Source organism: Pelophylax lessonae (assembly GCF_965119305.1).
Source record: "Pelophylax lessonae genome assembly, chromosome: 11".
In the NCBI taxonomy this organism is placed as follows: domain Eukaryota; kingdom Metazoa; phylum Chordata; class Amphibia; order Anura; family Ranidae; genus Pelophylax; species Pelophylax lessonae.
In genome coordinates this window covers 169893008-169965096 of record NC_138778.1, presented here as the reverse complement: position 1 = coordinate 169965096, position 72089 = coordinate 169893008, and the positions used below count along the sequence as shown (strand labels likewise).

Here is a 72089-nt window from a genome sequence, read left to right as displayed (position 1 = left end):
ACATTTCTAACAATAGCTAATCTGCTTAAAGCTTAGGTTTTTTTTTTCTTAGTATTTGTTTGTTTTTGTTTTTTTTTAATCAGCAAAAGGTATGGTACTTACATTGAATTAAAAGTGTCCCTTGTGCTGGTAGCTGCACTCTTCATTCAGATCTTCAGTATTTTGGATCCCCTTATTACCCCCGCAGCGGTTGATATCAGCTGCTAGACCCTTGACAGGTACAGGTCATTGACTACTATATGCCCCCCCCCCCCCCTTACCTCCCCCCTCCTCCATTCATTGAAGCTGTACGATAGCATCCAGCAATGAAAAGCACTCTATGAATGAAGGACAGGTGGATGAATGAAAGGCCCACCTCCTGCATTCATAGAGTGCTTTCAATGCGGGAAGTGATAGTACAGAGGGGGCAGAAAGGGTGGACATAGTCAACATTCTTGATGACCACCAGATACAATGGCTTGTATTAATTCCTGCAGCACTGGAAGATCACAGTTATGGAGGTGGGGAGATGGAGGGGGGGGGGAGCGGGAATTGGTGGTGGACTGAAGATTTTAAAAAAAAAGAGCAGCCTCCAGCACAAGGGACAATGCTCATTTAAAGTTAGTACCATCCCTTGTGCTGGTTTAACAAAAAAACAAACATAAGCTTTAACCACCTTCTGCCCACGATATAGCTAAAAGCAGGCTTCCAGTGTTGGGAGGGCATCCATAGACATTCTTCTATGAACGCGCTGCTCGTTTGCCCCCTGCCACGCGCGGGTGGCACGTTATGTGATCATTGAGCCCTTCAGACTCAGTAGATCACAGATCAGGGTAAAGGGCCAATCACAGCAGCCTCTTACCACGGAAGTAAGTTACTAACAGAAGTAAACACAAGCCGGTTATCGGCTTTTTTTCTCCTCACGCTGATAGCAGTCCCAACAATGCACACCAGTGCTGCTAATCAGTGCCCATCAGTGCGACCTATCAGTGCTCATCAGTACTGCTAATCAGTTCCCACTAGTGCTGCCAATTAGTGCCCGCCAGTCCTGTCAATCAGTGCCCATTAGTGCTGCCAATCAGTGCTCATCAGTGCATCATCATCAGTGTCACCTATCAGTGCCGCCTACCAGTGCCACTTATCAGTGGCCTACCAGTGCCTATCAGTGCCGCCTATCAATGCCCATTTGTACCACTTATAAGTGACCATCAGTGCTATCTATCAGTGCTGCCTATCAGTGTCACCTCTCAGTGCCACCTATCAGCGCCCATCAGTGCCAACTATCAGTGCCCATCAGTGTTAACTATCAGTGCGGCCTATCAGAGCTCATCATTGGCACTTATCAGTTCCCATCAGTGCCACCTATCAGTGCAGCCTCATCAGTGTCTCCTCATCAGTGTCCACCAGTGCTGCCTCATCAATGCCCATCAGTGTCACCTATCAGTGCCACCTCATCATTGCCTGTCAGTGCCCGTTTGTGCAGCCTCATCAGCACACATCAGTAAAGGAGAAAAAAACTGTTTGCAAAATTTTATAACAAACTATGAAAACATTTTTTTTTCAAAATTTTCTGTCTTTTTTTGTTTCTTTAGCAAAAAAAACAAAAAAACCCAGTGGTGATTTAATACTACCAAAAGAAAGCTCTATTTGTGTGAAAAAAATGTTAAACATTTTGTTTGGGTTTAGTGTTGCATGACCGCGCAATTGTCATTCAAAGAGCGACAGCACAGTAAGGTTAAAAATGGCCTGGGCAGGAAAGGGGTATAAGTGGCATACCAGTACCAAGCCATACCTCTAAAAAATCCTTTCCTGAGGGGGCATGGCTACCACACAACCAAATGGTCATGTAGACCAGGAGCTTTCAAATTTGAAAGAAATCCGCATCAGAAGTGAGCCTGACCATCCAAGCACCTACCAAAACCTCCCTGAGGGTCGCCTATACCCACCAGTCATGTCCCGCAAATGAAAGGAGTCCCACCATTCAAAGAAACTCCCACATTTCTTCCCGCCGGTGGAGCGGCAGAAGATCAAAGATGGCGCCGGATGCTGTTTGCCGCCTAAATCCAGCGGCTCCCTGCAGCATTCTCAGAGCCCGAGCACCGCATCAGGCTCACAGAAAGAATCACCCAACGCCTCAACACCCCTTTCCTGCAGCCCAGCTAAGTCAAAACCCAGTCTGGATGATGACTCATCGGCTACAGAGCCAGTTAGGGGACTTTTCATACTAGATGATACATGTGAGCTCACAGAGTCTATTTACTCCTTCGCCACCACCACCAACCATCTTATTTTCACCCCAGTTGTAATGTGCTGTGTTTCTGCCTACGGATTCCATATCGTACTTAGCAATCACAAAGGACAGATCCTGCACATGCTGATATACAGCAAGTACAAAGAGGAGTACTTCACCAGCCCATGGCGCTGTCCATGCTTTCACCTCCTTTGTTTGTATGTTTTTTATGTTTTTCAGCTGAAATGTCCCGGTTGCTGCTGCTCCTCTCTCACTCCACGGGGGGGGGGAGGGGCGGATCAAAACAATTCAAATCTGTAAAGAAAAGCGCACGCAACCTCGGGCAATAACGCTTTAATAAAGGACAATAACACAGTACATTGGAATTGCACTCACACTTTTCCTTTAAGGCAATCGCTTTACAGCATTCCAACAGGAGCTACTCGCTCCTCCCGTCCCTCCAGATGGTGACTCTGCGGTCTCCTAATCCGCGGCTGCCACCGCTGTATCCCCGCTCTCCTTCACTTCCTGTGTTGCCCGGTCACCGGATGCCGGTTCTAGTGCGCCTGCGCACTATACTGACGTAATCTACGGCACCTCAGGAGAGCCTCAGCCAAAGCCGGAGCCACAAGTTGTACGGAGCTGCGAGGTGGGGGATTCAAGACACGGGTGCACTGCCTCTGCTGTTACTACGGACAACGCGTTTCGGAGGCGGAGGTGGTGGGACCTGAGGAAGGAGGCTCCGCCTCCGAAGCGCGTTGTCCGTAGTAACAGCAGAGGCAGTGCACCCGTGTCTTGAATCCCCCACCTCGCAGTTCCGTACAACTTGTGGCTCCGGCTTTGGCTGAGGCTCTCCTGAGGCGCCGTAGATTACGTCAGTATAGTGCGCAGGCGCACTAGAACCGGCATCCGGTGACCGGGCAACACAGGAAGTGAAGGAGATCGGTGATACAGCGGCGGCAGCCCTGGATGAGGAGACCGCAGAGTCACCATCTGGAGGGATGGGAGGAGCGAGTAGCTCCTGTTGGAATGCTGTAAAGCGATTGCCTTAAAGAAAAAGTGTGAGTGCAATTCCAATGTACTGTGTTATTGTCCTTTATTAAAGCTTTATTGCCCGAGGTTGCGTGCGCTTTTCTTTACAGATTTGAATTGTTCATATCGTACTTAGGACTGTCATTAACAGCAGACCCCCTAAAGTTAGCTGATGCTAACATTACACCTTTATTAAACAAAATCTCCCAGGAGACTTCCCAGAGAAGAACAATCCTGGTCAGGGGGTTTGGCCACCTTTAAAATGCTTTGTTTACCTCAAATATTGTATATATGTCATACCCTACCCATACCTCTAAAAGATAATCACTTAAATTCCCTGCAAAATATACCTAAACAATACTTAGGGAACTCTAGACGACCCAGATGTTTCTGTGCTCTCCTCAACAAACACAGACTGGCAGACGGCATGAGTGGAATAGATCTTAAAGATTATTACCTTACTTCTTCTAAGCACTGGTTTTCCCCATCACCTGACATTCTCTGGTCCCAAATAGAAACATCTCTCAGCCCTAGAGTGGAACTTCCTTCTCGCTTAAGAGCAGACATATGGAAACCACACCCCCTACAACGACTTCCACCCACGTTTCAAGCATCTTTACTAGCCTGGAAGGCATTGGGGAACATTCACCAACCTTCAGTTACCCAAACCATTATTCCCTTACCTATTACAATCTTAGAAGATCTCATCCCAAACATATCTCTTGTTCGTTGGCAACAGAAAGGTATCCACTTGATTACAGACCTTTTTACTAACAAGCAAATCAAATCATTTGGGAAACTCTCTACAGAATTTGATCTCTCTTCCCAAGAGTACTATGTATACCTCCAAACCCTCCACCTTTTGAGATCTCTAAAATCATATGAAATCTCCCTCTCTACTGTGGCCTGGAGGTTCCTCAATGCTCTCCCACTGCTCTCTAAGGGTATTTCCATCTTTTATAAGAACTTCAAGACAAACTCACCTTCAATAAATCTACACCATACTGAAAATGGGAAACAGATCTAGGTGCATCATATACTCCTACTCAATGGCAAGCCGCACTAAAATCCATATACAAAGCCTCACACTGTGTAAACCATTGGGAGCTGTCCCAAAAAACTGCATTGAGGTGGTATCTCACTCCCCTGCAAATTCCTCCCAGCCTCCTCATCCCTCTGCTGGAAAGTAACACTGGTTAAGCCAGGACAGGTCACTCATGCAGGCATCCATAAATGTTGGTAAATGTATGATGGTTTTATAGCCTAACTATCTAAAAAGCTATATATAATATTATATTAATTATGTTTCAGTCTGTCTGGGCGTTGGGAAATTCCAAAATGAATTCACCAGGACTAACATTAAATATCTGGGAGAAGGTGAAGGACCAAAAAAAGGAGATCAACTAAAATTCTTCAGGATCCTCCTCTCAACCCCCTCCAATCTGTATCACAGAGGGAAATTTGCCTTTCGACTGAGTCATCTAGCTGTGTGTATCCTTGGATATCTTAAGCTATTCAAGTCTATTTTTCGGCACATACAATTGAGAATGCTGTTGAACTTGCTTTGAATTCAGCACCTAGTGGGTGCAAGTGGTAAATGTGTGAAGACCATGTGTAATATTTTATATTTACCTTATTATAAACAATTTACCTTATATTACCAAGCAGTAGAAGAACCTTTAATTGACCCTGTCACCAACAATAAAATGCCAAATAAACCTTCAGTGAGAAATCATCCTCTGGAGTCTGCTGGGGAACCAACACTTCTGGGAGTATTTATCTCCTGTTGCCCCCACAGCACTTTGTGGATTATTCCACATACCTCCATTTCGATTTAGGATATAAATGTGTGATATGGAGGCTGGTAGAAGAAACCCCTGGGGGCCGTTAGGGACACAAGAGATTAACACTCCTTGGAGTTTTGATTTCCCAGCAGAATTTAACCCCTTCAGCTCCAGAAGGTTTTACCACCTTAATGACCAGGCCATTTTTTGCGATTCGGCACTGCGTTACTTTAAGTATCGATTGCACGGTCTTGCAACGCTCTACCCAAATACAATTGATGTCCTTTTTTTCCCCACAAATAGAGCTTTCTTTTGGTGATATTTGATTTTGCCATATAAACAAAAAAAGAGCGACAATTTTGAAAAAAACATAATTTTTATACTTTCTGCTATAAAACATTCCCAACAAAAAAATGTTATTTATTTTTTCATTTTTAAATGAAGTTACTCTTTAAGAATAAGATTTGCAAAGTGAAAAGCAGATTATCAGCAGAAAGGGGGAATAAAGACGAGAGATAATCATCATCCAAGTACCGTAACACTAAAGAACAAAAGTATTTTTTTAAGGCAACAGAATCTCCAATACAAGCAAGACCACAAGAGCTTGCAGTGTTGTTTATCTCTCTGAGCCGGTTATTTGGATTGATCCTTGGGATCCTCCATTCTCAGATGTAGGCTTTTATGGGGAAATGCATCAGCAGGAGACAGGAGTTGAGACGTTACTGTGATTCGGACCTGCTGGGGCAATCTAAGGTCTTATTATCAGTCTACTGCCTGACTGCTTTTATTTGAATGTCTCAAAGTCAGGAACTAGATTTGATTTGGGAGAAGTTACTTTCTAACAGTGAGAATAGAACAGAGGGCCGATTAGATGTTAACATTTGAGACCAGATAAATTATGGAATGTGAGATATGACCTTTGCTTGATTGATGATCGGGACGAGGTGGCTGGTGTGGTTTTTGCTGGATGCTGCAGGTCTCTGTGCATTTAAAGACTCGGTCAGGAGAGGAACTCTGCATTGGGATGTGCCCATAAGATGTCCACATTATATATGATGCTGTTTATCCTTATCAATCTGGTAAGCGCATAATATACCTTCAGCATGCCTCACTAAAGGCTGAAAGAGTGATCTATGGTGGCGGACTCTTTTCCTCTTCATTGCACTTTTGAATCTTCTATATTTTGGACTATCCTATTTGAACTTTTAGGCACAGGCTGTGCCATATGTCTGGACATTTTTATGAACTATTTTTATGAATCATTGTTCATCTGTTATCTGTCAATGTGATACAGTTATTATCAGTTATAGCGCAGCTTTCTGTTTGCTACAAGCAAGACCTACTAAACAGAAAAATGGGCATACCCTGATGAGGCAAGAGGGGGAAAGAAACCCAACTGAGGGACAGAAATGAGAATTTAGAACAGCAATTCAAAAGGACATGCTGAGAAATAGGTGGAGGCTAGAATGTTACAAATATTTAAGTGATCCTCCTTTTAACTTTACTCCCAATACAAGGAAATATTGATGAACGGCCTCTCCTTTTCAGCTTACTACCATACATTTTCCTATTTAATGGATAAAAACTTGAATCTTTTGCAAGGAAATTGGCACTAAAAGAAATATACTCAATTATCTTATAAATGATAAAATCACTTTAGAAGAGTTGGCTAGTTGAGGATGATTGGAGTATCCAAATAATGAGTATAAAACAAAAATGGAAGTTAACAGTCCATTTAGCCATTAAGAGCCTAGCAAAGAACTATATATGACCCTTTCATGATCTACAAAAATAATAATTTATTTGTTAGGATGGTGGAAAAAACAATTTCAGATGTTGATCAAATAAAGATAAAAAGAAGATCTACCAATTATATGTGTAGACAAAAAACAGGTTTTGAGGGAGTTACAGGAAAAGACTGACTTAATTATTAAATATGTAAACAAGGGGAATAATCACTTGCCGACTGCCTAATGGGAAAATACGTCATTTTTTTGTACGTTAAATACCGGGGGATGTGGCTGCAGCTAGATGCCATAACCCCGACATTTTCTTTTCCCTCAGGCGCTGGACTACATGATAAAAGTAATCCCAGCAGTGGATTCGCTGCAGGATCGCTTTTGGAAGTGGTGGAGGGGTGTACCCCCTCCCGCCACTTCCCAGTGGTTCCCAGGCTTATGTTACCGATCATTGAGCCCGGTGCCGACAGTGGTTTGCCATAGAGATAAGCAATGGCAAGATGCCCGCTGCTCATCTCTATGCCCTTGGAGGACCAGAGTGATGTTATTGTGTCACTTCAAGGTCTTGTAAACATGTTTTTTTTTCTTAAGGAAAAATTTTTTTTGGATCTTTTGCTTTTAAGGGTAGAGGAGAGATTTGGGGTCTATTAGACCACAGATCTCTCCATAAATAGGACCTGACATGCTGTATTGTTATTGCCAGGGCTGTTTATATTCTTTGTGATAGCAAAAAAAGTCATGTAGCAGGTTTTCCAGGCCTGTAGTCTGATGTGGGTCTGCCATTGTTTCCAGTTACTTCTCCAGCCCATGTGAGCTGTGACCCTGGGTGTGAGAACTGAGACATGGATGACTCCAGCATCTTGGTTTTGTGGTTTTTATTGTAGAAAAGGGGATGGGAGAAGGGAATGAGTGGGATACTCCTTTAGGCTTAACTAATTACACTTGGGAAAAATGCCCGTTGGCGCTTCCTTGACGCCAGCCGATGCCAGCCAACGCTCACCAACTCTGAGAACACACTGTAGCTTGATAGAAGTGCTGGATCCTTGACAATAAGTCCTGAAGACCCAAGACTGTGAATTGTAGAATTACTGACACTGCTGTATTGCAAAGTCACTGAATACTCCCCTCCTGCCTTGCACTGCTTGAGGTAGTACGTTGTAGGGTTCTGTAAAGCTGCAACTGTTAACTGACACACTCTATACAATTTAGGGCCCAACCGCAGGTGCCCCCTTTAACCTTGAATTCTTCGGGGTTCACTGACTACATACCCCCCTCTGTATCTTCAGGGTCCTCAACCTAGGTACCCCCTTTCAGCTAGCTGGCACTGGATCCCAGAACCTCTTGCGGAGTGGTCCCCTCTGACTCTGGCAGGCCCCCAGGGGCATTCCGCAGTACTCACGACCTGTGTAGGCTTTCCTGGGACTGGACCCCTCTCAAGCTCTGCAGGCTCTCGGCACACCGGATCCCCTCAGCTCAGCTCAGCACTCTCTGGATTCTCAGGCGACACCCTGTGACATCCACTTCCTCAGACAGGAGGAAAGACAGCCGTACTCTCCATCCTGGGACTCTGCTCCCGCCAAAGACACCCTGTCACGCACTTCCCCCAAACTTATACCCACTCCCAGAATCCTTTGCAGCGTAATCTGCCTTCTGGGGTAGTTTCAAGCTTGGATGTAATAAAAGCAGAAACGTACCAGCGCTATGGAGTAATTAATACAAATATATATAGATATACAGGTGTAAGCTGCCACAAACCTACCCCTGTGAAACAGGGGTACAGATGTTAGAAGGAAAGGAAAAGTCTGTATAAGGCGCTACCTGTTTGAGCAGATTTTAAAAATGTTTCCCCCATAAAACATAAGCAATAGTGATAAATAAACAATCTGTCAGTGATAAATAAAGTGCTTGTGCTAGAAAAGAGCTAGTGAGGGGGGTGGGTTGACAAGCCCCCCCCCCCCCCAAAAAAACAAAGTGCACAGTGCTAAACAGAATGGTAACTGCTCATTAAATAAATAAACAAATAAATAAACAAAAGTGCACACTGTGTCATAAATGTTATTAACTGGTCGCAGTGATAAGTGCCAGTGAAAACCGTTTTGATGAACGGATATGGTGATAATAGTATAGTGCTGGTATATACTATAACCAAAAACCACCTTATATGGTATAAAATCTCAGCGTCTGTGACAAGTGATTAAAAATGAATAGTGGTGAGTAAGGTGCCCACACCAGTGATGCCCACTAGGTATTGCACTCACCCTATTAATTCCCTCTTCTGGGCCAAATAAATGGATGTGTTGTAATCCACCACTGAATGGGAGATGATTGGTCCGGGGTTCCTTAGGACTGTTATGAGCCAGGCCGAGAGATGCTTCCCCTCCGATGACACATATCTATGATGCTCAAACAGACAATAAAAGACCCCAATGGCATAGTATACAATTATTAAAGACTTTTCCTTTCCTTCTAACAAGCTTGGATGTGTCCCCTGATTGGGTTTCCCACACTGCCGTATGAGAAGCCTCCCACAGGAGCCAGTGGGGATACTTCTCCCCTCAGCAGGCACATCTGGAAGCCCTGACACCCTAACTAAATAAATAACATCCCTGCTGTTAGGCAGACAAGGCCCACTATACATTTACCTAGCACCTACCTGTAGCTTGCTACACCCACCCCACACCAAATGAGTCAGGTCCCTCTGACTCCGAGGCAGCCGCCTCCTATCAAAAACTCTGCCAAAAAAAACAGGAGTATCCCACAAACCTCAATATAAAGTAATCTAGTATATAGCTAGAAAATAGTTTTGTAAATCCAAACCCTTTAAAAGAAAAAATCAAACTCACAAATGCATTCCAACCAGAGTCAGAGTGTGCAAGACAGCTTGCCATCAGAGGATGTGCCTGACACGGGAGCTGAGGGGGCAAAGCCTACATGCGTCTGAAGATGTGTATCAATTACGTGGATCATGTGGGTCCTCATATGGGGGTACGGATAACTCAGTGGCTCATCCAAAATAGTATACTAAAAAAGTAATAAAATAATATACAGTAATAATAAAGTAATGGTCAATATGTAACTGTAGGTATTATTCTAGTAGCGGTGAGATACAGTGGAATCCCCATATCAGAGAACCAGACACCTAGGAGGCTTACCCGTAAAGTGCATGAAACAGTAAAAGACTCTGGTTGGAATGCATTTGTGAGTTTGGTTTTTTCCTTTAAAGGGTTGGATTTGCAAAACTATTTTCTAGCTATATACTAGATTACTTTACATACATATGTATATATCACATTCTTTTTAGATACATGAATCGCACCTGCTCCTGATGAAGTGTTTTCTCACGAAACGCATTGAGATTTTTAGGAAGTCATTCCTTTTACCATCTTTTATTCATCATGTACTTGTTTATACTGTTGTTCCATACCTGTATGCATTAGGTATATTCATGTTTGTACCCAATATGAATACATGTATACTATCATTCATTCATCAGTGCTTATGTTTTTACTGCTCCATCTATGTGCTATTCATACCCTTTTATTTTATCCTCCATGTACATTATTACCATCTATTTTTGATGAACAAATAATGTGATTTACATTGATCTGACCTCCCCTTTTTATTCTTTTTTTGGATGTGTCTATATTCATGTTAGTCCCTAAGGGCTACACACCTCATGTAAGGTCCCAAACTGTTTGCTATATCAAAGAACAAATTCCCATTTATGCTACATAAAAATCCTACTATTAAAACATTATAATAATTGCCTGATGTTTATCATCATAAAGATGACCCACCAAGCAGATCAATAGTATCTGGAAACTAGAAGGTAATAGAAAAGGCAAGCACTAATATTGCATATGGCCTATTTCTGGCCTCACTCCTCATCACAGGAGGCTGCAGTAAGACCATTGCGACATTTAACCACTTGCCGACCGCCGCAAGTACATATACTGTACTGCAGCCCCGGTACATCACAAGCCTGTCACCAGCTTGTGAGCCAATAGCGGGCGAGCACGCGCCCGTTGAGGCGCGCGCCCGCCTCGGCTCGTTCCCTAAGACGTCAGTGCGTGTGACCGGCGGACCCGATGTCCGCCTGTCACTCGCGATCGTTCGTCGGGAAGGGAGAAAGGCAGGCGGCTAATGTAAACAAGCCGCCTGTCATTCTCCCCTGTGTAAAAATGGAGATCAGACGGTTCTACTATGTAGGACCGTTGATCTCTGTTTTTACACTAGTAGCCATGTCCCATCACAGTTAGAAACACGCCCCTAGGACACACTTAACCCCTCCCTCTCCAATACAGTTAACCCCTTCCCTGCCAGTGTCATTTTTACAGTAACAGTGCATATGTATAGCACTGATTACTGCAGTTATGTCACTGGTAACCCCAAAAGTGTCAAAAATGTCAGTCAAGGGTCCGATCTGTCCGCCGCAATGTCGAAGTCCCGCAAAAAAAAATCGCAGATCGCCGCCATTACTCGTCATAAACACCAAAAATGACAAAAATCTTTCCCTTTGTTAGTAAACGTGATAACTTTTGCTCAAACCAATCAAAATACGCTTTTTGCAATTTTTTTTACCAAACATATGTAGCATAAAACAAATTGGCCGAAAATGTTAAAAAAATTTGATTTTTAAATTTTTTTGGGGGGAATTTCATATAAAAATTGTGAAAAATATTGTTATTTTTACAAATTTTATGCTCTTTTTTTGTTTAAAGGGCATGATCAAAAAATCGCACAGGTGATCAAATACCACCAAAAGAAAGTTCTGTTTGTGGGAAAAAAAGGACGTCAAATTCGTTTAGGTACAGTATCGCACGACCGCGCAATTGTCCGTTAAAGTCACGCAGTAAAAAATCGCAAAAAAAACCCTGGTCAGGAAGGGGGTAAAATCTTCCGGGGCTAAAGTGGTTAAAACAAATATAACACTGCATATATGCCCCCTTTCAATGTAGTGACCAGCGTACATGCCCCTTTCAATGTTGTGACCAGCATACATGCCCCTTTCAATGCAGTGACCAGCGTACATGCCCCTTTCAAAGCAGTGACCAGCGTACATGCCCCCTTCAATGTAGTGACCAGCATACATGCCCCTTTCAATGCAGTGACCAGCATACATGCCCCCTTTCAATGCAGTGACCAGCATACATGCCCCCTTTCAATGTAGCGACCAGCGTACATGCCCCTTTCAATGTAGTGACCAGCATACATGCCCCTTTCAATGCAGTGACCAGCATATATGCCCCCTTTCAATGTAGTGACCAGTGTACATACCCCTTTCAATGTAGTGACCAGCATACATGCCCCTTTTAATGCAGTGACCAGCGTACATGCCCCTTTCAATGCAGTGACCAGCATACATGCCCCCTTTCAATGTAGTGACCAGCGTACATGCCCCTTTCAATGTAGTGACCAGCATACATGCCCCTTTCAATGGTAATGACCAGCGTACATGCCCCCTTTCAATTTAGTGACCAGCGTACATGCCCCTTTCAATGTAGTGACCAGCGTACATGCCCCTTTTAATGCAGTGACCAGCGTACATGCCCCTTTCAATGTAGTGACCAGCATACATGCCCCTTTCAATGTAGTGACCAGCGTACATGCCCCTTTCAATGTAGTGACCAGCATACATGCCCCTTTCAATGTAGCGACCAGCATACATGCCCCTTTCAATGTAGCGACCAGCGTACATGCCCCTTTCAATGTAGTTACCAGCGTACATGCCCCTTTCAATGTAGTTACCAGCGTGCATGCCCCTTTCAATGTAGTGACCAGCATACATGCCCCTTTCAATGCAGTGACCAGGGTACATGCCACTTTTAATGAAGTGACCAGCGTACATGCCCCTTTCAATGTAGTGACCAGCATACATGCCCTTTCAATGGTAGTGACCAGCGTACATGCCCCTTTCAATGTAGTGACCAGCGTACATGCCCCTTTCAATGTAGTGACCAGCATACATGCCCCTTTCAATGTAGTGACCAGCATACATGCCCCCTTTCAATGCAGTGACCAGCGTACATGCCCCTTTCAATGTAGTGACCAGCGTACATGCCCCTTTCAATGTAGTGACCAGCATACATGCCCCTTTCAATGTAGTGACCAGTGTACATGCCCCTTTCAATGTAGTGACCAGCGTACATGCCCCACTTAATGTAGTGACCAGCATACATGCCCCTTTCAATGCAGTGACCAGCGTACATGCCCCTTTTAATGCAGTGACCAGTGTACATGCCCCTTTCAATGTAGTGACCAGCATACATTCCCCTTTCAATGTAGTGACCAGCGTACATGCCCCTTTCAATGTAGTGACCAGCGTACATGCCCCTTTCAATGTAGTGACCAGCATACATGCCCTTTCAATGGTAGTGACCAGCGTACATGCCCCTTTCAATGTAGTGACCAGCGTACATGCCCCTTTCAATGTAGTGACCAGCATACATGCCCCTTTCAATGTAGTGACCAGCATACATGCCCCCTTTCAATGCAGTGACCAGCGTACATGCCCCTTTCAATGTAGTGACCAGCGTACATGCCCCTTTCAATGTAGTGACCAGCATACATGCCCCTTTCAATGTAGTGACCAGTGTACATGCCCCTTTCAATGTAGTGACCAGCGTACATGCCCCACTTAATGTAGTGACCAGCATACATGCCCCTTTCAATGCAGTGACCAGCGTACATGCCCCTTTTAATGCAGTGACCAGTGTACATGCCCCTTTCAATGTAGTGACCAGCATACATTCCCCTTTCAATGTAGTGACCAGCGTACATGCCCCTTTCAATGTAGTGACCAGCGTACATGCCCCTTTTAATGCAGTGACCAGCGTACATGCCCCTTTCAATGTAGTGACCAGCATACATGCCCCTTTCAATGTAGTGACCAGCGTACATGCCCCTTTCAATGTAGTGACCAGCATACATGCCCCTTTCAATGTAGCGACCAGCATACATGCCCCTTTCAATGTAGCGACCAGCGTACATGCCCCTTTCAATGTAGTTACCAGCGTACATGCCCCTTTCAATGTAGTTACCAGCGTGCATGCCCCTTTCAATGTAGTGACCAGCATACATGCCCCTTTCAATGCAGTGACCAGGGTACATGCCACTTTTAATGAAGTGACCAGCGTACATGCCCCTTTCAATGTAGTGACCAGCATACATGCCCTTTCAATGGTAGTGACCAGCGTACATGCCCCTTTCAATGTAGTGACCAGCGTACATGCCCCTTTCAATGTAGTGACCAGCATACATGCCCCTTTCAATGTAGTGACCAGCATACATGCCCCCTTTCAATGCAGTGACCAGCGTACATGCCCCTTTCAATGTAGTGACCAGCGTACATGCCCCTTTCAATGTAGTGACCAGCATACATGCCCCTTTCAATGTAGTGACCAGCGTACATGCCCCACTTAATGTAGTGACCAGCATACATGCCCCTTTCAATGCAGTGACCAGCGTACATGCCCCTTTTAATGCAGTGACCAGTGTACATGCCCCTTTCAATGTAGTGACCAGCATACATTCCCCTTTCAATGTAGTGACCAGCATACATGCCCCTTTCAATGGTAGTGACCAGCGTACATGCCCCTTTCAATGTAGTGACCAGCATACATGCCCCTTTCAATGGTAGTGACCAGCATACATGCCCCTTTCAATGGTAGTGACCAGCATACATGCCCCTTTCAATGTAGTGACCAGCGTACATGCCCCTTTCAATGTAGTGACCAGCGTACATGCCCCTTTCAAAGCAGTGACCAGCGTACATGCCCCCTTTCAATGCAGAGACCAGCATGCGTACGTGCCCCCTTTTAATTTTCCGATCCATCACAAGATATTTGCGATGTGCAGCCATTCTTGGCATCAGATCAGGAAGAGGAGGTAGCAACAGCTGCCACTCAGCAGTCTGACGACAGTACCCAGATCAGCCCAAGGAGGTTGGTCTCCGCTGTTGCTGCCTACTCCGAGATCTCTAATGTTAGTGGTGGGGAAGGTGACGTCGACAAGAGAGGAAGAGGAGGGGATCAGAGGGAGAGATGGACCAGCAGAAAGGGAGGAGAAGCAGGCTGAACTTACATTGCACAGGAGGGACAAACCAGACTGCTAATGTATCAGTAGCGAGCCATCAACCATGTACGGTCACATCTGGCACTCCCAGGACGCCAGCACATGGCTCCGCAGTGTGGGCTCTTTTTAACATGTTCACTGCTGACAATAGTGTTGCCATCTGCAGCCTTTGCAGTCAACGCATAAGTCGCGGTAAGCCTAACACTCGCCTAGGGACGACCGCCTTAAGAAGGCACCTGGACTCCCATCACTGAGCCCAGTGGGAGCAACGCCGTCAGAACCCACAAAGCCACACTCCAGGCTCTCACCGCCCAGCCTCTTCTCCATCTCCTCTCTCCTCACAATTGTCCTCCACTTCACCTTCCATCATGCTGTCCTCACGTTTTTCAGGAAAAAGGCAGCCTTCCGTGGCCCAAATGTTCGAGCGTAAAAAAATGATGATGCCGGATAACCCTCTTGCCCAACGGTTTATCGCTGGCTTGTTGGAACTGATAGCCCCAACTACTGCCATATAAACTGGTGGACTCGGAGGCCTTCTGAAAATTTGAGGCCATTTGAACACCATAATGGAAGGTCCCAGGAAGGAAATATTTCTCGCAGAAGGGCATCCCAGAGCTATATGTTCAGCGGCAAGTGATGTATCTCTGGCACACAGTGTTGGTGCCAAGATACATCTGACCACAGACACATGGTCTAGCAAACACGAGCAGGGAAGGTATATAACTTTTACTGCCCACTGGGTGAACCTTCTGAGGCCATCAAGCATGTAACCCGTGGCACCCGTGTAGATTTGGTTTTATCGCCACGGATTGCATGCAGACCTGCCTCTTCTCCTCCTCCTCCTCCTCCATCCTCCCTCTCCTGACAATGGTGCCAATCTGCTGAGCGCACTGAAACAGGGCAAAATTACACACGTGCCATGCATGGCACACGTACTGAACTTGGTCGTGCAGCGATTCGTTGTCAAATACCCTGGGGTCCAGGACATCTTGCGGCAGGCCAGGAAAATCTCGGGCCATTTCAGAAGATCTTACACAGCCATGGCTCGCCTTGCTGACATTCAGCAGCGACACAACCTGCCCGTCAGACGTCTTATTTGTGACTGCCCGACGCGATGGAACTCAACCTTGTATATGCTTGATAGGCTGCTCCAGCAGAAACGTGCAGTTAACGAATACCTGTACGAACTCTGTGGCAGAACAGGTTCTGGGAGCTTGGTTTTTTTCACCGCGCCAGTGACTGCTTATGCGCGACGCATGCAGACTTCTGCACCCATTTGATGAGATCACCAAACTGGTCAGTCGCAGCCAGGGCGCCATCAGTGACATCGTACCTAACGCCTTCTTTCTGCAGCGTGGATTGCGTTGTGTCATTGATCAAGCCATCGAGGAGCAGGAGCAGGAAGATGAGGAAGTCGCAATGCTGGATGAATTCCCAGGGGGGGCAACTCAATCTGAGACAAGTCAACAACAGGAGTCTGAAGAGGAGTCAGAGGAGGATAGTGCTGGGGCGGATGAGGAGGAGCAAGAAGAGCATGCTTTAAAACTTTCTGGGTTCCCTGGTGTTATCCGTGGCTGGGGGGAGGAGAACTAGGATGAAATTATCCTGGATGATGAGCAGGAGCAAGACCACTACTCCGCTTCCAGTTTGGTGCAAATGGGGGCCTTCATGCTCCTGTGTTTTAAGAGGGACCCTCGTATAAAAAGCATAAAGGGCAAGGACCAGTACTGGGTGGCAACGTACTTAGACCCCCGGGACAAAAAAAAAATGGCGGAAATGTTACCACCATCATAGAGGGCTGTCAGAATGCAGCACTTCCAGGCCTTGCTTCGAGAAATGCTGCATTCTGCTTTTGCGTGCGCTGGCAGAGGAATTTCCACTCACAGAGAAACAGTTGCGGGTACCAATCCAACAGCACCTGCAAGAAGAGGGTGGTTTGAAGATGTGTTGGTCACTTCTAAAATCAGATAATTCTTTCAGCCGACCCATCGACAGCTATCCTCTGGATCCAGCATCAGGGAATGCCTAGACCGACAGGTGTCCGACTACATTGGGTTAACGGCCGATGTGGAAGCTCTGAGGAGTGATGAACCACTGGACTACTGGGTGGGCAGGCATGACCTCTGGCCAGAGCTTGCACAATTTGCAATGGAACTGTTAGCTTGCCCCTTGTCCAGTGTCCTGTCCAGAAGGACGTTCAGCGCAGCAGGGGGATCGTGACCGATAAGCGCATTGCCTAGCTCACGACAGTGTTGACTACCTCACATTTCTAAAAATTAATGAGGCATGGATCTCAGAGGAATTGAACACATGTGACCAGTAGACCATGTCTGATTCAAATTCCTCATGACAGGCCACAAATATCTGCCACCACCCATAACAATTCATGGTCCCTGTCTTAGGTAAATACAGCGGCATAAAAGGCCTTTTATGTCTGTTGAATGCCTAATTTTTGGAGCCTGTAATGGCCGACACTTACTTATTTATCCTATAAATGCCTAATGTACCTCCAGCCACATAATACAAAGTTCTTTGCTGTCAGGTGAACACCTGTGAGCTATTTTTTGGGGGCTATAATGGCCGACACTTACTTCTGTATCCTGTGAATGCCTAATGTACCACCAGCCACAGAATACAAAGTTCTTTGCTGTCAGGTAAAGGCCTGTTGGCTAATTTTTGGGGCCTGTAATGGCCGACACTTACTTCTGTATCCTTTGAATGCCTAATGTACCTCCAGCCACAGAATACAAAGTTCTTTGCTGTCAGGTGGACACCTGTGAACTAATTTTGGGGCCTGTAATGGCCAACACTTACTTCTGTATCCTGTGAATGCCTAATGTACCACCAGCCATAGAATACAAAGTTCTTTGCTGTCAGGTAAACGCCTGTAGGCTAATTTTTGGGGCCTGTAAGGGCCGACACTTACTTCTGTATCCTGTGAATGCCTAATGTACCACCAGCCACAGAATACAAAGTTCTTTGCTGTCAGGTTAATGCCTGTCGGCTAATTTTTGGGGCCTGTAATGGTCGACCCTTCTTTATCATGTGAATGCCTAATTTTTCAGACTGGAATTAAAAATCTGTAAACGTTCTGCTAAAATGTGGAACGGATGCGGACCCATTTTACAGACGTGTGAATGGACCCTATATGTATTTGACATGTATTTACCGGCTGCTTTCAGTTCTGGCTGATTTAGGCCAAGCTATTACACTAAAACCGAGCAATATTACAAAAAACAAAATGCACGTTATAACTGTATAAACGATTTTTATAACTTAAAAAAAAAAATGGCAACTTTTCCAATAGCAGGATCATCTCTTGCACCCCCTTCATAGCCTGGCGTTGCCTCTCCTCCATGGTCTTCATGCACTCCTGAATTGAAGAATTTTCACAGATAAAAAAAGAATGCTTGTCGATCGCATATTCGCTTAATACTTCTGGTATGTCAGTGTCCATGTTGTGGGACTATGTGTGCACAGCTAGTAAGTATTTTGTGGCTGCAAATATGACCTGGAGGTTTTTCATGTTCGCCTGCCATTAAAATGAATGGGACCCGCCGCAAACCTGCGGTTCATGAACATTTTAGCGAGTTTGCGCGTTCGCGAACCGTCCCATCAGATGTTCGTCCATCACAAGTTCTAAGTGGCTGTTAGTGGCTGTTTTGGGTGATGGGCAGTAAATTGTATTCTATTTTAAGAAAATATTTTTTTATAAATAAAATATATACATTTTGAAATGAAAAAAAACCTAAGCATTCAAGAGTAGGATTTTTCACTTCAAGTTTATTTGGTAAAGTATGATGAATGTAGCTCAGGTAACAGATTGCAAAACTGTATTCATTCAACAAACATATTATATCAACAGAGTGTATTGAAGGCAGTTAACATCCGGTGGTGTAGGAGTAAAGATTTCGTCCCTTGCAATTCTTTGTCCAGACGCTCCTGTCAGAAGAAGATTTTATGAGTTATTTTAATTTATGTATGATTTACTTTTTTCTTTTTGACTATTAGCCATCTCAATATGATGTAATAAATTTATATACAATGTGTGATCTGAATGCAACATTTTTTGCAATGGATACTCTTGGGCCAGTGTGTACCACAAAGACTCCTTGCACACTAGCCATGTCTTGTCCAATAACATATGTGTTTGCTTATTTTTTTTTTTTTTTGCTTATTATACCTATGGACGGCCAGATGTAAACAGACTATCATCATTACCTATCAAAATAATGTAAACAGAAACAAGTCTGCGTACATCTGGCCCCCATAGACTAACATGCAGCTTCCAATCAGGTCCTCCTGAAAACTGACAGGTGGACCTAATCAGATCACTTGTGTGAAAGGGCCAGGCTGCTGTAAAGTCCCTTTCACAGGGGCTTTCTGATCAGGTCTACCTTCAGTTTTTCAGGTGGACCATATCAGATATTCCATGCACCCCTATGGGGCAGCAGATGTCAGCGGTGACATGTCCGCTGACACCCGCTGCTATCCGATCCCGTCCGTGAAATCCAGATGGATGGTAACCACATTTTCCATCTGTGTGGAGAATCAGATCGGATCAGATGGAATCGGATGAAAATGAACAGGTGCTCCATTTTCATCTGATCTCCCATAGAGGAAGGAGGGGCTCTGACAGGTCTGTCTAAGCACAGTGAGTGGAGACGGGCCTGTCATCCGTCTGCTCAGTGGGGATAGGCGGATCGATCTCCCCCCCCCCCCCCCGTGCTGAGAAAAGCAGAGTTTACTGGGCAGAAAGCCTGCATGAAAGGACCCATAGTTTCATAGGGGAGATTTACTAAAACTGGAACACTTAGCATCTGATACAACTGTGCATGGTAGCCAATCAGCTTCTAGCTTCAGCTTGTTGAATTAGGAATTGATAATAAATCCTAGAAGCTAATTGTTTACTAAGCTGAGTTGCACCAGATTTTGCACTCTCCAGGTTTAGAAAGTAACCCCAAAGTCTATAAATGTTACATTGTTAAGCATTTAGTAAATGGGGTATCCTTAGAGCAGAACTCAAGCCAAAATTACCAAAATAAAAATCAATAACCCATTTATCAATACCCAGCCTTTACTTCTATTTGCCCTTTCACTGCAGAGACTCCCCCCACACACCATTTTTTCTGCAACTAGATGTCCTCAGTCTGAAGACCAGCATTATGCAACCCGCTTCCTCTAAGCCCAGTTCATCCTAGACCTGCCCCAGCTTGTGAATGGATGGGGAAATAAAAAACAGCTCATTGATTAGCTCATTTCCCTGTCACTCTGCTCTCTCCTCCTATCAGCATGCTTCTCATCAGCACATACACTGTTTGGCTCCTCATGCTGCTACTTTATCTCACGTAGCCCTGCAAGAAGCTGATACTATAATAAATGTGCCTACATTTTTCTTAGAGAATAGGTGCAGGTACCCCCTATTCCAAGTTACCACTTGTCTTCACTCCCTACCCACTTCGAGCACTGTATCCTGGTTCTATCCCCTACCCACCTCTGTGTAGCACCCTTTTTGGAGACTACAGAACCAAGTATCATTTTGTGGTGCTAAATAATTTGTATAGAATGTGTTAATAAAAACAAAAAAAGCAGTAAAATAGATCCCCTGCAGCTAGAAACAATAGACCCCAACAGCAACAATAGAGCCCACAGCTACAAATGACTCCTCTTCACCACCATATACCCCACAGGAACTATAGATCTCCCAGCAGCCAGCTTTAGGAGACCCCTCCATCAACAGTAGACCCATCCCAGCAACAACTGACCCCCAAGCAACATAGGGACCTAACAGCAAGAGATCCTCCACCAGCAATAATAGACCACCAGTAACAATGGGTCCCCCAGCATCAATAGACCCTCCAGCCCACCCCATCACCCCTTGTCAATACAAACATTTAGCGCTGGACATGCTGGAAGTGCCGGAACTGCTTTTTCTCTCATTTCTCCACTGAAAAAAAAGTGGAAACTGTTTCCTTTAAAAAACATATTTATTGCCATTTTGTTGATTACAGGTGGCCAATAATTTGAATAATTTATATCTACTGAATGTAGCTTAAAGTTATGATTCTAGTAGCTCGTTTTTCCCTGGCTAACTAGAGTCCACACTTTCAGAGGTGCTACAATCAGTCTTTACCAAAAGACAAATTATAAAACTGGGTAGTGTTCTCTGCGAGTGATCGGTAATACTGAACATAACTTACCAGGCACCCAGTCCATTTGGATCTCTCACAATTCTTCTTAGACATCTAACATCATCCGAAAGATCTGTGTCCAGTAGGTCTAAACATATAACACACACAATAATGTCCTATTAATATTGTTTTTTCTTTTTTAAAGGCGTGCAATAGGTAACAATGCTAAAGCCCCGTACACACGTACCGATTGCCGGCCGTAAATATTCGGCCGACGACCGATCGGCCGATTGTAGGCTTGTTAGTATGATGCTTCCGACAGCCGACAGTGCATTTTCGGCCGAACAGAATCTGTCGTGCAGGCATTAAAATTTTTGTTGGCTGTCACCAGAACGGCCGATTGTTCGCCAGTCAGTACAGATTTCGGCCGACAGACAGCTGATTAGCAAGACTGGGCATGCTCAGAAAAGAAAAAAGACAAGGAAAGTTAACCATCACATGACATCACTTCTGCAGTCGGCTGTTGTTGGCCGACAAAATTCGTGTGCAGTCTTTTGCAGTTTTCAACAGACACGACAGCCCTGGACAAAAGACGACCAATCGTTCGGCCGACGATCGGTACTGTGTACGGGGCTTAAGTTGACGTCTTACAATATATAGAGTGAGTATTTCAAGTGCACACAAGATACTCTCAAAATACATTAAGTAGAAAGTACAGTGGTGCAAACAGAATACAATGATGCATGAAGAAAGAACTGAGTTTTCACACAGAGGTAACCTACAAGTCCTAAGTAGTGACAACAAGATGCAAGTCAGGACAACAAGGGAGACGTTACGCAAGCAATTGGGGAAGGAAGAAGTCGATAAGAAAGGATCCAGCCTGGATATGTGCGCTTCAGATTTTTATGAGAGGGATTAAAAGTCAGGGAAAAAGAGGGTGGGGAGAGAGAGGGAGAGGAAAAAAAAAAGGAGAAGACTACCGCTACCAGGAGAAGCAGAGGTGAGTCAAACAACTCAATGTGAGAAGTGGGAAGGCCAGTTCACAAAATATTGGAGGTACTCATCAGAGAAATGGAAGAGGTCCCAATAGAACCACCTGGTCTTATTATGTTCCTCAGATTTGTCCCAAAGAGTAGAGGTCAGGTTTTCCATGTGTTCAATGTCATTTACTCTGGTGAGCCATTGAGCAACAGCTGGGGGAGTTGTTTCCATACATTAGGGTTATAGGCTCTGGCAGCATTCAGAAGGTGTTTAATGATACCACTTTCCAGAGAGAGGTGTAAGGTTCAGTAGAACTGGACTCCATAAATTATAAGAACTTGGTCTCTATAAATTCTAATCTTCCAGCATAGGTTTGTGAAAATGTATTGCCAGGAAGCCTGGGAGGGACATCACATTTCTACAATCATGATATTCAGCCAGTGTGGTTAAGATGTTGAGTTGTTTGTGTGTAGGCAGGTGCAGTCTACTTTTTCCACTGGAGGTGATGCTCAACTGCAGCAGCATTGAAGAGGGAGAGGATGTAAAGGGGAACATGGTTCCTCTATGGTTTCCAGGGTCCCTGGGGAAGCTGATTGGGTGCTGCCACCCCATGTAATTTTGGCAGCCATCTTGAGTCAGGCAGAGCCTACTTAAGGCCCTGACTCCAGGCTTGGTGCATATTTCACGTGGGGGTAATGTAGGTACTGGTCACCCGTCTGACAGGGACAGAGATTAGTGGCACAGAAAGGTTCCAGAGAAGTAGTGAAGGGCTAGGGCCACGTCACCTTTCTTGGGGGACCTCCTCATTTGGATATAGACAGGCCAGGCCTCCTTCCGCCCCTCAAGACAGATGTTGTTGGAACATCTGAGACCTGCTCCGCTACACTTTGCTGTTACATGCCAGAAGTGTTCCTAGTTGGGTGTCTTCCCACTGGGGTTGTTGTGAATTACCAGATTCTGCATTAACACAAGTTCTGTTCTCTGTGTGTTTGCTGCTGTCACACCACAATGCATCCCCCCTTGTGTTCCATAAGTCCCCGTTCACACTGGGGCGACCTGTGAGGCGACCTGGTTGCCTCACAGGTCGCCGTAGGTCGCCTTCCATAGAGAAGCTGCGGACCCGTTCTAATAGGAGCGACACAGGTCGCTCCGACTTAGAAAAAGGATACGGAGCTTAAAAAGTAACTGAAAATCAATATTTTTGGTAAATATATGCTAGTTTAAGATGATGTGCAAAATATTGGCAGCTAGGGCTTTACCATTACCATAGTTATACATTAATTACACATTACCATAACAAGATGTTCCACATAGATTTTTGCGCCCATTGGTGTAGCCATCGTTACACCACCAGTAACTGTTGACCTGAAAGATGCCATATTCAGAGGGACTTCTGTTCAAAGTGTGATCATAGTAACTGGCAAAATGAACCAAGCACATATCTAAAAAAAAAAAAAAGCAAAAATATATTTAACTTATGAATGTTTACAAGAACTTTGGTGAAACCCAAAAATTTTTACAGCTACTAATTACTGTTATTTATAGCATGTTAACAATTATGTTTCAATTTCTGAAGCTTGTAAATTTCTAATAATAGCTAATCTGCTTAAAGCTTTTTTATTTTTCATAACAAGGGACAGTACTTACATTGAATAATAAATGTCCCTTGTGCTGGTGACTGCTTTCTTCCTTTAAATCTTCAGTCCTCTGCATCCCCTGCATACCTCTGCAGTGGTAATCTTCTGGTGTTGCAGAGATTAATACAAGCTGCTGGGCCTGGGACCGGCACTAATCAAGTCCCCTTTCCGTCCCTCCTCTATTCATTGAATCTATACTATAGTCTCTATTAATGAAAATCTTTCAATGAATAGAGGACGGGTGGATGAATGAAAGGTCTGCCTTCTCCATTCATAGTGCACTTTTCATCATGGCAAGCAATAGTAAAGCTTCTATTAAATCTAAGTTTTTAAGGTATTTTGGCTTCTCTCAAAAACTAAATAAAGTAGGGCATAAAGGAGGGGAAACAATCCTGGAACAGGAAAGATAAATAAAATAAATAAACAAATTATTAATCATTTGCAGAGCTATGCATTTTGCAAAACTGTAGTCCTGGGTGAATGACGACAAAATCAAATGCTACTAGGCTATTTTTTCTCTAGGGTGGATACTATTCGCTCATAAGAATAGTATGAATCAAGAAAATATGGCATTATGGGCCCTAGATGGAGCTGATGATGATCCTAGTAATTTTATTTCTTTAAATCATCAGCTCCTTCTAGTGGCCATGCTGTGGTATTTTCCTGATTTTCCCTAATCTGACAGCCTAGTAAAATGTGATTTTGCCAGCATTCGTACAGAACAAATTCAGTTTGGCAGAATGAATTATTCTGTGGATTTTTTTTACAAATACACCCGAGTTGTATATGCGCATTTGGATAATTTTCTTTTTCATATTTTCTTTTCCTTTTTTGGATGAGCGCTTTGGAAGAAAAAAACATCTGCTCCAAATTGGGCCTATAGGAGAAACCACAACCTCCCCAATACACCGCGCTATTTCTGTATTCTGGGTACAAATAGCCATTACACCCATTATGATCTGATTTAATAATCAGGACACAAGAAGCCATATGGCTGTAAACAGTCATACACTGATTGGGAACTTATTTTCCATCTTTATCTACCTGTATACTTTAACACCTTCTGGACCGCCCATGCAGATATACTGCGGAAGGGCGGCCCTCCTGCACGAAATCATGTACCTGTACGTGATGTTGTGCACTGGGTCTGGGGCATGGGTGCATGCTGCCTGTGACTCGCTCCCACAGTGACTGGACACAGAGGGGGAGCCAATGAGCGGGTCCGGCAGACCCAATGTTTGCCTCCAACCCACGATGGGTCTCAGGAGAGGCAGAATGACGGTCTGCCTATGTAAACAAGGCAGACCGCTGTTCTGTGAGAGGGGAAGATGGAGATCTTGTGTTTCTGCTAAGCAGGAACACGGATCTCTGTCATCCCCCAGTCAAACCATCCCCCACACAGTTGGAAAGCACTCCCTAGGAGCAAATTTAACCCTTTGATCACCTCTGATGTTAACCCCTTCCCTGCCAGTGTCATTAGTACAGTAACAGTGCATTTTTTAGCACTGATCACTGTATTGGTGTCATTGGTCTTTAAGGAGTGTCATTTGGTGTCAGATTTGTCCGCCTGAATGTCGAAATCCCACAAAAAAAATCACTGATTGCAGCCATTACTAGTGGAAAAAAATAATAAACAATAAAAATTCCATAAATATATCCCATAGTTTGTAGATGCTATAACTTTTGAGCAAACCAATCAATATACGCTTATTGGGACTTTTTTTTACTAAAAATGTGAAGCAGAATACATATTGGCCTAAACTGATGAAGAAATTCGATTTTTTTAAATTTTTTTCTATTGGGTGTGGTTTCTAGCATTAAGTAAAAAATATTGTTTTTCTTTTTTCAAAATTGTCGGTCTTTTTTTGTTTAAAGCGCAAAAAAATAAACGCAGAGGTGACGAAATACCACCAAAATAAATCTCTATTTGTGAGAAAAAGGACATCAATTTTATTTAGGTTCCACGCATAACCATGCAATTGTCCGTTTAAAATAACGCAGTGCCATATTGCAAACGATTGCCTGGTCATGAAGGTAAAATAATTCAGCATTATATACATATTGTATAATTACCAATTCAGGGATCCTAGGCACATGTAATAATTGCTTTAAAGGGAGTCTGTCCTGTCCTCATTGAATAATATAACAGAGTAACAGCGGGTACTACATTTATTACAAATAATGAGCACTTCACTAATAATTAAATCCGAATATATGTTCTCATCCTCAGATCCAACATGAAACACTACATCTCCCTTCATTGTTGTCTCATCCAATGAGAGACCAAAAATTGGCCGTTGGGGCATTCCTATTTAGTGATGGAATTGTGGTGGGGGGGGGGGGGGGTTAAAAAACTTTGAGTTGAAGCTGAAATCAAGTTGCAGCATACATCCAGTATTTTGCTCCCTGGGCCCACAGGACCAAATGAGAGACAAAAAAATGGCAGTTGAGGCATTCTCATTTAGTAGTAAAAAATGTGGCTGGGTGAGAGAAGGGGGTAATATAACTTTACATTGAAGCTGAAATCAGGTACTTAAGCTCAAGCATGCTTCCAGCATTTGGCTCCCTGGGCCCCCAGGACCCAATGAGAGACAAAAAATGGCAGTTGAGGCATTCTAATTTAGTAATAGAAAATGTGGCTGGTGGAGGGGGCAAATATAACTTTGAATTGAAGTTGAAATCAAGGACTCAAGCTCAAGCATGCATCCAGCATTTGGCTCCCTGGGTTCACAGGGCCCAATGAGAGACCAAAAATGGCAGGTGAGGCATTTTCATTCAATAATGGAATTGTGGCAGGGGGAAGGAGGGTAATGTAACTTTGAGTTGAAGCTGAAATCAAGTACTCATTTATAGTGTTGAGCGAACACGGACTGTATTATTCGTGTTCGTACCGAATAATTGGATTTTTTGTACCCGAACACGGACACGGACACTTTACTGTATGTTCGGGTAAAAATCCGTGTTCGGTCGTTTTATTTCCGGGTTTTGCATGCTTTGGCGCTCTTTTCATGGCGGGCTTTCAACAGCCAATCAACAATCGTTTAACTGGTGTGCCTTAAGCCATCCCAGCCATGCCTGCAAATGTCTCAGTAGCTGTGATTGGCCGTCTGAAGCATGTGACCAAGTCTTTATAAGTTCGAGGCAGCCGCAGCGGCGTCATTATGCTGCTTAGATTCAGGGACAGAGCACACATCAACGTGCTGGCTGCTGATTAGGGAAAGATAGGCAGGAAAAAACCATTTGTGTCCGGATAGAATTGAGGGACAGGTCGGAGTGTTTAGGCAGGGCGAGTTGTAGGCATTTTAGGGATAGAGTCTGCTGAATTATATAGGGTCAGTGTCTTCTACAAACTACAATCGATATTGCTGTGTGGGGGGTGGGGTGAATCTGCACTCAATCCTGATCTACGATCTCTTCTCAATCCTGTTAGGGACAGAGTCTGCTGAATTTTAGGGAAACTGTGTTCTACAAACTACAATCGATATTGCTGTGTGGGGGGTGGGGTGAATCTGCACTCAATCCTGATCTACGATCTCTTCTCAATCCTGTTAGGGACAGAGTCTGCTGAATTTTAGGGAAACTGTGTTCTACAAACTACAATCGATATTGCTGTGTGGGGGGTGGGGTGAATCTGCACTCAATCCTGATCTACGATCTCTTCTCAATCCTGTTAGGGACAGAGTCTGCTGAATTTTAGGGAAACTGTGTTCTACAAACTACAATCGATATTGCTGTGTGGTGTGGGATTGGAGATAGGCAGGTGTCAGTGATCCACATCCATTTTTCTGTGTGTGAGCTGCAGTGAACACAATCTTTTTGGGCTGCAGTGAACACAATCTTTTTGGGCTGCAGTGAACACAATCTTTTTGGGCTGCAGTGAACACAATCTTTTTGGGCTGCAGTGAACACAATCTTTTTGGGCTGCAGTGAACACAATCTTTTTGGGGTGCAGTGAACAAAATCTTTTTGGGGTGCAGTGAACACAATCCTTTTTGGTGTGCAGTGAACACAATCTTTGTGGGGTGCAGTGAACAAAATCCTTTGTGGGGTGCAGTGAACACAATCTTTTTGGGGTGCAGTGAACAAAATCCTTTTTGGGGTGCAGTGAACAACATCCTTTTTGGGGTGCAGTGAACACAATCTTTTTGGGGTGCAGTGAACAAAATCCTTTGTGGGGTGCAGTGAACACAATCTTTTTGGGGTGCAGTGAACACAATCTTTTTGGGGTGGAGTGAACAACATCCTTTTTGGGGTGCAGTGAACAAAATCCTTTTTGGGGTGCAGTGAACAAAATCATTTTTGGGGTGCAGTGAACACAATCTTTTTGGGGTGCAGTGAACACAATCTTTGTGGGGTGCAGTGAACACAATCTTTTTGGGGTGGAGTGAACAACATCCTTTTTGGGGTGCAGTGAACAAAATCCTTTTTGGGGTGCAGTGAACAACATCCTTTTTGGGGTGCAGTGAACACAATCTTTTTGGGGTGCAGTGAACACAATCTTTGTGGGGTACAGTGAACAGAATCTTTGTGGGGTGCAGTGAACACAATCTTTGGGGGGTACAGTGAACACAATCTTTGTGAGGTGCACTGAACACAATCTTTGTGGGGTGCAGTGAACACAATCATTGTGGGGTGCAGTGAACTCAATCTTTGTGGGGTACAGTGAACACAATCTCATACTGAAGGTTTGAGGGTGCTGCCTGTTCCATACTCCCCCTACTCCTCATCTAGCCTTTTAGGGGTACAAACAATAGTAATTGGGGCCTAGTGTGGTTGTGTACGTGTGATATACATACACTTTTTTGGGATCATATTTTCTATTCCGCTATTTAATCAAAAACCTTTGGGGATCAGTTAAATTGGGGGATAGTCTGTGTTGGTACGTGTGAGAGAGATCCACCTTTCCAAGTTGTTGGGGTTCATCTCATACTTCTGAAGGTTTGAGGGTTCTGCCTGTTCCATACTCCCCCCTACTCCTAGCCTTTTAGGGGTACAAACAATAGTAATTGGGGCCTAGTGTGGTTGTGTACGTGTGATATACATACACTTTTTTGGGATCATATTTTCTATTCCGCTATTTAATCAAAAACCTCTGGGGATCAGTTAAATTGGGGGATAGTCTGTGTTGGTACGTGTGAGAGAGATCCACCTTTCCAAGTTGTTGGGGTTCATCTCATACTTCTGAAGGTTTGAGGGTGCTGCCTGTTCCATACTCCCCCCTACTCCTAGCCTTTTAGGGGTACAAACAATAGTAATTGGGGCCTAGTGTGGTTGTGTACGTGTGATATACATACACTTTTTTGGGATCATATTTTCTATTCCGCTATTTAATCAAAAACCTCTGGGGATCAGTTAAATTGGGGGATAGTCTGTGTTGGTACGTGTGAGAGAGATCCACCTTTCCAAGTTGTTGGGGTTCATCTCATACTTCTGAAGGTTTGAGGGTGCTGCCTGTTCCATACTCCCCCCTACTCCTAGCCTTTTAGGGGTACAAACAATAGTAATTGGGGCCTAGTGTGGTTGTGTACGTGTGATATACATACACTTTTTTGGGATCATATTTTCTATTCCGCTATTTAATCAAAAACCTCTGGGGATCAGTTAAATTGGGGGATAGTCTGTGTTGGTACGTGTGAGAGAGATCCACCTTTCCAAGTTGTTGGGGTTCATCTCATACTTCTGAAGGTTTGAGGGTGCTGCCTGTTCCATACTCCCCCCTACTCCTAGCCTTTTAGGGGTACAAACAATAGTAATTGGGGCCTAGTGTGGTTGTGTACGTGTGATATACATACACTTTTTTGGGATCATATTTTCTATTCCGCTATTTAATCAAAAACCTCTGGGGATCAGTTAAATTGGGGGATAGTCTGTGTTGGTACGTGTGAGAGAGATCCACCTTTCCAAGTTGTTGGGGTTCATCTCATACTTCTGAAGGTTTGAGGGTGCTGCCTGTTCCATACTCCCCCTACTCCTAGCCTTTTAGGGGTACAAACAATAGTAATTGGGGCCTAGTGTGGTTGTGTACGTGTGATATACATACACTTTTTTGGGATCATATTTTCTATTCCGCTATTTAATCAAAAACCTCTGGGGATCAGTTAAATTGGGGGATAGTCTGTGTTGGTACGTGTGAGAGAGATCCACCTTTCCAAGTTGTTGGGGTTCATCTCATACTTCTGAAGGTTTGAGGGTGCTGCCTGTTCCATACTCCCCCCTACTCCTAGCCTTTTAGGGGTACAAACAATAGTAATTGGGGCCTAGTGTGGTTGTGTACGTGTGATATACATACACTTTTTTGGGATCATATTTTCTATTCCGCTATTTAATCAAAAACCTCTGGGGATCAGTTAAATTGGGGGATAGTCTGTGTTGGTACGTGTGAGAGAGATCCACCTTTCCAAGTTGTTGGGGTTCATCTCATACTTCTGAAGGTTTGAGGGTGCTGCCTGTTCCATACTCCCCCCTACTCCTAGCCTTTTAGGGGTACAAACAATAGTAATTGGGGCCTAGTGTGGTTGTGTACGTGTGATATACATACACTTTTTTGGGATCATATTTTCTATTCCGCTATTTAATCAAAAACCTCTGGGGATCAGTTAAATTGGGGGATAGTCTGTGTTGGTACGTGTGAGAGAGATCCACCTTTCCAAGTTGTTGGGGTTCATCTCATACTTCTGAAGGTTTGAGGGTGCTGCCTGTTCCATACTCCCCCTACTCCTAGCCTTTTAGGGGTACAAACAATAGTAATTGGGGCCTAGTGTGGTTGTGTACGTGTGATATACATACACTTTTTTGGGATCATATTTTCTATTCCGCTATTTAATCAAAAACCTCTGGGGATCAGTTAAATTGGGGGATAGTCTGTGTTGGTACGTGTGAGAGAGATCCACCTTTCCAAGTTGTTGGGGTTCATCTCATACTTCTGAAGGTTTGAGGGTGCTGCCTGTTCCATACTCCCCCCTACTCCTAGCCTTTTAGGGGTACAAACAATAGTAATTGGGGCCTAGTGTGGTTGTGTACGTGTGATATACATACACTTTTTTGGGATCATATTTTCTATTCCGCTATTTAATCAAAAACCTCTGGGGATCAGTTAAATTGGGGGATAGTCTGTGTTGGTACGTGTGAGAGAGATCCACCTTTCCAAGTTGTTGGGGTTCATCTCATACTTCTGAAGGTTTGAGGGTGCTGCCTGTTCCATACTCCCCCCTACTCCTAGCCTTTTAGGGGTACAAACAATAGTAATTGGGGCCTAGTGTGGTTGTGTACGTGTGATATACATACACTTTTTTGGGATCATATTTTCTATTCCGCTATTTAATCAAAAACCTCTGGGGATCAGTTAAATTGGGGGATAGTCTGTGTTGGTACGTGTGAGAGAGATCCACCTTTCCAAGTTGTTGGGGTTCATCTCATACTTCTGAAGGTTTGAGGGTGCTGCCTGTTCCATACTCCCCCTACTCCTAGCCTTTTAGGGGTACAAACAATAGTAATTGGGGCCTAGTGTGGTTGTGTACGTGTGATATACATACACTTTTTTGGGATCATATTTTCTATTCCGCTATTTAATCAAAAACCTCTGGGGATCAGTTAAATTGGGGGATAGTCTGTGTTGGTACGTGTGAGAGAGATCCACCTTTCCAAGTTGTTGGGGTTCATCTCATACTTCTGAAGGTTTGAGGGTGCTGCCTGTTCCATACTCCCCCTACTCCTAGCCTTTTAGGGGTACAAACAATAGTAATTGGGGCCTAGTGTGGTTGTGTACGTGTGATATACATACACTTTTTTGGGATCATATTTTCTATTCCGCTATTTAATCAAAAACCTCTGGGGATCAGTTAAATTGGGGGATAGTCTGTGTTGGTACGTGTGAGAGAGATCCACCTTTCCAAGTTGTTGGGGTTCATCTCATACTTCTGAAGGTTTGAGGGTGCTGCCTGTTCCATACTCCCCCTACTCCTAGCCTTTTAGGGGTACAAACAATAGTAATTGGGGCCTAGTGTGGTTGTGTACGTGTGATATACATACACTTTTTTGGGATCATATTTTCTATTCCGCTATTTAATCAAAAACCTTTGGGGATCAGTTAAATTGGGGGATAGTCTGTGTTGGTACGTGTGAGAGAGATCCACCTTTCCAAGTTGTTGGGGTTCATCTCATACTTCTGAAGGTTTGAGGGTGCTGCCTGTTCCATACTCCCCCTACTCCTAGCCTTTTAGGGGTACAAACAATAGTAATTGGGGCCTAGTGTGGTTGTGTACGTGTGATATACATACACTTTTTTGGGATCATATTTTCTATTCCGCTATTTAATCAAAAACCTCTGGGGATCAGTTAAATTGGGGGATAGTCTGTGTTGGTACGTGTGAGAGAGATCCACCTTTCCAAGTTGTTGGGGTTCATCTCATACTTCTGAAGGTTTGAGGGTGCTGCCTGTTCCATACTCCCCCTACTCCTCATCTAGCCTTTTAGGGGTACAAACAATAGTAATTGGGGCCTAGTGTGGTTGTGTACGTGCGAGATACATACACTTTTTTTGATCATATTTCCTATTCCGCTATTCAATAAAAACCTTTGAGGATCAATTGAATTGCGGGATAGTCTGTGTCGGTACGTGTGAGAGAGATCCACCTTTCCAAGTTGTTGGGGTTCATCTCATACTTCTGAAGGTTTGAGGGTGCTGCCTGTTCCATACTCCCCCTACTCCTCATCTAGCCTTTTAGGGGTACAAACAATAGTAATTGGGGCCTAGTGTGGTTGTGTACGTGTGATATACATACACTTTTTTTGGATCATATTTTCTATTCCGCTATTCAATAAAAACCTTTCTAGGGCAAGATCTTAAATTACAGAAATATGAGGAGACCGTCAAATAAGGGCCGTGGCCTGGGTCGTGGTGCTGCTGGTAGAGCTCCTGTTGCAAGGAGAGGACATGGTCGATCTGTGCCAGCTACACGCACAAGTGAAACACCTTCCTCAAGTGTGAGTAGGCGACAGAACCTGCATCAGTATTTGGTAGGGCATCAAACGCCCCTAGAAGTGATGAGGCCAGAACAAGTTGAGGCGATAGTAGATTGGTTTGCTGCTGACAGTGCCTCCAGTTCCTTCACATTGTCTCCCACCCAGTCTACTGCAGAAAGGTCAGAGTTGGCACCTGCAGCCAATGTCCAACCGTCTTTCACCTCACCCCCTTGCAAATCAGGCCAGCAGTCTGAGCCCCAAGCCATACAGCAGTCTCTTATTCTTTTTGAGGACTCTGTCAGCAGGGTTTCCCAGGGCCATCCACCTAGCCCTGCCCCAGAAGTGGAAGAGATTGAGTGCAGCGATGCCCAACCACTTATTCCTCAAGATGAGTACATGCAAGGATCATCGCAGCACGTCTCCGATGATGACGAAACGCAGGTGCCAACTGCTGCGGCGTTCAGCATTGTGGAGACCGACAAGGAGGGCAGGGGTGAAGACTGGGTGGAAGATGATGTGGAGGACGATGAGGTCCTCGACCCCACATGGAATGAACGTCATGCAGGTGAACTGAGTAGTTTGGAGGAAGAGGCGGTGGTCGCACAGAGCCACCAGCACAGCAGAAGAGGGAGCAGGGTGCAGAAGCGGAGCGGCCGTGCCCTAGACACTACGCCCGCTACTGCCCAACGCAGCAAGGGAACGAGCGCACCAAAGTCAGCTCAAAGGAGTTCTCTAGCGTGGAAGTTCTTTAGAAAATGTGCTGATGACAGGACACGAGTGGTTTGCACCCTGTGCAATCAGAGCTTGAAGCGAGGCATGAACCTTCTCAACCTGAGCACAACCTGCATGATCAGGCATCTAAGTGCAAAGCACGAGCTGCAGTGGAGTACACACCTTCAAAACCAAGAAACGTCTCTGGCTCATCCTGCTTCCTCTTCTGCTGCAGTCTCGGCCGCTCCAGCCACATCTGTAGTGATACCGGCACCTGCCACCCCGCAAACAGACGATCTGTCAGCAACACCACCACCTGGGTCACCAACAACCATCTCCACAATGTCCCGTGGAAGCGTTCAGCTTTCCATCTCCCAAACACTTGAGAGGAAGAGGAAGTACCCCCCTACCCACCCGCGATCCCTGGCCCTGAATGCCAGCATTTCAAAATTATTGGCCTTTGAAATGCTGTCATTCCGTCTGGTGGAGACGCACAGTTTTAAAAACCTTATGTCGGTGGCTGTCCCACAGTACGTCGTGCCCAGCCGCCACTACTTTTCCAGGCAAGCCATCCCTTCCCTGCACAACCAAGTGGGGGAAAAAATCAGGTGTGCACTGCGCAACGCCATCTGTGCCAAGGTCCACCTAACTACGGATACGTGGACCAGTAAGCACGGTCAGGGGCGTTATATCTCCCTAACGGCACACTGGGTAAATGCAGTGGCGGATGGGCCTGAGGCGGATAGCAATTTGGCGCATGTCCTTCCACCACCGAGGATTGCAGGGCGCTTCAGTTTGCCTCCTGTTCCTAACTCCTCCTACTCCGCTTCCTCATCCTCTACCGCCTCCTCATCCGGACAGCGTAACACCTTCACCACCAACTTCAGCACGGCCAGGGGTAAACGACAGCAGGCAGTTTTACAACTTGCCTGTTTGGGGGACAAACCACACACCGCGCAGGAGTTGTGGAGGAGCATGGAACAGCAGACAAATGAGTGGTTGCTGCCAGCGAGCCTCAAGCCCGGCCTGGTGGTGTGCGATAACGGGCGAAATCTCATAGCAGCTCTGGGCCTAGCCGGTTTGACGCACATCCCTTGCCTGGCGCATGTGCTGAATTTGGTGGTGCAGAGGTTCCTTAAAAACTACCCCGATATGTCAGAGCTGCTGCAGAAAGTGCGGGCCGTTTGTGCGCACTTTCGGCGTTCTCACCCTGCTGCTGCTCGCCTGGCAGCGCTGCAGCGTAACTTCGGCCTTCCCGCTCACCGCCTCATATGTGACGTGCCCACAAGGTGGAACTCCACCTTGCACATGCTGGAAAGACTGTGCGAGCAGCAGCAGGCCATAGTGGAGTTTCAGCTGCAGCACGCACGCGTGAGTCGCTCTGCGGAACAGCACCACTTCACCACCAATAACTGGGCCTCCATGCGAGACCTGTGTGCCTTGTTGCGCTGTTTTGAGTACTCCACCAACATGGCCAGTGGCAATGACGCCGTTCTCAGCTTAACTATCCCACTTCTATGCCTCCTTGAAAAAACAATTCGGGCGATGATGGAAGAGGATGTGGCACAGGATGAGGAGGAGGAGGAGGATGAAGAGGTAACATTTCCAAGGCTTTCAGGGCAGTCATTCGCAAGGGGCTCCGAGGGTGGGTTCCTGCACACGCAAACGCCAGGGACGCAATTGTCCAGCAGGGGCACAGTTCTGGAGGATGAGGAGGATGAGGAGGAGGAGGAGCTGGAGGAGGAGATGGAACCATGTTCACAGCAGGGTGGCACCCAGGCCAGCTCATGGCCATCACTGGTGCGTGGCTGGGGGGATACAGAGGACACGGACCATACACCTCCCACAGAGGACAGCCTTTCGTCGCCTCTGGGCAGCCTGGCACACATGAGCGATTACATGCTGCAGTGTCTCCACAACGACCGCCGAGTTGCCCACATTCTAACTTGTGCTGATTACTGGGTGGCCACGCTGCTGGATCCCCGTTACAAGGACAACGTACCGTCCTTAATTCACTCACTGGAGCGCGATCGCAAGATGCGCGAGTACAAGCGCACGCTGGTAGACGCCATGCTGCTGGCATTCCCATCTGACAGCGGGGCCACAGTGGAAGCACAAGGCAGAGGAGGAGGAGGAGGAGGTCGCCAACGCAACCAGGGCACCGCCAGCACCTCAGAAGGCAGGGTTAGCATGGCCGAAATGTGGAAAAGCTTTGTCAGCACGCCACAACAAACAGCAGCACCAGCAGCTCAGATGGAACGTCTTAGCAGGAGGCAGCATTTTACCAACATGGTGGAGCAGTATGTGTGCACACGCCTACATGTAGTGAATGACGGGTCTGCCCCCTTCAACTTCTGGGTCTCCAAATTGGGCACATGGCCTGAGCTTGCCCTTTACGCCTTGGAGGTGCTGGCGTGCCCTGCAGCCAGTGTATTATCTGAACGGGTATTTAGCACGGCTGGGGGCGTTATAACAGACAAGCGCAGCCGCCTGTCCAGAGACAATGTGGACAAGCTCACGTTCATTAAAATGAAACAGGCATGGATCCCACGGGACTTTTCCGTACCTTATGCAGAATAGCAATGGATACCGACCTTACCCACCCATTGTTCCATTTTTGCTCTTTCTCACTCTTTTGGGGTGTACCCTCATTTAAAATTTGTGAAAAGAAGCAGTGTTGGCTACCTCGTCCTCCTCCTCAGGGCCAGATTAATGTAGGGTCTATTGGAGCTGCAGCTCCAGGCCCCTACCTTTTATATAGGCCCCGGGTTGGCCATATTCACTGTTACCGCTCTTCTGTCACTTGTAAACACAGAAGTCTGGCTTCTATGCTCGCTTCCCCAGGCAGCACCCTCAGAACCTCCCCACACAGCGTGAAGGCCGGACAAGGAGGGACAGTTGGCGATGCATGGATGTGTTTATGGGCTTCAGAGACAGCATCCCATGTTGAATTAGGCATGCATGGCTGCACCCTTCCTCCTCTGGGTGCATGGCAAGGCACGGCCCTAAGGCCCTTCAAAATCCTCAGCACCAAGCCCATGATGCTGTTAATCCGGCCCTGGTCCTCCTCCACCGCCGCTTCCACCTACACCGCCCATAGGTGTGCGCAGCCTATTGCATTAAGGTGTGCACCCCAAAGTTGAAATACACATGCATGTGTTTGCCAGCAGGGAGAGTAATGTATCGGGGCCATGTACCTGTAGGCAAGGAGAAATAGAGCAGAGCAGGTCCCAGGGAGATCTTTCCCATCTCCTCACTGGCAATGCTATGTGCCCTAGGTGATTAGGGTGTGCCCAGGCACACCCAGCACACCCTGTGCGCACGCCTATGTCACCGCCACATCCACCACCACCTCAACCTCCCTCCTACTCCATATGGGCCTCGTCCTTCAGAGATGAAGAAGAACATTGTTTTATTTTTCTGTTTTTTTTTGTTGTTTTAAGTTATTTCCCTATCCACATTTGTTTGCAGAGCACTTGCCATGCTCTTAATTACGTTTTGCTGCCATTTGCAGCACTCTAGCCCTTTCCTTTGGTGTTTTAGAGCCATTTTAGTGCCTTAAAGTTCGGGTCCCCATTGACTTCAATGGGGTTCGGTGTCCGGGAAAAGTTCGGTAAAAGTCCGGGACACGGACCCGGACTTTTTTTTAAAGTTCGGCCGAACCCGTCGAACACGGACATCTAGGTGTCCGCTCAACCCTACTCATTTATAGCATGTATTCATTATCTGGTTACCCAGGCCCACAGGGCCCAAAGAAAGACCAAAACTTGGCAGTTGAGGCACTCTCAACCTAAATCAAAGACTCATCTCATGCATGTATCCAGTATCAGGCTCCTAGGGCTCACAGGGCTCAAAGGATTTTTAGCTACAACCAGTATGTTATGGCACCTACTCTGACTATGTAAGCTTGGTAAAGTTAGAGGGGTGAGGTCCACTTTAAAGCTGAACCTCAGGCAAATATTAGACACAAATGAATGCTGCTCTGAATTATTTTATACACGATTACATGTATTTTTGTGCATGCAAGCAGTTCAAGGACCTGAATTAGACTTGGTATCAGTCTGCTGCAGTCCCTATAATGCAGAGCATGGACTGGGAGAGGGTGAAGCAGCACAAGAAGCCAATCATTTGTGCTAAAAGGCTCATGTGCTAACAAGAAGCATGCTAAGAGGAGAAGAGAGCAAAGTGACAGAGAGATGGGTTTATTGGTCTGCTGCTCCTTTTTAATGACTAATTCTTCCATGTTCTGCAGATTTCATCCATAGGTACACTTACTGTATGTAGGGCCTTATACACAGAGAATATCAAAGAGAAATAAGTATCTGCATAGTCACTCATAGCAGATAGAGAAGGCTAGACCAAAAAACAATACTTACAATCTCCGAGAGTGTAGCCTTTAATGCCGATAACGTTACCCCGTTTTATGGCTGCCATCACGGTACATTTGTGCAATGCCCAGGTCCCAGCAACAAGGGTGATCAGAATAAACAGACTGAAAACCTTCATCCTGAAAATATTTTGAGGAACACCGGCGCCTTCCCTATTTATAGTAAAAAATGGTGACACAACGCTGGTGATAAGCACATTCAAAGTAAACAAGACACGAGGATGTCATCATTTTTACTATTCTGGGTCTTCAGACTGGAATATAAAACATTTCTAGAAATAATTCTGATTAGTGACATTGCCCGCCAGAAAATGGAGTTGTGAAATTAGAAGTATTTGCTGTTAGCAAACAAGCAATACACTTTATGTGAAGGTTTTCTGTGTCAGTTTATTTTTAGAGATGAAAGGAAATATTGAGTTATACACCCAAATAATTATTCCTAAAACCTAGAATATGAGTGTTAATTACCTTATGGGTTAAAGTACACCTTTCATTTAGTAATAATCATAACGTTATTAAATTAATAGTATAGCGTGTCTTCATTGAACACCTATTAAGAGCCCAACTCCAGGCAAATAAAAAAATGATCTCTTTCATTGGGGTTGTGACTGCACTTCAATTAATTGCTTGTTTTGGTCTACTCTAGATAAACTTACCTGATCTTTCGCTCCTCCCCGCAGCATCTTCTCCCCTTTATTCAAGTGGTCTAGGGTTCTAACGGCAGAGTTCATGTGGTCAAGGGGGAGTCCATAGCCCTGCACTAGACGTGAGGACATCAAGGGACAGTCCCCCGTCAGAGTGTAGGGGAGCTCCATCTGCCGGGGATCAGGTAAGTAAAACTGCTTCTCCCCTCCCCTAGACAAAACAAGCTTTTAATCCTAGCAGTGAGGGTGCAGACCCTGGAGATGTGCTGTATGGTATTGTTACTGTGTTTACTTCAAAGTACATTTTATGTGAGTGTAGGCAGGTGTAGTCTCCATTCTCCACTGCAGGTGGTGCTCATCCACAGACACATTTCAGTAGGAGAGTAAATCAAGAGGAACACAGTTCCTCTATGGTTTCCAGGGTCAATGGGGAAACTATCCGATTGGATACTGTCACCCCATGGGACTCTAGCAGCCATCTTGGCTCAGGCAGAGCCTATTTAAGGCCCTGGCTCCTAGGTCTATAAAAAAAAAACACAAACCAGTAAAGCGCACAACGAGGTTCTGCCCAACAGACAGTAGTCTATGGTATCGGCATGGTGAGGACAAATGTTCATTCCAACACACAAGGGTCCTGCAGCTTGCCAGGTAAAGATCCTGGAAGATCCAAGGAAAACAACACAGAAATGGCTGCACGAGATCCTATTTAGAATGATTAAGTAATTTATTCCATAAAAACAAATAGTACACTTACATGTTAAATTCTTGATGATCAGCAGAGATAGCAGATGAAAAACACCACAGGGTTGTACGCAGTATGATGGATGAAGAAACTGCAAGGCTGAGCCTGTCCTATCTCTCTAGCCGGCATCAGGGAGATAAGATCATGATGGGTGTCAGAAAGCCCGGCAATTCTCAGCATCCTGCACAAGCACAGTCTACCTCATGGCAACCCCTTGGTGTTTATGTGAAGTGAGGGATAATGCTGAGGCTGGGCGTTTCAGAGGTTAATTCCTCCTTTCTCAAAAAGAATTTCATGTGTGTGTAGCACTGCACCCTAGAGGACTGCTGAGAATTACACTTTCTGGATTCCCCTGGGTTACCCTTAGCAACTGAAAGCAGATAAACAGCAATGAAAGTCCTTGGCTCAGTCAATAATCAATCCAGGGGATGTTGTTTTTGTGTTTTTATTTGGAACTTGGATAGGAGAAGGGATGAGTGGGATACTCCAACTATTAACTATTCACAGTCTTGAGGACAGCTAACTGTAGAATGCGGCTTCACCTTGCCACTGAAGTGAAGATACTTTAAAGGTTCCTGCTTGGTTATTCTCTTCAGGGTTCTAACTTGGCACCCCCTTTACTCTTACTGCCTGTGTGCTGACACCCGTCCGCTGACTCTAGCCTCTGGAGTGGTCCCCTTCCTGGCAAGTTGTTCTGTACTCATGGACACTGTTTTTCCAGAACCACCGTTGTCTCCAACTCCACTAGTCAGCTTCCACTGGACCTCTGGGTTCAGCCACACTTTCTGGTTCACTAGGCCCGACTGCCTGTGACCACCTTCCACAGCTTCAGAAGAGGAGACAGCCGTCACCCTCCTTCTGGGACTTGGCTTCCTGCCCAAAGACACCCTGCCATATGTGCCTTTGGCTTTTATAGCATATCCTAGGATGCACCACTTATCTGTGCCAACCCACTGAGACAGCCACAAAAGCCTGTGTGTCACTGGCTGGGTTTCCTCCACTGTCCAACAGGCCTCCCTATTGTAAACAGTGGGACACTCCCTCAGCCCAGATGAATCCCACATCAGACACACTGAACTCTCCCTACCTAGCACCTATCTAGGAGGGTGCTACATATGGGTAGTGTAGGAACAGCTCACCTGTCTGACAAGGAAAAGGATTAGCGGCAGGAAGAGGTTCCAGTCAAGTAGGGAAAGGATAGGGACATTCCATCCTTCTGGAGACCTCCCCATTTGGGATTGGACTGGCCAGGCTGCATTCCGCTCTTCAGGATAGACATTGTTGGCACATCCAACACCTGCTCTGCTATACTGTACATTGCTTATATTGCCGTGAATGTTTCCAGTTGGGTGCCTTCCCACCAGGATTGTTGGGAATTTCGGGATTCTGTTCTCTGCAATCGGACTCTGTGTGTTTACTGTCGCCACACCATGCTGTACCTCCCCACTTGAGTTTCAAATTGTTACAAATTTGCTCTTCTACTTTTTATTAAAGCAGAACTTAACTGTAATTGAGCACCACAAACTGAAAATCGAATTTTAATTCATTTTTTAATATTCAAAGCAAACTCACCAATGCATTCATTTGATGAGAAATCACTTTGAAAAACACCCACCTAGCATTTCTAACTGTGGCCATTTTGAGTAAGGGTACAGTGCATCCGGGAAGTATTCACAAGGGTTCACTTTTTCCACATTTTGTTATGCTACACCCTTATTCCAAAATGGATTAAATTCATTATTTTCCTCAAAATACTACACACAATACCCCATAATGACCATGTGAAAGAAGTTTGTTTGAGATCTTTGCAAATATATTAAAATACAGTAAGTATTCACAGCCTTTGCCATGACTCAAAATTTAGCTCAGGTGCATCCTGTTTCCATTGATCAGCCCTGAGATGTTTCTACAACTTGACTGGAGTCCACCTGTGGTAAATTCAGTTGATTGGACATGATTTGGAAAGGCACACACCTGTCTATATAAGGTCCCACAGCTAACTGTGCATGTCAGAGCACAAACTAAGCCATGAAGTCCAAGGAATTGTCTGTCTAAATTGAAGAATTTTGGAACCACCAGGACTCTTCCTAGAGCAGACCACCTGGCAAAACTGAGGGATCGGGGGAGAAGGACCTTAGTCAGGGAGGTGACCAAGAACCCAATGGTCACTCTGACAGAGCTCCAGCATTTCTCTGTGAAGAGAGGAGAATCTTCTAGAAGAACAACCATCAATGCAGCACTCCACCAATCAGATCTGCAAGGTAGAGTGGCCAGATGGAAGCCACCCCCCAGTAAAAGGCATATGACAGCCCAACTGGAGTTTGCCAAAAGGCACCTGAAGGACTTTACAGTGCTTCACTTTTTCCTAATTTTGTTATGTTACAGCCGTATTCCAAATTAATTACATTTATTATTTTCCTCAAAATTCTGCAAACAATACCACATAATGACAATGTGGAAGACTTTTTAAAAAATTTTAAATTAAAAAAATGAACATGTACATCAGTATTCACAGCTTTTGCTCAATACTTTGTTGAAGTATCGTTGGCACCAATTATAGCTTCATTATTTTTTAATATGATGCTACAAACTTGGCACACCTATTTTTGGGCAGTTTCTTCCATTCTTCCTTGTTCGCGGGACATCTATTGGGGACAGACGTACTGCCTGAGGCCTGCGCATGCGCTGATTGGCCACAGGGCGATCGCTCCCCGTGGAGACAGAATGGTGGTCTGCCGATGTAAACACGGCAGACCACTGTTCTATCAGTAATCAACACAGGGATCCTGTTTTCTTCTTTTTTAGGAACACAGGTCTCTGTGTTCATCCAGCAAGCACATCCCCCACACAGTTAGAAAGCACCCCCTAGGGACACATTTATCCCTTTAATCGCCCCTGGTGTTAACCCATTCCCTGCTAGTGTCATTAGTACAGTAACACTGCAAATTTTTAGAACTGATTACTGTAGTAATGTCACTGGTCCCGCCAAAAGTGGCAAAAATGTCAGTTAGAGGTCCGATCTGTCTGCCGCAATGCCGCAGTCCCGCTAAAAATCGCTGATCGTCGCCATTACTAGTAAAAAAATAAAAATGACATAAATCTTTCCTCTAGTTTGTAGTTGCGATAACTTTTGCGCAAACCAATCAATATACACTTATTGGGATTTTTTTTTACCAAAAACATGAATACATTTTAGCCGAAAATGATGAAAAAAAAATAGATTTTTAAATTTTTTTTTAATTGGATGTGTTTTATAGCAGAAAGTAAAATATATATATATATTTTTTTTATCAACATATAGCTGTCAGTAATCATTATTTGCTGCTAACAGAGATCCCATATTTAATGCACCTGCTTCTCTTTTGACCTGATCAATATTCTCTTAAGTATAAGCTTTTTCCAGGAATCTACTTCCAAGAATTTCAGACTAAATAGTCAGATTCTTTGGAGCAATTCCTTCTTATCCTGATAAACTGACCTTTGGGGATGTGTCATAGCCATGTTCTATGGTGGCAACTGTCCAATGGTATTATATATGAGTTCCTGTCAGTGGGTTTGAAATGGTTACGGGTATGCAGTCCTTGATCTTTAAAAATGTCCTGGTCTAGGAACACTACCTATTGATCACTCACTGTCCATGACAATTTGAAGTTTCTATGATTATTATTCATTTTATCCCTAAAATTATTAAAGGATATAAGGTCACCCTTCCATACTATCAAAAGATCTTCTGTAGCATAGAAGTTCTTTTGGTCGTTCTTTAAGAATTTCTTCCTGTTCCCAACAAGCCATAAAGAGGTTTGCTACACTAGGGACAAACCTAGCACCCATAGCTACACCTCTTATTTGTAAATAATAGTGGTGATCATACCAAAAATAATTGTGCTTCAGACAAAATTCCAAAACACTTTAACAGAATTTTTTTATGTTAATGTGTTAGGTCTGAGTTCTGTAAGGCCAATTTAGTCGATTTTCAGGGCTTCAGAATGCCCAATTATTGTGTATAATGAGCCGAGATCTGCCGTTGTTAATACCCAATGCTCAATACCCTCTAGTTCTTCAAGACATTAATTAATATGTTTTGTATTCTTATATATATAAAGATTAGCCTGTTTATTAACCACTTACCGCATTCCAACATACCGGTACGTTGGTACACTTTGCGGGGTTATACCGGGATGATGCCTCTAGTTAGAGGCATCATCCCGGTACCATGGTTTGAAGCCGACGGTCGGCTTTCCGTCGGTAACGACCGATGCGGCTCGGGAGCCGCTCGATCATTACCCGGGGGGGCGGGAGGGGACATCCCCCCCCTCCCGCCGCCTTCCGTGGCTTTGCTCGGGGCTCCCGTCCCACCGGGACCCCCCGAGCACCCAGCCGGAACATCCGCCGGCTGGATGGAGTCCCGATGAATGCCGGAAACGGCATCGATCGGGTCTCCGATGACATAACCCGGAGGCGGCGTCCATGACGTCACTTCCGGGTTACTGTGCTGCAAAAGGCGGAAGTTTTGAAAAACGGCTATATGCAATGCCGTTTTCGGCGTTTTGCATACAGGGAAGTGTAGTGGAGGGGTCTAGGGTCTTTTAGACCCTCGATCCCTCCATAAAGTGTACCTGTCACTACATATTGGTGTCACAAGGGATGTTTACATTGCTTGTGACAGCAATAAAAGTGCTCAGATTTTTTTTTTTTTTTAAAAACCTGTAATAAAGTTTAAAAAAAAGAAAAAATAAATAGGAAAAAAAAAATTTAGCCGCCCCATCACCGTTAGCTCGCGCACAAAAAAAAACGTATATGCAAGTCGAGCCGCAAATTAAATCGCTGTTCAAACCCCACATGTGAGGTATCGCCGCGATCGACAGATCGTGGGCAATAATTTAAAAAAAAGAGCTACACTCCAACTCTAAACTGGTAAACGTTAAATAAATTTAAAACATCGCAGATTGAGATCTCTATTGACCGTAGTTTGTCGTCATCCCACGGGGGGGGGGGGCGCAATTTTAAACCGTAACATGTTGGGTATCTATTTACTCGGCGTGCCATCATCTTTCACAATATCCAAAAAATGGGCTAACTTTACTGTTTAGTATTTTTTAAATGCAGTGAAATGTGATTTTTCTAATTTTTTCCAAAAAAATGGCGTTTTAAAGACTGCTGCGCAAATACCGCGTGACAAAAAATTTTGCAATGACCGACATTTTATTCTCCAGAGTCTTTGCTAAAAAAATATATATAATGTTTGGGGGTTCTAAGTAGTTTTCTATGAAAAAATACTGGTTTTAACTTGTAAACAAAAAGTGTCCGAAATAGGGCTGGGGCTTAAGTGGTTAATAGGGCGTTCGCAAAAACAGGTTGACCCTTTCGAATGACATTTCCAGGCTTGCGAACAATGGCATTTACTATAGCACCTCCTAAAAAAAAACTGAGTGAAGGCACTTTTTAGGTTTTCTAGTGTGGGCATGCTCATTTGTGTCACTACTGAGATGTTTGAACTAGGTGAAATCAATGCCTGTTTGGATTTTTTGAAATATATCACTTTATACAGACACATTGAGAATTATTTTACAGCAGTTATTCTCTAAAATGTTTATGATATGTAAAAGAAGTATAAATTGCCTAAGATCATGTTTTAAACAAGATTTTTCTATGCTGTGCACGTGGTTCTAGGAGGTGAACTTATTTAGACAGTCGCTTAGTTTTGCAACCAATGCCATTAGTACATTCACATTTGTGTCTATTTGTTGACTGAGTGCTTTAGTAAGTCTTTTCTCAGACTAAAAGTAGTTGGTCATGCATGGGAGTGAGCCCATTCCCTGACAAGGTGCTTTAGTAAATCAACCCCATAGAGACAAACACCACCACCCCTCCGTTTAACCGTGTCTTTCCGAAAGAGAGCATAGCCAGGAATATTAAAGCGGAGTTCCGCCACAAAATGCATTTTGGGCCATCCTCTTGCTCAGTGTCACCTGTAAAAGAAATGGATAGTCACGATTTTTTTTTTTGTTTACTTACCTTGTTATTGAAGAAAATATACTTACTTTCCTTCCACTTCCTCCCTCTGCAGCCGCAGCCCGCGCCGTCTCTTCCTGCTTGCATTGATTCCTGGGAGCTGAACGTCATCGCTCCCAGGAATCAATGAGCCTGCACCGGCCCCGCTCGTCAGTTCCGGTGCAGATGTGTCATTCCCTACTAAACAGCTTCTGGGCATGCCCAGAAGCTGTGCAGGGATAGCGCTCCTGCCACGGAAGTGACGGCAGGGCCAGTGCAGTGCATTGTGGGACCGAAGAGGACACGGAAGAGGACGCAGAAGAGGATGCTCTGGCTTCAGCTGCCCACACCAGAGATGGCAGCGCTGGAGAAAACATTTTCAAGGTAAGCATTTCTTCTAAAAGGTAAGTGCGACCCGGGACAGATCAGAGGCTATCCATTGTGGAATGTACTAGCCCTGACTGTGCCGGGGGTATTTTTATTGAAAAAACATTTTTGTGGCCGGAACTCCGCTTTAATAGTCCAGTCATGTGAAGAATGAAGTCAAGATTCAGCATACCAATGAAATCATAGTTCTACTCGTGCACCAAATCTTACAACTCACCTATTTTGCTTGGCAAATTTCTGGCATTGGTGAACAAGCACTTTAATTCATTACCACATTTTGCACACATATTTTGCAATTTGTTTGTTTTAGTACCATTTCCAATGGTTGTTTTCAGCATGGGAACCTTCTTATCACCTGCCAGAGCCCCCCCCCCCTCATCTCTCCCATTTCCACTCACCAATAGGTACTGACCCCTCTCTGACCTATCTGCCCCATTATAATCTACATCACCCTCCCCCCTCAATCTTAGTTTAACCACTTGCCTACAGTGCACTTTCACCCCCTTCCCGCCCAGGCCAATTTTCAGCTTTCAGCGCTCTCACACTTTGAATTACAATTGCGCGGTCATGCTACACTGCATCCACATGAAATTTTTATCATTTTTTTTTCACACAAATAGAGCTTTCTTTTGGTGGTATTTAATCACCTCTGGGTTTTTTATTTCTTACAAAAAAAAAAAGAAAAAAGACAGAAAATTTTGAAAAAAAAAAAAAGGTTTTCTTATTTTCTTTGAGTAAATTTTGAAAATAAATACATTTTTCTCCTTCACTGATGTGCGCTGATGAGGCGGCACTGATGGGCACTGATAGGCTGCACTGATTGGCACTGAGGTGGCACTTATGGGCACTGATGAGGTGGCACTTATGGGCACTGATGAGGTGGCACTGATGAGGAGGTACTAATATGCCGCACCGATGAGCACTGATAGGTGGCACTGCTGGGCACTGAGAGGTGGCACTGATGGGCACTGAGAGGCGGCACTGACGGGTGGCACTGATGGGTACTAATGAACACTGATGGGTGGCACTGATGGACACTGACGGGTGGCACTGATGAGCACTGATGGGCGGCACTGATGAGCACTGATGGGCAGCACCATCAGTGCCCACACTCAGTGCCCATAGTGCTGCCAGTCAGTGCCCATCAGTGCCTAGATGAGCAGGTACTGATGGGCAATGACTGGCAGCACTATGGGCACTGATTGTGGGACTGATTGTGGGCACTTACGATGGGCACTGATGGCGGGAACTGTGGGCACTGATGGTGGGCAGTTATGGCATTTTATTTCACTCTTGTGTAATCAGGGCACTGGTGATCAGTGCCCTGATTACATTTCTCTGTGTCCCCTATGAGGAGGAGCCGCTGATCGGCACTCCTCGCCTCACACACTGACAGTGTGAGCCGAGGAGAGCCGAATAACGGCACTTCCTCATTTACATGTGACCGGCTGTGATTGGACACAGCGGATCACATGGGTAAAGAGTCATGTCATTGACTCTTTACCAAGATCAGGATCGCGCTGTGGGCGCGCGAGAGAGGCTGTTCTGGCGCGCCGTCCCAGGATAATAGCTACACAGCTCCGCCGTCATTTGACGGCGGGCGGGTAGTAAGTGGTTAAATACTCCTCTAGCCTTCTCATAAACCTCTCGTCTAACACAGCAGACCCCCTTCCATTTAGGTGTAAACTCTTTAGCATATAGGTTGTACCCAGATGAAAATTCAGACCAGTGCTCTAGAAACCCAAATCTCTCCAGGCAATATTTCAGAGTATATCACCTTAAAGGTCCTTCCCTTCAACGTGCAGCCTAGTTCTTTAAATTGATTCTTAAGGAGCCACCACCTTCCATATATTCTGTCCTTGGTTCCAACGTGGACCAAGACAGCTGGGTCATGCTTAGCCCCTCCCAGTAATTTATCAACCCGGTCCACTGCATGCCGAACCCTGACACCAGGGAGGCAGTGAACCATTCGGTTAAGGCGATACTGGCGACAAATTATTCTATCTGTCCTTCTGATTATAGAATCCCCTATTACCACCAACTGTCTAGGCCTTTCTGCACAACCCTTACCGCCCCTGCTAGATGGGCTGCTCTCCCGGGTGTTAAGGGTAGCAGTGACATCTAAGGCTGCCACCTCTGAGCTTGCCACCCCCACATTTTTACCCAACTTGGAAAATCTGTTTGACATGTTACTGTTATATCTTTCACTTAATAAATACAGCGAAATAAAACAAAAACTGTGTCTGTCTTTATTTTAGGCTGCAAATCAATAAAATGTTATTATTTTAAAAGGGGTGATTCTTTTCTATACCCACAGTAAGTGTAGCACCCACCTAGTTTGCTAGTAGTCAGGTCAATTTAGTTTTGATCCTCTGTAGGCAGAGGAGCAGGGGTTAATTGTGTTTAGGAGGCTGTGCAGTGCTTCACAAACTGTCGCTCTGTTACCTCCCCCTGTCATTTGGAACTTGCTGGATATTTCCAAAACTTAGTGGGTGGGGGAACAGAGGCTGCAGCCTGAATATTTATGAAGCTTCCACCAATCCCTGGGAAGTCAGGCCCTAAACGTGGGGAAGCAGCCCATAAATATTTGGAAGCCTGACAATCTGGAAGCAGAGTCCAGGGTCCAGCCATCTGGAGGTGACCCGTGTGCTGGGGGCTTTGCCCCTTAGAGCAGATGGAGGAAAAGTGAGAGGAGAAAGAGCATGGAGCTCCAGGAACTCACCCAGCTTTAGTTTTAGCCAGGCTTAGATGCAGACTCCTAGCCAAGCCAGAAGCAGCCTGTCCAGCAAAAGGCCAGGAAAGCAACCCTCTGGATCCTGGGAGCTTCGTGAAGGGACTGAGTGAATACAAACCAGCCACTACCCATACGGGAAGGAGAGGACAGTGAAGTGCAATACCTCACGTGTCCGAGACTAAGTGTAGCTCAAGTGCAATGCAAGACAGGAGTACACTATATCTCTAACCTTAGTACTAGAGTAGCCAGGTGCCGTGCAATACAACCAGGTGCTGTATCTTAAATACAACCACTTGGTACTTTTATTCTATGTTGCTCAACCTGATTGTCCTCAAGCATTTGTTTGGAGTTTACAATTTTTTCTTCAGTTTGGGTTATCCCATGCACCCCCAATCCCCATCCAAGGTAACTGTTTCTAAATAAACACAAAAAGCCCAAACCCCTAGACTGTTTCTTAAGCTATCTGGAAGCATGTAAACATACAGTTTGCCTGGCTGTGGGTGCTGTGTGGGGTAAATAGGCCTGAAATCTTGCAGCTCCATTGGGGGAAATACTACATGAGCAACTCAAATTTAAAAAAATACATTAAGTTCCAAATAAACTAGAACAATGTCTTGCTAAAGTAAGTGTAGCACTACCCCTGTAGGGGCTGCAAGTAAAAGGGTCCCCCACTGCTGAAAAGCTAGTCACTCAGCATTACCTTCTATCATCCAGAAATCAGTCTTTGGCTTGTTTTTTTGTAGTTTTATTAGAGGATGATAACTTAGAGGATGGGGTAAGGAATTATGGGATGCCCAGTGGGACAATTCAACTTCAGGGACAATTGCTTCCTATTTACAGACTCCTCTTCTTCCTTCCTCCTGCACAAACTTTGTTCCTCTTTGCACACATTCTGCTGGCTCACTCCTGAGATAACTGACAGGCTTTTTGTCAGTTCAGCAGCAGCCCATTACAGGCAGGAAATCTCAGCCTCTTGAAAAGTAGCACATATAGAGTGAAACAGCATATCCCATCTCCTTCTGCTTCCATGTAGACACTGATCCCAGTTCCACTGCTTGCATGAGATGCTAGCCCACCTGGCAGCCACCAACCACGCCTGGCTGCTTCTCTCTTCCCAGTACTCCTGACTGACACACACATGGAGATTCCCAGGGCAAGGTTGATTGAAGACTTGGCACACCACGGTTTATAAAAAAAGCCCTGCTACAGCTGGCAGTCTCTCCCCTTGTCTGTCCTTGCACCATGTTGATCTACTCACTCTCTCTATATGCTCTCTCTGCTGCCTTTCTGGCTTGAATGCCTCCAACTGCCTCCTGTGGCTGGATCTATCTAGGTCAGCCTCACAAGCTTCAGCCTGGGGCAAACCCCACCCCCCAGTAAGGGGTCCCTCAAGGGCCACTGACAGCCCCCCTCAACACTGTTTCTCCACCTTCCACAAAAAATCCCTGCTGGCATGGCTCATGTCTATTTAAGGACTGTTTTGTCTCCCTGCCAGGCCCCCAACCTTGGCCAAATTCCCCTAAATTTTCAAGGCAACCCCTCCTAGCCTCAGCCCGCTATTTTCTAGAATGTTCTCCAACATTTTAGAAAGGGGGGGGGGGGGCACCAGAGAGCTGCCAGGATGAGTCCAGCCCTGGGCTCTAATAACCCTGACCCAGATTCAAAGACTCAGGTTTATCCCAGAGCCAGACTATGTTTTACATGCACTACAGTTCTAGTAGCACACAATAGAGGGTGACATGCTATACTGTATATACAGTATATACGTATATTGTAACACACCGCCTCAGATAGCAAAGGGCATGGTCCAGGATGGAGTGTACAGTGGGTACGGAAAGTATTCAGATCCCCTTAAATTTTTCACTCTGTGTTATATTGCAGCCATTTGCTAAAATCATTTAAGTTCATTCTTCTTCCTCATGAATGTACACATAGCACCCCATACTGACAGAAAAACACAGAATTGTTGACATTGTTGCAGATTTATTAAAAAAGAAAAACTGAAATATCACATGGTCCTAAGTATTCAGACCCTTTGCTCAGTATTTAGTAGAAGCCCCCTTTTGATCTAATACAGCCAGGAGTCTTTTTGGGAAAGATGCAACAAGTCTTTCACACCTGGATTTGGGGATCCTCTGCCATTCCTCCTTGCAGATCCTCTCCAGTTCTGTCAGGTTGGATGGTAAACGTTGGTGGACAGCCATTTTTAGGTCTCTCCAGAGATGCTCAATTGGGTTTAAGTCAGGGCTCTGGCTGGGCCATTCAAGAACAGTCACGGAGTTGTTGTGAAGCCACTCCTTCGTTATTTTAGCTGTGTGCTTAGGGTCATTGTCCAAGATATCCCTGTACTTGGCCGCATTCATCTTTCCCTCGATTGCAACCAGTCGTCCTGTCCCTGCAGCTGAAAAACACCCCCACAGCATGATGCTGCCACCACCATGCTTCACTGTTGGGACTGTATTGGACAGGTGATGAGCAGTGCCTGGTTTTCTCCACACATACCGCTTAGAATTAAGGCCAAAAAGTTCTATTTTGGTCTCATCAGACCAGAGAATCTTATTTCTCACCATCTTGGAGTCCTTTCCGTACCCACTGTATGTGCCAGCAGAATCTTGCCTTTTGAAAAGGAAAAGGGTTGGTTGGCTCCCTGCAATCTGACTGTTGTGCAGTAAACTGGGGCCTACTAGCTGGACAAATCCTGATACACTTGAATAATAACATGGAGCAATGAGGGTCTGGGGAGAAAGGGATTTATTCTGTGCTAGGAACAGAACTGACTAGAGATACCCTGACTCACAAAAAAAATAGAAAGTATGCAGTGTTTGACATGTCCTTTATTAAAAAGAAGATATTCCAAAAAATTTCCCACAGTATACATCCTCTACCAATCACACCGTCCAGCAATGTGGATCCACATCAATCCCAAAGCCTAGCACCTGTCGATCCACTTTGGAATGCCAAGAAAACATTCCAAGATACAAGAATATGTAACAGTTTATGGTGGAAGGCTAGCCAGACGTAACACTGGTATCTCTGGATGAAGGATGGAAACCTTGGGTAGATAAATTGTTGGCCCCATATGCATTTCAAGGCCTAGTATGTATTTTGATTGATGTGTGCTTTTAATAATATTGTGCAATGGTAGTAGGTGGCATATTTGTTTGCAATGTCTTGGGGGTGTGTTACCATAGTATTTTTCTGAGCATTAGTCATGTGGGAAATTCTCGTTTTATTCTGTTTAGCTTTGAACCTATTGGCTAGGGTTTTGCCCGGTCTGTTGGCGTGTGCGTAATAAGTCACTTTCATCTCGCGGTGTTGTTTGTCATGTTGTTTGAGTAGAAGTGATCTTAAGTCATGTCTGAGGTTGTGTAGGGTATTACCTAGTGAGGGATGAGGTACTAATTTGTGTTTTTTTTCTAGAGTATGGATTTGGGAAATTATGTTTGAGAGTTTTTGCTTATATATTTTCTTTAGTCTCAAATTCTGTTGTATGCATATACCTCTTATGTATTACTTATGGGCACCCCAAAGGCTCCATGGATTGGAGACCGAATGGGAGTTGAGGTGGAAAAATTCCTGCAGATGCTGGGATATACACTGGCTAGTCATTTTCGTCTGGAGGTTTCTAATATTACATCTCCATACCTGACTGGCACTCCTAGGTATCCCCTCGTCCACGGTCAGCTCTATCGCTGTATGATCGGACCATGTGATATTTTTTATGGCCATGGACGAGGTTCTTCCCAGGAGATGCCAATCTACCAAGAAGAGATCAATCCTAGAATAGGAGCGATGTCTTGCAGAATAAAAAGTAAAGTCCTTTTCTGAGGCATGTAAACATCTCCAGGCATCAAAAAGTTGTTCCCTATGAAGTAAGTTTAGTAGGGAAGTTCTGCGACCATGTGGAGAAGAAGATGTATCCATTTCTGGGTTTACAGTAAGGTTGAAATCCCCACAAATGATAAGGTTCCCATACTTGATCTTGCCACCTACTACCTTTCCCTATATAATCTAGACAGTGACTCCACTATACACAAACCAACGCCCTCAGACATCTCCTCATTTCTAGACAAACTGAATTTACCATCACTCACTCAACTACTCACACTAAACGCTCCAATCACACAAGACGAAATCAGAAAAATTACACTTTCCCTTCCTAACGGCAAATCCCCCGGACCAGACGGCTTCCCAAGTGAGTATTATAAATTGTATAGTCAAATTCTATTGCCATACCTTGCAAAAACCTACACTAAAGCTATTGAAGAGACTAATTTTCCTACAGAGATGCTGGGTGCATACATTGTCACTATTCCGAAACCGGGGAAGGACCCATCTCTTCCAGGAAACTACCATCCTATATCTTTGTTAAATACTGACCTAAAAATTTTCGCAAAATTGCTGGCTGGACGCCTCCAAGAGATCATTCCTTCCCTAATAAGAAAAGACCAAATGGGTTTTATCTCAGGCCGACAAACCTCAGATGCCACTAGGCGAATTGTTGATGTACTACAGTTCGCGGAAAAAAGTCAAACGTCTTCTCTCCTCCTTGCCCTGGATGCAGAAAAGGCGTTTGACAGGGTAAATTGGAATTACATGACCGCAACTTTAGCCAAATTCGGATTTAAAGGTAATATACTTTCCGCCATTTTAGCACTTTATTTTCAAACCACTGCCAGAGTCTTTACGTCAGGAACACTGTCTAAATCCTTTAATTTAACAAATGGCACCAGACAGGGTTGTCCTCTGTCCCCCACTGTTTTGAACTTAGTCATAGAACCTCTTGCCGAAGCCCTTCGATCTGAACGCCAGGTCCATGGTTTCAATCTCGGGAAAAATAAGATCAACCTGTTCGCAAAAGACATTATCCAAATGTTGACAAAACCTGAAATCTCTCTCCCTGCCACCCACCGCATTTTGACAAAATTAAGCGATGTATCCTTCTATAAAATTAATAATTCAAAATCAGTGATACTTGATTTAGGAGTACCCCCAGAAACCAAAAATAATCTAATGAAAATTTGCCCCTTCCCTTGGACTACTGACAAGATCTCATACCTGGGGATCCTTGTTACCCCTAAAGCTTTAGATCTCACTTGAAATAACTTAAGCCCCCTTAAGCAAAAAATAACAACAGATTTAGACAGGATAGCCTCCTTGGACTTATCATGGGGAGCCAGGATCTCAGCGATCAAAATGAATGTGCTACCACAGATCCTATACCTATTCTGAGCCCTTCCTGTTCCGTTTACAAAACTCCAATTGAATGCTCTATCAAACATTTTAAGGAAATTCCTTTGGTTGGGAAAAAAAGCCAGGGTAGCCTATAATATTCTTTTTAACCACAAACATTTAGGAGGTGCAGGATTACCCGACATCACGGCATATTACTGGGCCACCAGACTGGAGCAACTTAAACACTGGTCTCCGCATGAAAACTCTCCTTTAGGGTCAGAGCTTGAGGAACAACTAGTCCCAACCTGCAACCTTCAAACCATGCTTATGAGGGATCTTTGGATCCCTTGGAACCTAACAAAACTTCCAATTACTGTTAAATAGTGTTGAGCGAACACGGACTGTATTATTCGTGTTCGTACCGAATAATTGGATTTTTGTTACCCGAACACGAACACGGACACTTTACTGTATATTCGGGTAAAAATCCGTGTTCGGTCGTTTTATTTCCGGGTTTTGCATGCTTTGGCCCTCTTTTAAAGGTCGGGAGTTTTCAACAGCCAATCAACAATCGTTTAACTGGTGTGCCTTAAGCCATCCCAGCCATGCCTGCAAATGTCTCAGTAGCTGTGATTGGCCGTCTGAAGCATGTGACCAAGTCTTTATAAGTTCGAGGCAGCCGCAGCGGCGTCATTATGCTGCTTAGATTAGGGACAGAGCACACATCAACGTGCTGGCTGCTGATTAGGGAAAGATAGGCAGGAAAAAACCATTTGTGTCCGGATAGAATTGAGGGACAGGTCGGAGTGTTTAGGCAGGGCGAGTTGTAGGCATTTTAGGGATAGAGTCTGCTGAATTATAGGGTCAGTGTGTTCTACAAACTACAATCGATATTTCTGTGTGGGGTGGGGTCTGCACTTAGTTCTCCTGATCTACGATCTCTTCTCAATCCTGTTAGGGACAGAGTCTGCTGAATTTTAGGGAAAGTGTGTTCTACAAACTACAATCGATATTGCTGTGTGGTGTGGGATAGGAGATAGGCAGGTGTCAGTGATCCACATCCATTTTTCTGTGTGTGGGCTGCAGTGAACACAATCTTTGCGGGGTGCAGTGAAGACAATCCTTTTGGAGTGCAGTGAACAAAATCTTTGTGGGGTACAGTGAACACAATCTTTGTGGGGTGCAGTGAACAAAATCTTTGTGGGGTACAGTGAACACAATCTTTGTGGGGTGCAGTGAAGACAATCCTTGTGGGGTGCAGTGAAGACAATCCTTGTGGGGTGCAGTGAACAAAATCTTTGGGGGGTACAGTGAACACAATCTTTGTGGGGTGCAGTGAACACAATCTTTGTGGGGTGCAGTGAACACAATCTTTGTGGGGTGCAGTGAAGACAATCCTTTTGGAGTGCAGTGAACACAATCTTTGTGGGGTACAGTGAACACAATCTTTGTGGGGTGCAGTGAAGACAATCCTTGTAGGGTGCAGTGAAGACAATCCTTGTGGGGTGCAGTGAACAAAATCTTTGGGGGGTACAGTGAACACAATCTTTGTGGGGTGCAGTGAACAAAACCTTAGTGGGGTACAGTGAACACAATCTTTGTGGGGTGCAGTGAAGACAATCCTTTTGGAGTGCAGTGAACACAATCTTTGTGGGGTACAGTGAACACAATCTTTGTGGGGTGCAGTGAACAAAACCTTTGTGGGGTGCAGTGAACAAAACCTTTGTGGGGTACAGTGAACACAATCTTTGTGGGGTGCAGTGAACACAATCTTTGTGGGGTGCAGTGAACACAACCTTTGTGGGGTACAGTGAACACAATCTTTGTGGGGTGCAGTGAACAAAACCTTTGTGGGGTACAGTGAACACAATCTTTGTGGGGTACAGTGAACACAATCTTTGTGGGGTGCAGTGAACAAAACCTTTGTGGGGTACAGTGAACACAATCTTTGTGGGGTGCAGTGAACAAAACCTTTGTGGGGTACAGTGAACACAATCTTTGTGGGGTGCAGAAAAGACAATCCTTTTGGGGTGCAGTGAACACAATATTTGTGGGGTACAGTGAACACAATCTTTGTGGGGTGCAGTGAACACAATCTTTGTGGGGTGCAGTGAACAAAACCTTTGTGGGGTGCAGTGAACACAATCTTTGTGGGGTGCAGTGAAGACAATCCTTGTGGGGTGCAGTGAAGACAATCCTTGTGGGGTGCAGTGAAGACAAACAATCCTTGTGGGGTGCAGTGAACAAAATCTTTGGGGGGTACAGTGAACACAATCTTTGTGGGGTGCAGTGAACAAAACCTTTGTGGGGTACAGTGAACACAATCTTTGTGGGGTGCAGTGAACAAAACCTTTGTGGGGTACAGTGAACACAATCTTTGTGGGGTGCAGTGAAGACAATCCTTTTGGAGTGCAGTGAACACAATCTTTGTGGGGTACAGTGAACAAAACCTTTGTGGGGTACAGTGAACATAATCTTTGTGGGGTGCAGAGAAGACAATCCTTTTGGGGTGCAGTGAACACAATCTTTGTGGGGTACAGTGAACACAATCTTTGTGGGGTGCAGTGAACAAAACCTTTGTGGGGTACAGTGAATACAATCTTTGTGGGGTGCAGTGAACAAAACCTTTGTGGGGTACAGTGAACACAATCTTTGTGGGGTACAGTGAACACAATCTTTGTGGGGTACAGTGAACACAATCTCATACTTCTGAAGCTTTGAGGGTGCTGCCTGTTCTATACTCCTCCTCCTCCTCCTCATCCAACCTTTTAGGTGTACAAACAATAGTAATTGGGGCCTAGTGTGCTTCTGTACGTGTGAAAAACATACACTTTTTTTGATCATATTTCCTATTCCGTTATTCAATAAAAACCTTTGGGGCTCAATTAAATTGCGGAACAGTCTGTGTCGGTACGTGTGAGATCCACCTTTCCAAGTTTTTGGGGTTCATCTCATACTTCTGAAGATTTGAGGGTGCTGCCTGTTCCATACTCCTCTTCCTCATCCTCCCTTTAGGGTAGGAAAAAATTTAATCGGGCCTAGTCTGTGTTTGTACGTGTGAGATACACAGTTTTTTATCCTATTCCGCTATTCAATACACACCCTTTTGGTGTAAAAAACATTAAATTGCGGCATAGTTTGCATATTTGACTGTGAGATACACCCGTGCGATACTGTTGTTCTTTTGTTCCGCTATTCAATAAAGACCTTTCTAGGGCAAGATCTTAAATTTCAGAAATATGAGGAGAGCGTCAAATAGGGGCCGTGGCCTGGGTCGTGGTGGTGCTGCTGCTAGAGCTCCTGTTGCAAGGAGAGGACGTGGTCGATCTGTGCCAGCTACACGCACAAGTGAAACACCTTCCTCAAGTGTGAGTAGGCGACAGAACCTGCATCAGTATTTGGTAGGGCATCATACGCCTCTAGAAGTGATGAGGCCAGAACACAGAGAGGCGATAGTAGATTGGTTTGCTGCTGACAGTGCCTCCAGTTCCTTCACATTGTCTCCCACCCAGTCTACTGCAGAAAGGTCAGAGTTGGCACCTGCAGCCAATGTCCAACCGTCTTTCACCTCACCCCCTTGCAAATCAGGCAAGCAGTCTGAGCCCCAAGCCATAGAGCAGTCTCTTATTCTTTTTGAGGACTCTGTCAGCAGGGTTTCCCAGGGCCATCCACCTAGCCCTGCCCCAGAAGTGGAAGAGATTGAGTGCAGCGATGCCCAACCACTTATTTCTCAAGATGAGTACATGGAAGGACCATCACAGCACGTCTCCGATGATGACGAAACGCAGGTGCCAACTGCTGCGGCGTTCAGCATTGTGGAGACCGACAGGGAGGGCAGGGGTGAAGACTGGGTGGAAGATGATGTGGAGGACGATGAGGTCCTCGACCCCACATGGAATGAAGGTCATGCAGGTGACCTGAGTAGTTTGGAGGAAGAGGCAGTGGTCGCACAGAGCCACCAGCACAGCAGAAGAGGGAGCAGGGTGCAGAAGCGGAGCGGCCGTGCCCTAGACACTACGCCTGCTACTGCCCAACGCAGCAAGGGAACGAGCGCACCAAAGTCAGCTCAAAAGAGTTCTCTAGCGTGGAAGTTCTTTAGAAAATGTGCTGATGACAGGACACGAGTGGTTTGCACCCTGTGCAATCAGAGCCTGAAGCGAGGCATAAACCTTCTCAACCTGAGCACAACCTGCATGATCAGGCATCTAAGTGCAAAGCACGAGCTGCAGTGGAGTACACACCTTCAAAACCAAGAAACGTCTCTGGCTCATCCTGCTTCCTCTTCTGCTGCAGTCTCGGCCGCTCCAGCCACCTCTGTAGTCATACCGGCACCTGCCACCCCGCAAACAGACGATCTGTCAGCAACACCACCACCTGGGTCACCAACAACCATCTCCACAATGTCCCGTGGAAGCGTTCAGCTTTCCATCTCCCAAACACTTGAGAGGAAGAGGAAGTACCCCCCTACCCACCCGCGATCCCTGGCCCTGAATGCCAGCATTTCACAATTATTGGCCTTTGAAATGCTGTCATTCCGTCTGGTGGAGACGCCCAGTTTTAAAAAGCCTATGTCGGTGGCTGTCCCACAGTACGTCGTGCCCAGCCGCCACTACTTTTCCAGGCAAGCCATCCCTTCCCTGCACAACCAAGTGGGGGAAAAAATCAGGTGTGCACTGCGCAACGCCATCTGTGCCAAGGTCCACCTAACTACCGATACGTGGACCAGTAAGCACGGTCAGGGGCGTTATATCTCCCTAACGGCACACTGGGTAAATGCAGTGGCGGATGGGCCTGAGGCGGATAGCAATTTGGCACATGTCCTTCCACCACCGAGGATTGCAGGGCGCTTCAGTTTGCCTCCTGTTCCTAACTCATCCTACTCCGCTACCTCATCCTCTACCGCCTCCTCATCCGGACAGCGTAATACCTTCACCACCAACGACAGCAGGCAGTTTTACAACTTGCCTGTTTGGGGGACAAACCACACACCACGCAGGAGTTGTGGAGGAGCATGGAACAGCAGACAAATGAGTGGTTGCTGCCAGCGAGCCTCAAGCCCGGCCTGGTGGTGTGCGATAACGGGCGAAATCTCATAGCAGCTCTGGGCCTAGCCGGTTTGACGCACATCCCTTGCCTGGCGCATGTGCTGAATTTGGTGGTGCAGAGGTTCCTTAAAAACTACCCCGATATGTCAGAGCTGCTGCAGAAAGTGCGGGCCGTCTGTGCGCATTTTCGGCGTTCTCACCCTGCTGCTGCTCGCCTGGCAGGGCTGCAGCGTAACTTCGGCCTTCCCGCTCACCGCCTCATATGTGACGTACCCACAAGGTGGAACTCCACCTTGCACATGCTGCAAAGACTGTGCGAGCAGCAGCAGGCCATAGTGGAGTTTCAGCTGCAGCACGCATGCGTGAGTCGCTCTGCGGAACAGCACCACTTCACCACCAATAACTGGGCCTCCATGCGAGACCTGTGTGCCTTGTTGCGCTGTTTTGAGTACTCCACCAACATGGCCAGTGGCAATGATGCCATTCTCAGCTTAACTATCCCACTTCTATGCCTCCTTGAAAAAACAATTCGGGCGATGATGGAAGAGGATGTGGCACAGGATGAGGAGGAGGAGGAGGAGGATGAAGAGGTAACATTTCAAAGGCTTTCAGGGCAGTCGTTCGCAAGGGGCTCCGAGGGTGGGTTCCTGCACACACAAACGCCAGGGACACATTTGTCCAGCAGGGGCACAGTTCTGGAGGATGAGGAGGAGGAGGAGCTGGAGGAGGAGATGGAACCATGTTCACAGCAGGGTGGCACCCAGGCCAGCTCATGGCCATCCCTGGTGCGTGGCTGGGGGGATACAGAGGACACGGACGATACACCTCCCACAGAGGACAGCCTTTCGTCGCCTCTGGGCAGCCTGGCACACATGAGCGATTACATGCTGCAGTGTCTCCACAACGACCGCCGAGTTGCCCACATTCTAACTTGTGCTGATTACTGGGTGGCCACGCTGCTGGATCCCCGTTACAAGGACAACGTACCGTCCTTAATTCACTCACTGGAGCGCGATCGCAAGATGCGCGAGTACAAGCGCACGCTGGTAGACGCGATGCTGCTGGCATTCCCATCTGACAGCGGGGCCACAGTGGAAGCACAAGGCAGAGGAGGAGGAGGTCGCCAACTCAACCAGGGCACCGCCAGCACCTCAGAAGGCAGGGTTAGCATGGCCGAAATGTGGAAAAGCTTTGTCAGCACGCCACAACAAACAGCAGCACCAGCAGCTCAGATGGAACGTCTTAGCAGGAGGCAGCATTTTACCAACATGGTGGAGCAGTATGTGTGCACACGCCTACATGTAGTGAATGAGGGGTCTGCCCCCTTCAACTTCTGGGTCTCCAAATTGGGCACATGGCCTGAGCTTGCCCTTTACGCCTTGGAGGTGCTGGCGTGCCCTGCAGCCAGTGTATTATCTGAACGGGTATTTAGCACGGCTGGGGGTGTTATAACAGACAAGCGCAGCCGCCTGTCCAGAGACAATGTGGACAAGCTCACGTTCATTAAAATGAACCAGGCATGGATCCCACGGGACTTTTCCGTACCTTGTGCAGAATAGCAATGGATACCGACCTTACCCAGCCATTGTTCCATTTTTGCTCTTTCTCACTCTTTTGGGGTGTACCCTCATTTAAAATTTGTGAAAAGAAGCAGTGTTGGCTACCTCATCCTCCTCCTCAGGGCCAGATTAACGTAGGGGCTATTGGAGCTGCAGCTCCATGCAGGCCCCTACCTTTTATATAGGCCCCGGATTGGCCATATTCACTGTGACCGCTCTTCTGTCACTTGTAAACACAGAAGTCTGGCTTCTATGCTCGCTTCCCCAGGCAGCACCCTCAGAACCTCCCCACACAGCGCGAAGGCCGGACAAGGAGGGACAGTTGCCGATGCATGGATGTGTTTATGGGCTTCAGAGACAGCATCCCATGTTGAATTAGGCATGCATGGCTGCACCCTTCCTCCTCTGGGTGCATGCCAAGGCACGGCCCTTAAGGCCCTTCAAAATCCTCAGCACCAAGACCATGATGCTCTTAATCCGGCCCTGGTCCTCCTCCACCGCCGCTTCCACCTACACCGCCCATAGGTGTGCGCAGCCTATTGCATTAGGGTGTGCACCCCAAAGTTGAAATACACATGCATGTGTTTGCCTACATGTACATGGCCCCGATACATTACTCTCCCTGCTGGCAAAGAGAAATAGAGCAGAGCAGGTGCGAGGGAGATCTTTCCCATCTCCTCACTGGCAAACAGAGCGATAATGCTATGTGCCCTAGGTGATTAGGGTGTGCCCAGGTACACCAGGCACACCCTGTGCGCACGCCTATGACACCGCCACATCCACCACCACCTCAACCTCCCTCCTACTCCATATGGGCCTCGTCCTTCAGAGATGAAGAACATTGTTTTATTTTTCTGTTTTTTTTTGTTGTTTTAAGTTATTTCCCTATCCACATTTGTTTGCAGAGCACTTGCCATGCTCTTAACTACGTTTTGCTGCCATTTGCAGCACTCTAGCCCTTTCCATTGGTGTTTTAGAGCCATTTTAGTGCCTTAAAGTTCGGGTCCCCATTGACTTCAATGGGGTTCGGTGTCCGGGAAAAGTTCGGTAAAAGTCCGGGACACGGACCCGGACTTTTTTTTAAAGTTCGGCCGAACCCGTCGAACACGGACATCTAGGTGTCCGCTCAACCCTACTGTTAAAGCTTCTCTACAAGCTTGGAGAACAGTAACTAACAAGGAACCCTGGGGGAATCCCCTCAAAATCCATACCTTCCCATTGTCTACTCTTAAGACTGTTTACCGTAATCTAAATACCACTAAATTAGAGAACTTAGGCATTACACAAGTCTCTCAACTTGTAACTCCAAAAGGAATCAAGAAGAGGGAGGATCTGATGAGTGAATTTAACCTTCCACCCGACACAGCACTCACTCTATCCAGAATCCTCCTTCTCCTTGCAAAGCATCCCCTCTCCTCCTCACATGCCAACACAAAAGCATGGGAATTCTTGATGTCTAATTCTCCTCCTCGTAAAGGATTCTCCTCCTCATTTTCTATAATATCTTAACGACAGACATGCCAATTCAAAAAACTGTCAATATGTTAAAATGGGAGAAAGACTTAAAAATCCAGTTCACCCTTCACCAATGGCAGACTGCACTTCGCTCCATATATAGGTACTCTAAATGTACCAACCATTGGGAAACAACGATTAAGATCATCAATAGATGGTATTACACCCCATACAGACTGGCCAAAATAACGTCATCCCTTTCTTCGTTATGTTGGAGGGAATGTGGTAGGACAGGAACACTGCAACACATCCTGTGGGAATGCTCCTCACTCACCAGTTTCCGGAAAACAGTTTTCCAGTGCATCTCCTCCTGCACAGGTATACTCTCACCACCAAGTCCAGAATTGGCCATATTTAATATCAATATAGATAAATACCCATACTCTAAAAGACAAGTAATAACTCACTTATTACTAGCAGCCAGGACCCTTATTCTTCGCAATTGGAAATCCACCCTCACACCCAACTTATCAGAAGTAATTTCTCTCGTTAACAACAATTACCTCTTAGAAAAATCCCTAGCAGAAAATACACTATCCTACAAGTCATTTCAGGAGTCTTGGCTGTGTTGGCCTCACCTGACACAAGTAAATAGGCTTTCTTAATCCAAACGTATCCTGATATCCCATTAATTGCTGGGGGGAGGGAGGCCCCTCTCCACCTGGCCTCAGTAGCAAAGATCCCTAGGGCTCTGGGTCTGGGTGGACTGAGCCTTCTACTCCTCCTATGACACCCTAAGTGACATCTCAGAGACTATAATACTGTTCGACGCCACATTAAATGATATGTATATTGGTTCTGACAATTTGTTATTTACCCTTCAATATATATTCGAGACATGTGTACAAACATTGGAAACTTTGTTCTTTTTTTCTTTTGTTAATTGTTTAATTTTCTTTATCTTTGGAAACTTAATAAAAAACTATTGAATGCAAAAAAATAATATTGTGCAATGCATATTACTGACAATCGGAATCATGAATTGTGTACTTCAGACATTTCTAGTTTGCTGACTCGTATTTCCCACAACAGTTATTGGTTTTGTTTATACGGTAATAGAACCTGTCCTCTGTGAACTTTGGATCAGTGTCCTTGGGCTGGTCTATTAACTATTTAATATGATGTTCTCCTAGGCAGATGCTGCATAACATTTGGTATTTTTAATCTTATTTGTATGAACTTATTTATTAGTGCATCAAGTTATATGTTAACCACTTCTGCTCTGGAAGGTTTTACTCCCATAATCACCAGGCCATTTTTCAGTGATACGGCACTGCCTTACTTCAATTGACAATGGCACGGGTGTTACGCTGTACCCAAATAAAAGTGTCCTTTTTTTCCCCACAAATAGAGCTTTTTTTTGGTGGTATTTGATCACCTCTGTGATTTTTTTTTTTTGTGTTTCAAATTAAAAATGAGTGACAATTCTGAAAACATTGTATATATATATATATATATATATATATATATATATATATATATATATATATGTATATCTTACTTTCTCCTATAAAACACTGTTCTGTTCTCACTACATGTATGCCCCAGGTGTGTATGCAGCTCAACATACAGCTAAACCTTCAATCCTATAATAACCAGTCTTTTTGTAACTTTAGGCTTTATTCTGGTGAAAGAATGGTGGTCACATGAAACAGGATACATATGCGAATAGATTGCGAATAGATAGGATTGTATAAGATAGGATTGAGAATATGGTGAAACTGGAAATGAACAGATAAAAACATACAATCAGTATTTAAACATAAACAAGATATGTACTGAGTATACAGTCAACAGTTCTGAGGCATCCCAGCGATGCTTCCTAGAAGGATTCAAGAATCTTCCACAAGAACATTAGGGACAGTCTCACTCCTCTAAGATGGAGGTTAAAAAAAAGGAAGTTTTTTCAGTAAGAGGTGGAGTTAATACCCAGTGATAGAGAACAAGAATAATCATAAAGTACTGTTCATCAATAGTCTTTGTCACAGGGGCATCTTGTGGACAATATCGGTATTGCAAGTTTCAATAACATTAATTCTCCCTAGGCTGAAGGCATGACAAACACATCCAATTAAAAAAAAATGTAAAAATCTAGTTTTTTCATCATTTTTGGCCAATATGTATTCTGCTACATATTTTTGGCAAAAAAAATCCAAATAAGTGTATATTGATTGGTTTGCGCAAAAGTTATCGCGTCTACAAACTAGGGGAAAGATTTATGTCATTTTTATTTATTTTTTTACTAGTAATGGCGATGATCAGTGATTTTTAGTGGAACTGCGACATTGCGGCGGATAGATCGGACACCCAACTAATATTTTTGACACTTTTGGAGGACCAATGACATTACTACAGTAATCAGTTCTACAAATATGCACTGTTACTGTACTAATGCCACTGGCAGGGAAGGGGTTAACACCAGGAGCGATTAAAGGGTTAAATGTGTCCCTAGGGGTGCTTTATAACTGTTTGGGGAATGGGCTTGCTGGATGAACACAGAGACCTGTTTTCCTTAAAAAGAAGAAAACAGGATTCCTGTGTTCATTGCTGATAGAACAGCGGTCTGCCGTGTTTACATCGACAGACCGCCATTCTGTCTCCACGGGGAGCGATCGCCGGTGTCCGGCAGACATCGCGACCCGCTGATTGGCTCCCCCTGTGGCCAATCAGCGCATGCGCAGGCCTCAGGCAGTACGTCTGCCCCCCACTAGCTGTCCCGCGAACAAGGAAGAATGGAAGAAACTGCCCAAAAACAGGTGTGCCAAGTTTGTAGCATCATATTAAAAAAGAATGAAGCTATAATTGGTGCCAAAGATGCTTCAACAAAGTATTGAGCAAAAGCTGTGAATAATTATGTACATGTTCATTTGTTTAATTTTAAATTTTTAATACATTTTTCATTGCTGGAGGAGGAGAGGAGAGCGAGGACCGGCAGGTGGTGCTGTGGAGCAGAGCAGAGCAGAGGAGCAGAGAGCGCGGGATCAGTGGCAGGTGTGTGTGTGTGTGAGTACCCCCCCCCCCCCCCACACCCCCCAGTAGAGCGGCGGCGGCGGCGGCCGGTGCTAGAACCCACCCCCCAAATAAAGCGGGGGGCGAGTGGTGCGGTAACCCCCCCTCCCTTGCTGCGGCGGTGTCTGGTGCTGGAACCCCCCGAGGTAAAGGCGAGCGGTGCGGTAACCACCCTCCCTCCCTTGTTGCGGGCGGCAGTAAATCCTCCCTTGCAGACTAGCAAAAGCTGGCCGGGAAGTGACCTAGGGAGGCGGGTGCAGAGAGGAGACTGACCGACTGAGGGAGGATGGAGGAATCACCGTCAGGAACTGCAAGTGACAGGCTTAAAGGGACACACACTAGGTAAGTAAGATTGGTGACTGAGATTGAACACTGACTGAGGGGTAGTGTAGTACCTGAGTATATGTGAGTACCTATTACTACCTGAGTGTCTGTGAGTACCTATTACTACCTGAGTATCTGTGAGTACCTATTACTACCTGAGTGTCTGGGAGTACCTATTACTACCTGAGTGTCTGTGAGTACCTATTACTACCTGAGTGTCTGGGAGTACCTATTACTACCTGAGTGTCTGGGAGTACCTATTACTACCTGAGTGTCTGGGAGTACCTATTACTACCTGAGTGTCTGGGAGTACCTATTACTACCTGAGGGCCTGGGAGTACCTATTACTACCTGAGTGTCTGGGAGTACTTATTACTACCTGAGTGTCTGGGAGTACCTATTACTACCTGAGTGTCTGGGAGTACCTATTACTACCTGAGTATCTGTGAGTACCTATTACTACCTGAGTATCTGTGAGTACCTATTACTACCTGAGGGCCTGGGAGTACCTATCACTACCTGAGTGTCTGGGAGTACCTATTACTACCGGAGTGTCTGGGAGTACCTATTACTACCTGAGTGTCTGGGAGTACCTATTACTACCTGAGTATCTGTGAGTACCTATTACTACCTGAGTATCTGTGAGTACCTATTACTACCTGAGTATCTGTGAGTACCTATTACTACCTGAGTGTCTGGGAGTACCTATTACTACCTGAGTGTCTGGGAGTACCTATTACTACCTGAGTGTCTGGGAGTACCTATTACTACCTGAGGGCCTGGGAGTACCTATTACTACCCGAGGGCCTGGGAGTACCTATTACTACCTGAGTGTCTGGGAGTACTTATTACTACCTGAGTGTCTGGGAGTACCTATTACTACCTGAGTGTCTGGGAGTACCTATTACTACCTGAGTATCTGTGAGTACCTATTACTACCTGAGTATCTGTGAGTACCTATTACTACCTGAGTGTCTGGGAGTACCTATTACTACCTGAGTGTCTGGGAGTACCTATTACTACCTGAGTGTCTGGGAGTACCTATTACTACCTGAGTGTCTGGGAGTACCTATTACTACCTGAGGGCCTGGGAGTACCTATTACTACCCGAGGGCCTGGGAGTACATATTACTACCTGAGTGTCTGGGAGTACTTATTACTACCGGAGTGTCTGGGAGTACCTATTACTACCTGAGTGTCTGGGAGTACCTATTACTACCTGAGTATCTGTGAGTACCTATTACTACCTGAGTATCTGTGAGTACCTATTACTACCTGAGTATCTGTGAGTACCTATTACTACCTGAGTGTCTGGGAGTACCTATTACTACCTGAGTGTCTGGGAGTACCTATTACTACCTGAGTGTCTGGGAGTACCTATTACTACCTGAGGGCCTGGGAGTACCTATTACTACCGGAGTGTCTGGGAGTACCTATTACTACCTGAGTGTCTGGGAGTACGTATTACTACCTGAGTGTCTGGGAGTACCTATTACTACCTGAGTGTCTGGGAGTACCTATTACTACCTGAGTATCTGTGAGTACCTATTACTACCTGAGTATCTGTGAGTACCTATTACTACCTGAGTGTCTGGGAGTACCTATTACTACCTGAGTGTCTGGGAGTACCTATTACTACCTGAGTGTCTGGGAGTACCTATTACTACCTGAGTGTCTGGGAGTACCTATTACTACCTGAGGGCCTGGGAGTACCTATTACTACCCGAGGGCCTGGGAGTACATATTACTACCTGAGTGTCTGGGAGTACTTATTACTACCTGAGTGTCTGGGAGTACCTATTACTACCTGAGTATCTGGGAGTACCTATTACTACCTGAGTGTCCGGGAGTACCTATTACTACCTGAGTGTCTGGGAGTACCTATTACTACCTGAGTGTCTGGGAGTACCTATTACTACCTGAGTGTCTGGGAGTACCTATTACTACCTGAGGGCCTGTGAGTACCTATTACTACCTGTGCGACTGACCGGGCTGTGTGTCTGTGAGTGTTGTGCGACTGACCGGGCTGTGTGTCTGTGAGTGTTGTGCGACTGTGAGTGTTGTGCGACTGACCGGGCTGTGCGACTGAGTGTTGGGCAACTGAGAGTGTTGTGCGACTGACCGGGCTGTGCGACTGTGAGTGTGGTGCGACGGGCAGTGTGGTGCGACTGACCGGGCTGTGCGACTGTGAGTGTGTGCGACTGTGAGTGTTGTGCGTCTGACCGGGTGGTGCGACTGGGAGTGTTGTGCGACTGACCGGGCTGTGAGATTGTGAGTTTTGTGCAACTGAGTGTCAAGTGAGGGTAGTGGAGTACCAGAGGGAGAGAAGGTAGAGTTAGGAAGCCAGGAAATAGCCACATAGGATAGACTTAAATCACTGAATCCCCATTAAATTAGTAGGTACAATGCCCGGCAGGTGTGGAGATGCAACTCGGTGTACATCTTTGGATATGTATGCGTTCCTCGGTCATGCGATCAAGGGCGAATACAAATGCGCAAAATGTAAGCAAGTTGCTTCCCTGGAAGCTCAGGTCCTGAATCTAGGGAAGCAGCTGGCAACACTGAGACGAATGTCCATACCGGAGGAGAGCCAGGATCGTACCAGTCAGGTGCAGGCAGGGGTCTGCACAGAGGTGGGTGGAGTATCGGAGGTGCAGGCATCAGAGCAGAGTAAAGGGGTGACAGTTAGGAGGGGTAGAAGGGGACAAGGCAAGGAGGCTGATCCTGGGCTGGAGCACCCCAATAGATACGCCTGTTGTGTGATGTTGGGGAAACCAGTCAGGGACCAGCATTGCTGGAGCAATGAGGCTGGGAGAAAGGGAAAGGAAAGACAGGTGCTGGTGGTAGGGGCTCAATTATTAGAAGGACAGACAGTGTAATCTGTGACAAAGACCGTGTGCGCCGAACAGTCTGTTGTTTGCCGGGCGCTCGGGTTCGGCACATCGCGGATCGGGTGGACAGATTATTGGGTGGGGCTGGGGAAGACCCAGCTGTCATGGTACACGTGGGTACCAATGACATAGGCAGAGGAAGATGGAGAGTCCAAAACGATTTCAGGGACTTAGGCGCTGAGTTGAGGAGTAGGACCTCCAAGGTAGTATTTTCCGAAATACTACCTGTACCTCGAGCCACACCAGAGAGGCAGCGGGAGATTAGGGAAGTTAACATGTGGCTGAGGAGCTGGTGTAGTAAGGAGGGTTTCGGGTTCCTGGAGAACTGGGCCGACTTCTCAGTCGGCCACCGACTCTTTGGTAGGGACGGATTGCACCTAAATGGGGAGGGTGCAGCCGTACTGGGTGAGAAGATGGCAAAAAAGTTAGAGGGGCTTTTAAACTAGGTGATGGGGGGGAGGTTACAGATGTAGAATTAGCCAGTGGAAAGCAAGTTTCAGAGGGCAGAAATGGGGGCATTAGCGGTAGGGTGTTCGGAGCTCCTATACCCAGGGTGGGTATGGGGAAAAATCAAGAGAGCAGCCTAAAAACATCAAATGAGGATATATGTAACCGGTCAAAATTAAGAGGTTTGTATACCAATGCCAGAAGCCTGGCCAACAAGATGGGAGAGCTGGAGCTGCTGATGTTTGAGGAGGACTTAGATTTTGTGGGGATAACAGAGATTTGGTTTGACAGCTCTCATGACTGGATGGCGACCATTCAGGGGTATTCCCTTTATCGCAGAGATAGAGAAGGTAAAAAAGGGGGAGGGGTATGTATGTATGTATATTAAGAACAGTATACAGGTAAATATGAGGGATGATATTAATAATGGAGCTATGGACGAGGCAGAATCCCTATGGGTAGAACTTCAAAGGGAAGGCACGGTGGGGAAGGTAATATTGGGCGTATGCTATAGGGCCCCCAACCAGAGGGAGGAGGGGGAGGCAGACCTCATTTTACAGATAGGATTGGCAGCAAGGATGGGAAATGTCATTATGATGGGGGACTTTAATTATCCTGATATAGACTGGGCAGAAGGAACCGCACACTCAGCCAAGGCTAGGCAGTTCCTAAATGTTTTGCAGGACAATTTCATGGGTCAGATGGTGAATGCACCGACAAGAAACAATGCGGTACTTGACCTACTGATTACCAACAATACAGACCTGCTCACGGATATAGAAATACGGGGCAACTTAGGAAACAGTGACCATAGGTCAATAAGTTTCAGTATTAATTACAGTAATAGGAAGCAGAGGGGTAATATAAGGACGCTGAATTTCAAAAGAGCCAATTTCTCAAAACTGCGCTCGCTGCTAGAAAATATCAATTGGGATAGAACCCTGGGAACAAAGAACACAGAGGAAAAATGGGAGTGCTTCAAGAGCATACTTAACAAGGGGATTGACCAGTGCATTCCAAAGGGAAATAAATTTAAAAGAGCAAAACTAAACCCTGGGTGGCTAAACTCCAACATAAAAATGCATAATAGTGCTAAAGAAAAGGCCTTCAAAAAATACAAGACTGAGGGGTCATTGGCAGCATTTAAGCATTACAAAGAGTGTAATAAGAAATGTAAAAACGAAATCAGGACGGCTAAAATAGAACACGAGAGACATATAGCGGAGGAGAGTAAAAAGAACCCCAAGAAGTTCTTTAAAGCGGAGTTCCACCCTGGATTTTTTTTTTTTTTTTTTTTAATACCCCCGGGACAGTCAGGGCTAGTGCATTCCACAATGGCTAGCCTCTGATCTGTCCCGTGTTGCACTTACCTGTTAGGACAAATACTTACCTTGCAAACGTCTTGTCCAGCGCTGCCATCTCAGATGTGGGCAGCTTGAAGCCAGCGCGTCCTCTTCGGCGTCTTCTTCCGCCTTCTTTGGTCCCACGATGCTCTGCGCCGGCCCCGACGTCACTTCCGGGTCGCTCGCGTCATCCCTCCACAGCTTCTGGGCATGCCCAGAAGCTGTTTAGAAGGGGATGACGCGCGCGACCCGGAACTGACGTCGGGGCCGGTGCAGGCGCAATGATTCCTGGGAGCTATGACGTCCAGCTCCCAGCAATCATTGCAGAGCCAGGAAGTGACGACGGGCCGCGGCCGAGGAAGGAGGAAGAAGGAAGTAAGGTAAGTATATTTTCTTCGCTACGAGGTAAGTAAAGAAAAAAAAAATATGCGATTATCCATTTCTTTTTCAGGTGACCCGGAGCGAGAAGATGGAGGTAAGTATAAAAATAGGGTGGAACTCCACTTTAAGTATATAAACAGTAAGAAAGCGAGGCCAGAACACATTGGCCCCATAAAAGATGACAAAGGAAATATGGCCACTGAGGACAGAGAAAAGGCGGAAGTGTTAAATAATTTCTTCTCTTCAGTCTTCACAAAAGAATCGGGGGGCTACACGAACCTAGCTTGTAAGGCCGAACTAAACAACACACCTCAGGAAATACCGCCATGGCTAACAGAAGATAGACTTAAAACTAAACTAGAGAAACTTAACATAAATAAATCACCGGGACCGGATGGCTTGCACCCAAGGGTTCTTAAAGAGCTCAGCCTGGTGATTGCCAGACCATTATTCTTGATCTTTAAGGATAGTTTACAGACGGGTATGGTGCCAGCTGATTGGAAAAAAGCCAACGTGGTACCAATATTTAAAAAGGGGCCGAGATGTATCCCGGGTAACTATAGGCCGGTCAGCCTAACATCAGTAGTCTGCAAGATTTTGGAGGGGATGTTAAGGGACCACATACAAGACTTTAGTAATGAAAACTGTATTATTAGTAGTAATCAGCATGGATTCATGAAAAATCGTTCTTGCCAAACCAATCTATTAACCTTCTACGATGAAGTGAGCTGCCACCTAGATAAAGGAAAGCCTTTGGATGTGGTGTATCTGGACTTTGCAAAGGCCTTTGACACGGTTCCCCACAAACGCTTACTGTACAAACTAAGGAAGGTAGGTATGGACCATAAGGTGAGTACCTGGATAGAGAACTGGCTCCAGGGTAGAGTCCAGAGGGTGATGATTAATGGGGAGTACTCGGATTGGGCGGGTGTGGAAAGTGGGGTCCCCCAGGGTTCTGTCCTGGAACCAATCCTGTTTAATTTATTCATAAATGATCTAGAGAAGGGGATATCTAGTACAATCTCAGTATTTGCGGAAGATACTAAACTAAGCTTGCCAATATCTTCTATGCAGGATGTGGAAACCTTACAAGCAGACCTGAACAAAATAACGGGGTGGGCAACTACATGGCAGATGAGATTTAATGTTGAAAAATGTAAAGTAATGCACTTGGGGGCCAGAAAGCAAGCTACTCACCAGGGGGGAAACCTCTGGGTGAGTCTAGGATGGAAAAAGACTTGGGGGTACTGGTAGACAACAGGCTTGGCAGTGGCATGCAATGCCAAGCCGCTGCAAGCAAAGCCAACAGAATACTGGGTTGTATAAAAAAGGGGATTCACTCCAGAAATAAAGAGATTATTCTCCCGCTCTACAAGACTCTGGTCCGGCCACATCTGGAGTATGCTGTCCAGTTCTGGGCACCGGTCCTCAGGAAGGATGTGCTGGAATTGGAAAGAGTCCGGAGAAGGGCAACAAAAATAATTAGGGGAATGGAGGACATCAGCTATGAGGAAAGACTACAAGCACTGAACCTATTCTCTCTGGAGAAGAGACGATTGAGGGGGGATATGATATCAATGTACAAATACTGTACTGGCGACCCTAGCATAAGGAACAAACTATTCAGAGAAAGGAGATACAATAAGACACGTGGCCACTCACCAAAACTAGAGGAAAGGCGGTTTAACCTTAAAATACGCAGTCGTATCAGCAGGGAGCATTGATAGTTTCAAAAAACTATTAGATGGGCACCTTAGAGACGACAACATACAGGGGTATATAATGTACGGTTAAAAGCAAACACACACTCACATCATAGGTTGAACTGGATGGACTGATGTCTTTTTTCAACCTCACTAACTATGTAACTATGTTGTCATTATGTGGTATTGTATGCAGAATTTTGAGGAAAATAATAAATGTAATCCATTTTGGAATACGGCTGTAACATAACAAAATTAGGAAAAAGTGAAGCACTGTGAAGTCCTTCAGGTGCCTTTTGAAAAACTCCATGTTCCCTTTACTGGGGAGTGGCTTCCGTTTGGCCACTCCACCTTGCAGACCTGATTGGTGGAGTGCTGCAGAGATGATTGTTCTTCTAGAAGTTTCTCCTCTCTTCACAGAGAAATGCTGGAGCTCTGTCAGAGTGACCATCGGGTTCTTGGTTATCTCCCTGACTAAGGCCCTTCTCCCCCGATCCCTCAGTTTTGCCAGGTGATCTTCTCTAGGAAGAGTCCTGGTGGTTCCAAACTTCTTC

At 45.5% G+C, this 72089-nt stretch overlaps 1 protein-coding gene across 1 annotated transcript; it reads right to left on the bottom strand.

Annotated features, from left to right (window-relative positions):
- Positions 1 to 18600: 18600 nt before the first annotated feature.
- LOC309566680 (lysozyme C-like) lies at positions 18601 to 37792 on the bottom strand. Its single transcript, XM_082271936.1, has 4 exons — positions 37635 to 37792; positions 23242 to 23391; positions 21038 to 21116; positions 18601 to 18779 (listed from the first exon to the last, which is right to left on the bottom strand). The coding sequence occupies exons 1-4, from the start codon at positions 37762 to 37764 to the stop codon at positions 18719 to 18721; spliced, it is 420 nt and encodes a 139-aa protein (XP_082128062.1). The 5' UTR covers positions 37765 to 37792; the 3' UTR covers positions 18601 to 18718.
- Positions 37793 to 72089: the final 34297 nt, after the last annotated feature.

Coding starts and splice junctions, on each gene's coding strand:
- LOC309566680 (XM_082271936.1), bottom strand. CDS start 37,764: ATGAAGGTTTTCAGTCTGTTTATTCTGATCACCCTTGTTGCTGGGACC. Junction 21,117..23,241: donor ATGTGGAACATCTTGTTATG/GTAATGTGTAAT, acceptor TTATATGTTTAG/ACCTACTGGACACAGATCTT. Junction 18,780..21,037: donor CCAAATGGACTGGGTGCCTG/GTAAGTTATGTT, acceptor TTCTTCTGACAG/GAGCGTCTGGACAAAGAATT.